This window comes from Lynx rufus, unplaced genomic scaffold (genome assembly GCF_022079265.1).
Source record: "Lynx rufus isolate CCGP_SWC_20201006 ecotype Redwood Valley unplaced genomic scaffold, mLynRuf1.p SCAF_2, whole genome shotgun sequence".
Lineage (NCBI taxonomy): Eukaryota > Metazoa > Chordata > Mammalia > Carnivora > Felidae > Lynx > Lynx rufus.
In genome coordinates, this window is record NW_025814834.1 from 217,292,720 (window position 1) to 217,363,776 (window position 71,057).

General features: G+C 46.5%; 2 protein-coding genes across 3 annotated transcripts in view; one reads left to right on the plus strand and one right to left on the minus strand.

Moving 5' to 3' along the window:
- The window catches only part of PARK7 (Parkinsonism associated deglycase), a 17,282-nt gene extending 2,793 nt beyond the window's left edge, over nt 1–14,489 (minus strand). Inside the window, exons 1-6 of one of the 2 annotated variants that reach the window (XM_047083592.1) lie at nt 14,374–14,489; nt 13,364–13,476; nt 11,658–11,759; nt 9,505–9,564; nt 8,540–8,609; nt 4,979–5,065 (exon numbers count right to left, since the gene is read on the minus strand). In XM_047083592.1, the coding sequence (XP_046939548.1) occupies nt 4,979–5,065; nt 8,540–8,609; nt 9,505–9,564; nt 11,658–11,759; nt 13,364–13,453 (409 nt within the window). In that variant the 5' untranslated portion in view covers nt 13,454–13,476; nt 14,374–14,489. Of the gene's footprint in view, nt 1–4,978; nt 5,066–8,539; nt 8,610–9,504; nt 9,565–11,657; nt 11,760–13,363; nt 13,477–14,367 lie in introns of both variants that reach the window. The other variant, XM_047083591.1, reaches the window with a different exon arrangement.
- A 15,523-nt stretch (nt 14,490–30,012) lies between these two features.
- Nucleotides 30,013–43,095, plus strand: TNFRSF9 (TNF receptor superfamily member 9). Its single transcript, XM_047084744.1, has 8 exons — nt 30,013–30,559; nt 31,731–31,914; nt 32,648–32,755; nt 33,747–33,884; nt 34,350–34,416; nt 37,358–37,488; nt 38,023–38,157; nt 42,781–43,095. Exons 2-8 carry the CDS (start codon nt 31,800–31,802, stop codon nt 42,876–42,878), a joined length of 792 nt encoding a protein of 263 aa, XP_046940700.1. The 5' UTR covers nt 30,013–30,559; nt 31,731–31,799; the 3' UTR covers nt 42,879–43,095.
- Nucleotides 43,096–71,057: the final 27,962 nt, after the last annotated feature.

The following is a 71,057-nucleotide window of genomic DNA, read 5'->3' on the forward strand; positions in this document are numbered from 1 at the left end:
GCACCACCGGGCTCTCCCATCAGATAGCTTGGGCTTGTTCCTTTTCCTGTTCTCAGAGCCACGGAGGAGCCCAGGAAATGCTTGTTCGATGTCTACAGACAGAAAATGGTCACCTGATCTAATGAGCCCCCTTAAAGCAGAAGTGATCTGCTTCTGCCGTATTCACGAGCTTTAGAAACCACGCGATGATGTTCACATCCTTTCCAAGTGGTGGAGACCTTCAGTAGATTAGGTCTTCCTGTCCTCGTTACAAATCCAGTCACCCGAGGGGCGCCCGGGCGACTCGGTCAGCTGAACATCTGACTCTGGCTCAGGTTATGACCTCACCGTTCGTGCTGACCGGGCAGAGCCTGCTTCGGATCCTCTGTCCCCCTCCGTCTCTGTCCCTCCCTTGCTTGCTCTCTCTTTCGAAATTAAACAAACACTAAAACAAAAATCGAGTCACCCACTGAAACAACGAAATACCGCACATGAACATCTTCCTAGTGGTCAGCCAGTTAAGCATCGGACTCCGGCTCAGATCATGATCTCCTGGTCTGTGGGTTCGAGCCCCGCCTCAGGCTCTAGGCTGACAGCGCAGAGCCGGTTTTGGATCCTGTGTCTCCCTCCCTGCCCCTCGCCTGCTCTCTCTCTCTCAAAAATAAACAGACACTGAAAGACAGATTTCCTAGTTACCCTGCCGCAGAGGAAGAGCATCTCTGGGTTGACGTCTAACCTCATTTACTGACGGCTGAACCAGGCCGAGACATCTTCAGATGCCCAACCAGGAAACCCACTGGGTCTCGTCTTCCAGGGCGGCGAGATGCACGGCCTGGACTGGGGCTGGGTGAGGCCATTTCTGAACGGCTCGCTGAACGCTCTCTTCGTGGGTAAAGTATTACAACCACGGCTTGCACCAGTTACAGACAATTCAAGGTTCCAGGACTCTTTTCACAATTCCAGCCCGAAGAGCAGGTCTACGCTCGCCGGCTACCTCCGCCTAGCGGCGACGCCGGACAAGGACACCGCGCACCCCAGGGCTGCGAGGCAGGTGGGCACGCCTCAGCCGACTTGGATTCACGAACTCTGCAAATCCACACCCCACAGTCCGCTGGCACAAAGCATTAGTTGCCGACTTCTTTTTAATTTTAACCAAACACTCCAGAGCCAGGAAGGAAGGCTCTTCAGAGCAGCAGCAGCCAAGGGAGCCTAGACACGAGGGGTCGGCACCTAATGGCTGCTTTTTATTGGTCAGTGGCTCCTCAAGAGAGTAGTTGCTGGACAGACCCGAAGTCCCCGAGAGCCCGAGACATTCACTATCTTGCCCGTTAAGAAAAGTCACCGACCTCTGGGAATGGCAGCCCTGGGTTCCAATTCCAGGTCTGCCATTTAGTAGCTGTCCCATCTCGCTAAGCCTCGCCTTTCTCTTCTGTAAAATGGGGGTGACACCAACCCCCCGGGGCTGCCACGGGAGTCCGATCAAGTGGAAGGCCCGGACAGAGTGGTGGTGTTACTCAGCAGGCAGCAGCCGGGGGAGGACGGCCGTTCGCCGCCGTGTTCCCAGCGCTCGGCCCGGAGCCGGGACCGACGGCCCTCCGCCCCCTGCGCGGGCTCGCGCCAGGCCACCTTCTGGGTGCGTCACACACACTGACTCACGGGGCCTGTCAACGACCCTGGGAGGCGAGGGCTACTGATATCCTTAGGTGTCAGGATGGAAACCGGGGCCGGGAGGGGGAAGGAGCCCGCCCACGGCCGGCCCCACACTGCCTGGCCCAGGGGCACAGCCCTTCACTGCTCACCTTCGTGACGGGGGGCTTCGGGTGCTTTCGAGAACAGACACATAGGAAGCGAAAAGACTATTAAAGTAACAATTTCTTCATTTAAAAACTGAGACACGGGAGGACTGCGCCCTTCAGACCGGATTGCTTATGTGAGTAAAAGTTTCACGCCGCTCTGCCAGGTACGTGAGGAGGACCAGGGCCCCCAGGAGTGATGACGGCCTCGCTCCTCAGGCGCCCTGCGAGGGCAGATACTCAACCGGTCTTTCCCCACAGGACTCACCGGCTGAACCCAGCACCTTGTAACTTAACGTGCGCGGGAGCCACACCGGGACAGAGGTGGGCCCGAGCTCCAGCCCGACTCCGGGCAAGTGGCCCGGCCTCCGGGAGCCGGTGTCCTCTTCCGGGAAGCCAACAGCTGCCTCGCTGGGCACCGGGGCCCGGGCGGCTTCGTGGAGATCACGCCCGCGAGTGCACCTGACCAGCGCCGAGAGTTAACGACCTAAGCTCTCCTGTTCCCAACCCACCTCCGTGTTCTTGAGGCAGGAAAACAGACACAACAGATCCACGTTCGGATAAAGGAGGAACGTGGCCGACTGGACGCGTCCCCCCCGCAACATGTCGTAACCACTAAAGGAAGCCTGATTCCGATCTTTCCGACTCTCTAAAACCCGTCCGTTAGCCCACGTTAGAAACGCCCAGCAGCCAGAGCCCTCTGTAAAAAAACCCCACTTTTCACACAGATGGTTTTATCGACAACTGAGGATCTAGCAGCTCCAAAAAAGTGATAGGTATTTAAGAAAATACCACCTTGGATCATGTTTGAAAATATTCTGAACATCCAACACCAAGAGCAAACCCGGACGTAAATGACGGATTTGAGGTGGTGATGCCGTGTCCGTGCAGATTCATCGACTGTGACAAAGGTACCCCTCTGGTGAGGGAGAGGAAGGCGAGGGAGACCGCGTGTGCGGGCAGGGCGTGCGGGAGGCCTGCACTTTCGGCTCCATTTTGCGGCGAGCCTAACACTGCTCTAAAAAGCAGCACCTCTTGGTTAAAGACAAAGCAACAGGGGCGCCTGAGTGGCTCAGTCGGTTGAGCGGGTCAGGATCTCACGGCTCATTAGTTCGAGCCCCACGTCGGCCCGGAGCCGGCCTCGGATTCTGCGTCTCCCTCCGTCTGCCCCTCCGCCGCCTGCGCTCTGTCTCTCGCGTTGTCTCAAAAATAAATAAACATTAAAAAAAAAGACAAAGCAACACCGTGCAAACGCGCCACCCGGCCCGGCCGTGAGAAGATGACGAAGAGATGTTACCCGCCTACTTTGTGTGAGGTCAGAATGAGCCTCGAGTGGGGCTGAGACCGGGGACAAAATCTACCGCCGCCTGTTTCCCCATCAGCTGCCGCCATTGTCGTTTCCTCTTCCGGTCCATTCGCTGGTGTTTGGCTGGCGATGTTTCACACACGGCCAGCCTCCCGGTTTCCTTGCTGGCTCCATGCCAGCCGAACCACTTCTGGCTTCTAACTGGAAATTTCAGACGCTCTTGCAATCATCCACAACAGTGTGAAGTTTTCTTTCTCTCTGCAAGTTCCAGAGTCTCTGTCTCTCTGGTGCGTGCACTCCAGGGACAGATGGCAGAGGGAGAAGCCACCTGTCTGACAAAAGACACTACCTGGCTGGTGTTCCGAGTGTCACACTGAGAAGCCGTGGCTGTTACTGAGGGAGCGTCGTCACACAGTTGTACGTTTACGTGGCTGGTTACACTGCGCTGTCGTAAATTGCACGCTGCCTTCTGGTTTTAAATTCGACGTGTGTGTCCTGTGTCTGTAAGCTGTTCCCTCCCGGAGGACAGAGACCATGGCAGGCTCTGCACTGTGAGCGCAGAGACCGATCCAGGCCTCGAACTCCTGAACCGTGAGCTCAGGACCTGAGTTGAGATCAAGAGTCCTACATTGAACAGACTGAGCCACCCAGGCGCCCCAATGGCGTGCTTCTTTTACAGCCTCTGAGTAAGTAACCGGTCACGCAAAGAATTAAAGAAATACCTGACAGATTACTCTCCTGCCCCCAGAAAAGGATACAATCTTAGGTTTAAAAAGCAAGCTGCAGGGGTGCCTGGGGGGCTCAGTCAGTTGAGCATCCAACTTTTGATCTCTGTTCAGGTTGTGATCCCAGGGTCGCGGGAACGAACCAGTGTCAGGCCCCATGCTGGGAGTGGAGCCTGCTTAAGATTCTCTCTCCCCCGCTCTGCCGCTTCCCCGTTTGCACTCTCTCTCTTTCCCTCTCTCTCAAAAAAAAAAAGTTGCAGAGCAATATATTTAACAGACTTCATTTGAGTAAAATTATTAAACTACAAAGGATAATGAGTGTATGTGGAGAAAATTCTAGAGTTACACAAGAAACTTTCTAACAGAAATTACCTCTGAAAAGCAGAAAGGGGGTGAGGAAGAAAGAGAAAACGCAAATTTATGTTTTTACTTCACCCCCCCTTTTGCACTGTTTGCACTTTTTACCATGAATAGAAATTGTTTTTATAAAAATAAATGAAACTTAACAGTCTAGCTGGTATTTATGAAAGAAACATGTCACCTAAGGAACAGACCTGCCACCCAGGGAGAGAGCAACATTCACTTTACTTTGGACTGTGGGCAAAAGGGCATCTTCTGAAATTGCTGTCGAGGTCTGAAGTTTACCCTCAAGTGTCTGGCAAGGTGGTAAAAACCCGAGTCAGCCTGGCATTTCATAACCACGCCCATCCAGGACGACCGGGGTTCCGGCTGGCTTCTGCTCGTCAGCCCTTGCGCCCCGTCAGGGCGCACACACGAGCATGCGCACCACCTCCCCCCACCGCTCGCTCCCTCTCCGGCTGCGACACCGGCGAAGCAGGTGAGGAACACGCCATGCCTCAACCCGCGGAGAGTCCCTCTGCGTAAGGCGACCGGGCGGGACACAAAGCTGAATCACAGCTTTCTGAGAAGGTCTTTCCGTACATGAAAACAGAAGCACGGGGGTGCCTGGGCGGCTCGGCAGGTTAAGCGTCTGACTCTTGGTTTCGGCTCAGGCCATGGGTTCGAGCCCCGTGTCGGGCTCCGCACTGCTGGTGTGGCGCCTGTGGGGATTCTGTCTCTCCCTCTCTCCCTGCCCCTCCACCACTCACTCTACCTCTCTCAAGAAAAACTTTAAAAGGATGCTTTAAATACATAAAATATAAGCATATACTTACTCCCATTCATCATTTTGTCTTTAGCAAGCGGGTGTGTCGTAACTTTGCTTCCAAAACCTATTTCATGAGCCAAGAGAGCCGTAGGACCTAAGAAGAAGATTAATAAAAAGACTTAATTAAGTGTGGATATAAAAAAACTAATGGTTTAAAAATTGCAACGGAAGAATTTTTCAAAACCAGGAGGCTCTCACCTAACATATCCTGATGATTCTGAAATTAAACACCTTTTAGTATGAGAGGCACGGTTTGTTCCTAATAAACCATCTGCTGAGCACATCTGGCAAAAGTGTACAAACTCAAAATCCTTCACCAGCCATCTCACCAAATGATACGGAGCAGCGTCAGATAAACAGCGTGTGGTCCCTCAAGGAACTGCAGGCAAGCCTGCCGGGGATCCCCGGAGGGGAGACCGCCAAGGCCTTACTCTCAGCAAATGGAAGATTTAGTCACACACTAAAGGCAGCTGGCACTCTCCAAACTAATGGACTTGACTGCTACTTCACAGACTCATTTTGGTTTTCTACTTAAAAATGAGCACTCACTCATCCATCCATCTGTACATCCCAGGTGACTAGGACACTGCCCAGCCCTGAAGAAGATACACCTGTGAAATGCCCAGAAATCTGGGGACATAAAGGCACCAGCGTTTCTTTATTAATAACCACTAAAGACCATGCACAGATGTCCGCTTCTGATCCTCTAAAATACGCGGTTGCTAACAGGAGATTTTGATCCAAATGTATTCACTGAAAATGGTCAATTTCATGGAGAATCACAACCATATTTTGTATGTAATGTTTCTCAGATAAGGACTGCGACAAAGACATTTTATGACTTTGTCATGTTACCTTGAAAGTATAAAAAAAAAAATTCTACCTTTTTTCTCTAAGCCTCAAGTCACACCTAGAAAAACATGCTTCAGAACAGCAACGCGACCCTCAAAGCAGGTCAGGACGCAACGCCGTGGCCGGGACCCGAGGACAGAGCCCGCACGCTTCGGCTTCAGCCACCCCGCCCACCTGCTCTGACCTTTCATTTTTCAACCCGGTTCCAAGGAAAAGGGAGCCACAGACTACACCTGCCGGCTAGATCACAGCAGCTGCACACAGGAAGATCAACAAATACTGCTTAATTACAGAAGCTTTCCACCTGACAGGCCAATCCCGATTTATATCTCCTAAATCAAAGTCCTCAGATAGATCTGATGTCCCTCTCACCTTATTTTTACCCTGTGTACGAGACAGCTACGTATGGTGGCAAATTTTAAGTCTGTAAAGACTGAATAATCACCACTCAATATGTATGTGAATGGACTCATCAGTTTCCCTTAATTCTTACGCTGTAAGATGTTAAGAAGTAAGTAACTACCTACATGATCTTGTATTTTATGAAAGCAAACCTCCAGAGGTGACCGTACAGTGAGGAGAACAATCGCTCGTACGTAAGTTAGAAATTTTTAGGCTGTTCCCTTCAGTTGATGAAACTGCTGCCTACGGTAATGTTAATAAATTTACGTTTCGGCCAAACGTAGGACTTTAGTGATGGCTTATTCACCCTGATAAGCCCATAATTTCTGCTTTCTGGAGCTTAAGATTCCTATTTGGAGAATTCGAGAAGAAATATTTAACTCCCATTACTTGAGATTCTGGCAGATGAAAATGCTGCTGCGTGTATGCGGAGAGCAGAGGGCACCGCAGCGGGAGCCCCTGGGCAGCCAAGACACTACGGCCAACAGCGCCACCGTGTGGTGACTCACGCAGACAACACCTCGGTCACCCAGCTCCTCCAAGCCCTTGGAGGTTGTACCTAGACCCAGTCTCCAGGCTCCTTTCCCTCCAGACCCAGAGTGAATCTCATTTTACTTTCTTATCCAGATAGTCTGCCCTCCAGTTTCTGTCTCAAGCACTCAATACTCGGGGCTAAGCCAACAGTCTTTCAGTTCAGTAAGCAGCCCCCGGTTCCTAACCGCGACACTGAAGAACCACCTTATTTTTCTCCACACTTCCTACCTTCTGCAGCACCAGAAGGCCAGGCAGTACAGGATATTCAACGATACAGACACCGTATTAGAGCGCTGTTTGTGTCAACAGCGATTTAAAGGATTCTAAAGTCTAAGCTCCTTAGCACGGCATTCGAGCTGCCTGAGCACAAAACAGCGAACCAGGTGTGGCCGATCGTCCAGCCACCTCCGTGATACAAAAGGACAAACCCAAGTGTGGTTTTTCCTTTCAGCCGACTCACGAGGGAACAAATCCAGACCAAACCCTTCTAGGTTAGAGAACCTAAGAATGAGGCCGTGGCCAGGGGCCGAGAGTGACTGGACCCAGTCCTCGTACATCGAAGAGGACCTGGGACCCCCCCCCCCCCAGAGAGAGGCACCTGCGCGGGCGGTAGGGACCGCAGGGTCCCCCAGCGAGGACAGACCTGGGCCCCCAGGGCAGGTCAAGAGGCCGGTGCTGCCTGGAACCCAAGGACGGGGCCTGCCAGGGTGGTCACCTCTGTGGTCCCTCCCAGGCTCCAATGCAGGGGTCCTCGAACACCCGGGTCTTTAGGAACCCCCCCGAGCTTTTACGTGAGTTACATCTACCTGTAACTGCCGCATTAGAAGTCAGAAATTACAACTGGGACGTTTTTACGACACAAGAATGTGGGAGCACATGTGCCACACCCCAATGGTGGCATCATCACACTCTCCATAAGAAGGAAAAGGACAAATAACATCAGTATCTGCTTCACCTTATGACGCCTTTGAAAGAGCTCTGAGAACGTCTGCTGTAACGCGAAGTCCCCAGGGTCCCCGACTTATAACTTCTTTAACAGATCCACTGTACTGAACAAAACACTGTGTCATCTTATCAAACCATCCATCTAGTCGTTGATTTACTTGCTCTTTTGACAAATGTCCCAGAAAGACCTATAACAAAGAATTGCACTCTGGAAAGATGCAAGATGGCGGGACACCATGATACTGGAGCATTAAGAATGGATTTCATGGTGGTTCCAGAAAAGAAAGTATTACTGACTTCCAAAGATGTGGGGACATCCGGGAAGCACGAACAACCTTCTTCTTCTGACTTACGTGACAGACAGTACAGTGCCCGAAACCAAACATTCCACGCTGAGGACCAGGCGGAAAGCACCCGAGGCCTCGGAACCCGCAGGGCAGGCACAGGACAGAGCTGTTACGTTCACGTCTGACTGATTCTTGCTGACTGGTGCTGGCAGACCTAGTTTCTGGCATAGAGATTTGCTGTAACAAGCTGTTTACTGAATTCCAGAGGGCGTTATTTTCCTCAGAGGTCAACCAAAGACGGAAAACATGTAGTTTCACAGAACGCAGACCAAAAAGCGCAGAGAAGCAGAAAAGAGAGCTGTACTCATTTCTGAAATGACACTGAGTTCATGCCACCCAAACTAAATATGCCCATACAGATGCCCTGCACGCTCTGTGAAGGGAAAGAAGTATCTGGAACAAAGTCTCACAATAAAAGGCTACCCCATCACGTATTTTTGGGAGAAACCCAACAACACATTTTAACACAGGATGGTTCCGCACGTTACCTGCACAGATAGCGGCAATAAGGCCCTTCCTTTTTTCTTGTTCCTTCAGTATCTCTTTCACAGCAGCAGACTATTCAAAGAAAACCCAAACACATCAAGTTATCATTAGGCCACAGCCAATGGCCAGCTGGAAACTGGGAGAGAATCTGCTTTTAGTTTAAAATGCAAGATCTTCAATCTATTTTCTAATAGTATTTCTAAATCATTAATAGAAAAATTCTCAAATTCATAGTTTCTACATTTTTAAACCTAATCAAGGTGTTTGTTACAGGAGAAGGGCATTCTTTTCTTAAAGGTGTTTAAAGATGAGACGAGAAAAGCAATTCCCCTTGGGCACGCTGACCCCTGCCACTTTGTGCTCCGCGGAGAAAGCAGAAGGGGGGGGACAGGACACGTGGTGTCTGGAGCGTTTTCAGAAGGCAGAGCCAGGAACAGGGCCCAGCAGAGTCCCAAACGTCTGATTCCACCTGCCTTGCGCGCTGCTGTCTCTTGCCCCTCCCTCCCCTCTCTCTTCCCACAGGTGGACTCGACGAAGACTTCGATGAAGAAGCCGGGGCCTATTCCGATGCCATTTTCATGCAAGCTGGCATTTCCAGCCTCTGCAGCCCCCCCCCCCCCCCCGCAGCCCTAGTGTTGAGCAGACAGTCTCTTATCTTTCTATGCTTAAACCTTCATAAGACACAAAAGTAGGTTCATTTTTCTACTGTGGGGGAGGAAAAAAGAAGTCTTACATTCGGACTGTATTCACAGAATCTGTTCCCAAATTAACTGTTCCACCAATTCTGCTTACTCACTCATATAGTAAATGTCATTAGGGATGTTTTTCCTAAATAAGCTGCAACACCATTTCGTTCACTTCACCTGTTTCTAGTTTACTCCCAGCCTCCTTCCTGAAATATTTTAGTAACAACAAGACCAACAGAACATGGGCAGATGCTGAAGTACTTCCTTTACACGGTTTTTACCTCAGATAAATTCTGTGCACCCAGGTTACCTCCCGGCAGAACCACTACGTCGTAAGGTCCCTGCAGTTTCAAAACAAAACAAAAAAAGTAAACAAACACTTTTCATCTGAGATGTGCACCAAAGTGATAGTCCGATAATACTTTCACGTTTTAAACGTGGGTCATAGCAAAAAACTGTTCATGGAAGCACAGCTAAACAAATTAAGGTATATATCTCTATGATGGATTGTTGTTGTAACTAGCAAAAAATCTGAATATAGTAACAGGAAAGGATGCCCGTGTTGCAGGCAGGGGTAGCATGATCTCATTCTTGTAAAAAGGGAGGAAAAAAAGGGGGCGCTTGGCTGGCTCAGTCGGTGGAGCACGAGACTCTGTTGGATCTCGGGGTTGTGAGTTCGGGCCCCATGTTGAGCGTAGAGCTCACTTAAAAAAAAAAAACGCAGATGTGTGTGTATGTCCCCGACACACACGGGGTCTACAGGTACCCACACACGGAAGAGAGCTCAGCTGCTAATGAGATGTGGTGTGGGTTGGTGGGGCGAGGACAATGAGAACGGGGACATTTAACATTTTCACTCTGTAGGTATACACGGTCTACACGCATTATTTTTTCAACGATAATGTGCACAGTAATAAAAATAATTAAAAGAACAATTTCAAGTAAAATGCACAGAAAAAGTTTTTTTACCTCTATGAAAAATGGAACTTAGGGGAGAATAACGATACAGTATTTTAGTATCCCAAACACCTAACATCCTACAAATCTGCTGATTCCAAACTTGATTCAATTCATGAAATGGAATTTGACGTAACAATACTTTAAGATGTTAAAAAAATTTTTCAAAAGTTTAGTCATTAGCATTTTAAAAATTTAGTACATACTTAGTGCAACATATACTACTCAGAATTACTCAAGACTATGAACATTCCGTTTTCAAACCAAGCAAAACTACCAACTAAACAAAGTGTGTGAAGTACAGAATTTCTTTCACTCCTTTTAGAATCTGATAAACAGACACAAAAGGTAACCACGGTTCTAAAATACCCAGACACCACAAGATGAAAAAGACCAGAGAAGAGCGAGTGTTTACTTCTACTCGGCCACTCGAAACATGCTATTTAGAATGTTTTCAGCAATTTTTATGTAAATACCAACATTCCTGTACCCCACAATCTGGCACTGAAATAGGTGAATTTATTAGAAAGGAATAAACTTTTCTCTATGCATCTGAGGCCAGCTGAGCGTGGGAATCATGCTCCGGGTTCCTCAGCAGGGCACAAGTGGCCGTCCATGAGCTGCCTCCACTTTCTTTTCTGCCACATCTATGCCCTGAGAGCACAGAGCCCACACCCCTATCACACTGGCCATTAAGCAATGAACCACATGAAAGGGTGTGCAAAAGCATCTGTGCACATGTGGGTGAGCTTGCATCTGAGGACAGGGCCCTCAGCTCTTGACAGATTCCCCGGTGTTAGCTGCCACCAAGGGTAACTGTCAACATAAAGTGACACTATTTAACAACAATTCTTAATGCTCCCTTAATCCCACCACTAATCAACTACGAGCTGTTCACATAAAATGAATCACATAACTATGTCTGGGACACTGAAAAAGGAAAGGCAAAAAGGAACTTTTGCATAAAGAATAAGAAATGAGGGGCGCCTGGGTGGCTCAGTCGGTTATGCGTCCGACTTCGGCTCAGGTCATGATCTCACCTGCTTCGGATGCTGTGACTCCCTCTCTCTCTGCCCCTCCCCTGCTCACATTCTGTCTCTCTCTCTCTCTCAAAAGTAAATAAACGTTTAAAAAAAAAAGAAGAAATGAACAGGAAATGTGGCAGGTGATTCCTTCTATCAGGTACGTCGTAACAGGAGGCTAAGCTGCCTGCGAGGCCAGAAGAATCCTGATGAAAACGTCCCACCCCCCCACCCCCCCCAGCCAGCACGGGCAGTAGGGAACTGCCAGATTCCATGGATACAAAAAAGGGAGAGTCCCTGACTTCCCAGGGCTTATTATAGTGGGGAAGACATCCAAGCAAAGTAACTTTCTTAAAATAAGTCTGTGCTCACAGCCTTAGATGTAGTCAAAAGACATTTCAAGAAACTGACAAAGAAGGCACAGGAAGGAGTAATTCCAGGCATGGAGAACAAACCTCTTTTTTTGCATCTTCCAGACTGGCATCCGGACAAATGAGAACATCTCGGCTACACTGTACCGGGTCTTTCCCAGCCAGACCCGCAACGGTGACTTTAATCTAGGAGAAAGACGTCATCACATTTAACACTGAAACATAAATCTAGAGTAACATTTTCACAGCTGCTGTGTTTTAAAATAACTTGGCAGGAAATACTGCAACAAAACCATGCTGCCTTGCAGCCAGTAAGTTAGCTAAATATATTTAATAACCAGGTCTGTCCCGGTTTGCCCGAGACAGTCCTGATTTACAGATGCTGTCCCGGGACCCTGTCTGGTGAGTGTCCTTTCTCCCACAAGTGCCCTTTCTGGTTTGGGCGACAATTACATGATCATCCTGTTAATAATCCATCTTACAAAGTTACTGTTGTCATTTAAGTGTCATGGAATTTTCTGAAGATACAAAGACAAGTTAAAACAATGAAATCCTACTTTAGCTTGCAAAAATGTACAAAGTTGACATAGGCAAGAGCTGGTACCGGAAATATGGGAATTTTCCTACACTGCTGGTGGGTCCACATGTTGGTACTTTGGGGAGTTGACAAAATCTGGTAAGGCCAACTATGGGCTGTCCTTTGGCCTAGCAATTCCACTCTCAGTCACAAAACCTGGAAAAACTTCCACACATTTGCATAAAGAAACCCGTAGGAGAATATTACAGAACTGAAATGGCACAAAACTGGAACAGAGCAGACTGCAGCATATTCGTACAGCATAATACTAAGCAGCAATTTTAAATCAACGAAGTGCATCTGTGTGTCTTCACTTATGGGAACCAGAGAAATGAAGGTAATAGACCCTGGGGCCAGACTGCTAGGGTCTGAGTACCGGCTCTTCTCCTAAGTCTACAATGTCGACACTTCATCTAGTGTCGTTGTGCCTCAGTTTCTTCAGTTGTACAATGAGAATGGCAATAACTCACAGGGCTGTTGGAAGAGTTAAACAAGTTTACGTTAAGTACTTAGAATGACACCTAGCATCAGTAAATGCTATTTAAGTGCTCACTATGGGTGCATATATGCACGCGCGCGCACACACACACACACACACACACACACAGAGACACGTGCAAAATGCAGCTGCAGTTTAATGCTACTTTGAAGACATGCATGGGATGGACACACACCAGTGAGGGGACAGAGCTATCTCTGGGGCAAGGAGGGGAATAGTATTGGGGAAATTTACAAAGAGGGCTGTGTAATGCTTTGTTTTAAGCACCTGTTCCTAAAGGGGCACCTGGGTGGCTCAGTCAGCCGACCATCCGACTTTTGATTTCAGCTCAGGTCATGATCTCTCGGTTCATGGGCTCAAGTCCCACACTGGGCTTTGCGCGGATAGCACACGGAGCCTGCTTGGAATTCTCTCTCTCCTCCCTCTCTACCTGCTCACATATGCACGTGCTCTCTCTCTCAAAATAAATAAATAAACAACAAAAGAAACTGTTTTAAAGCATCTATTCCTCTGAAAGTGGGTCTAAAAGAAACATGGCAAAATACTAACATGTACTAAACGTGGGCAGTGAATAAACAGGTAATTATTATTATACAGTCTTCTGTTTTTGTGGGTGTTTGAAATATTTTATAAAGTACGCTGAATATTATTGTATTCAAAATGACTTCAAAACCCAAAAATTTTGAAAAAGGTAGAAGACATCAGGGGACTTACTCCGGCTCGCCTCATGACATCTACAGGAATGACTGTCTCCATCTCCTCTGCTCCTTTGGCCAGGATGACCAGAGCTCTTTTGGAAGCCATTTTTGTGTTGTACTTTTTAAAGACTTAATTAAAAAAAAAAAAAAAAAGAATTAAAAAAAACTTCCATTGCAACCCTAAAGCAGCCAAAACCTTTAAGCTTAGTAACATTTTTAAGCAGGGTAACTAGGTGCCTCTTAGGGGAAAAGTTCGGAGAGACAAACATTTAAAAAAAAAAAAAAGCACCTTAGGTTAATATTGGTTTACACAGAATTTCAACGGCTGGATTTCTGAGAGAACACAGTAAGGTTGCTAATACGTGATAGTACCACTTGGATTTCATTCGACCATATTTTTTAAAAACCCAGTATACAGTAACACACAGGCCTTGCATTTCACACAAAGTAGGGAGATAGTTTTCTTTTTGTTAGCACTATTTCAGAGAAACGACTAAACTTAAATTTCACGGGGAAAAGCTGCACACAGTCTTTGGCAATTAGCCGGTGAGATTTTTGGAGGGGATTTTTTTTTTAAGTTCCAATAACTGTACGAAAAATTCTGGAAAGTTAACGGTGTTAAATATTTTATCACACTCTTTGATGACGCAGAAAGATGGGAATCCCCCACTACATTCAACCCAACTGGATTCTCTCTCTGCACTTTGCCCTCTCGTTGCAAATGGCAGCTGCTAAGCAAGGGTCTGGACAGTTCTTAGCCTGTTCTTTTTCTGCAGCTTGTTGTCCATGCAAATCAGAAGCTGATAAATGCACTCCCACAAACACAGCACTGGCCAGTTCCAAACTGCCGGACACCCTGCACACAATCCTGGAGGGTCCGAGGTCGCCCCGTGCGCTCCTGGCCGAAGGCCGCCCGTTCCGCAGACGCGGCGGGGCCTCGTCCCTCGGCGCCCCCTTCCGAAGCCCGCGCCGGGATGCCCGCGGCCCCCTCGCCACCCTCAGCGCTCCCCAGACCCCGACCTGAACCTCGACTCTGCCCAATCCCGCGTCGGGGACGACCGAACGGAACCAGAACCGGACTAAACGGGTCGCAGGCACACACGTACGCGCGTCGCCAGGGTTCACGCCCTCAGCCCCGCACTGCGCAGACGCGCGCCCCCCGGCTTCACGTCCTGCCCCGCCTCCCCGGTACCGCGCAGACGCCCGCCGCGCAGACTTCCCGTCTTCCCCCCCGCCCGCCGCCCGCCTCACAGCCCTATAATGCGCAGGCGCACGACGCCCAGCTTCTTGTTCTGCCCCTCCCCCCCTCCCCCCCCCCCCGGTATTGCGCAGGTCCCCACTTCCTCCTCAGCTCTGAGCTGCACCGACTCGAGCGGCTCGCTCGCTTACGTCACATCCGGCCGAGCCCACCTTGGACGGCTGCGGGGTACGGCTCGCCTTTCCGCGCCCTGACTCTGCGTCTAGGGGACGCCTTCAGTTGGAGCACCCGACGCGAGGAGAGTCCCGTGGGCTCGCGCGTGCTCACGGAATCTCCCCCGCCCCGAGTGGCGCGGTCTGGCCTGCCCTCGGCGCCGCTCGAGTTAACTCGCTTTTCCCCGCGGGCCGGAGGCGCCCGGCGGGACCCCTTCGGGAGCTGTGGCGGTTTGCTTTAAACGTGCGTTTTCCTGGAGTGGAGTTGTGCCTTCACGCTTCTGTGCACTTGGCTTTCCTTTTTTGGAGGGCCTGCCCGTGTCCCCCTCCCCCCGCACCCCCCACCTGTTCCCGACGTCGTCGCCCCAGGGCGGGCTGCAGGTCCTCGGTCTCTGGCGACTCTTAGCATTATTTGCATGCGGTAATTTCACGTGTGCTAGTTTCTCGAAAGTTCTTTTTTTCTAAAGATCCCCGGGTGTGGAGCCCTGCTGAGCACAGGGATCTGACAGTCCCTTTAATGACATCTGTTTAAGTTATAATCTCAGATTTCGTTTTTACAAATATGAATTGAATACTGACGCTTTTCCCAAAGTTTTTATTTATTTTGAGAGAATCCCAAGGAGGCTCTGCACTGTCAGGCAGAGCCTGAGCCTGATGCGGGCCTCGAACTCCTAAACCATGGGATCATGACCAGAGCCAGAACCAAAAGCCAGATGCTTAACCGACAGAGCCGCCCAGGCGCCCCTGAATGCTGACGGTTTAACCCATTTCAAAAACCAAGTTGATCAAAGTTACATTGAACAGATGGACTCCCAGCCTTGTCCCCATGTGGTTCCATCCCTGCTGCTGCCTACCGGTAACCTTGTATTCGTTTCCTGGCCATCTTTCCAGTGTTTCCTTATGCAAGCATAAGCAAATACACTTTTACTTCTTTCTCATGGAAATGTAGCAGATTATCCACATTGTTGTGTCCTTCACCTCGCACTGCCACCAGCTTATTAAACGAATGTGGTGGAGAGTTTTCCTTATCAAAAAGAACTTCCTCTCTTTTTTCCAGATATGCCATTGTGGAATGTCCCATAGTTTATTTACCGATGCCCTACTGATAAGACTTAGGTTATTTCCAGCTGTTTTTTGTACAGACAGCACTGCACTGAATAACCTTATTTATATGTCCTACTTGTGTAGGTGAAACTGGAGAGGAAATTCTCAGAAGTGTAAATACACTGGAGCAACTCCATGCAAGTTGAGTGAGTCACTTAGCACTGTCACCAGTAATGTGTGAGCTCATTCTAAGTATGTCAGGTTCTTGACATTTCAGTTTAGATGTTAAAAACATGCTTATTTTCAAGAAATAACTTACATTCCTTTGTTCGTTTACGAAGCACTTGAATAGATTTCATGAGATCCTTACAATGGTGGTGAGCACGGTTTTTGTTTAATTTTAAGAATTGTGAGTAGATTTCTTCATGCACCACTGCGTTGTGCAAAAATTTTTGACTGTCTTTAATCTTTTGGCATTTGAAAAAGACATTTGGGGAGTTCTGGAATGACTTCATCTTTGACTATTTGCCAAGGAAGCAGGCAAAAGCCACCCGCTTTTAGTTCTGAGTATGGTGGGGAAAGAGAGGCAAGTGGTCAGATGTGTTTCAAAAAGGTGGGATTTTAGGTAGTTGGAGGAAGACCCGAGAGAAGACGGGCTGTTGGGTTCCAGTCCCCATAGCATGGGGAGACAGTAAGGAGACATCCATGCCGGTGGCCTGCTGCCGTGCGAGGTAGGACAGAAAAAGGGAAAGGCAGATGGTTTTAGTTAAAGGGAAAGAGGGAATGAACCTGACTGAGCACTCCTGAGACGTCTGCATCACCAACAAGATCTGAAATCGACCTGGGTCAGTATCAGTGTTTATCCAATGAATACGTCACACACAGCGTTCACAACTAAAGTATTACTTTTGGTAGATTGGATTATCTTTTAGAAATGTTCACTCTCTCCTCTTTCACCTGCATGAGTGGGGGATACTCCCTGCCCGTTGACTTTGCGTTTGCCCTTGTTTTCGCTAATAGAATGTTAACAGACGAGGCCCGATGAAAGTTCTGAAAAGCACTGACCTGCTGATCAGGCGTGCTCTCTAGTAGTTTTCCGCTGCCGTAGGAAGAGCTTTCCTCCAGGGCTGCTGCTGCCCCTTCAACCCGGGTTTCAGAATGAACACAGGTGGAACAGAGCTGCCTCGGCCAACCCGCACCTGCACCTGAAGGAGTCACCGTAGCCAAATGGTGCCCAATAGCTCAGATTTTGTTACACCTCAGCTCAGTGATTCAACTTTAAAAGATTCATAATGAAAAACAGCAGTCTTCTGACTCAGGCCTTCCTACCCCTCAGCCCTGCTTTCCAGAGGCAAATATTTTCAACTCCTTAAATTATTTCCTGTAGTTCTGTGAATACAGTTGACCCTCGAACAACATACACTTGAACTGCGTGCGTCTGCTTGTGCTCGGATTTTTTTCAATGGACGCAGTTCAGTACTCTAAATATTTTCTCTAATGATTTAACATTTTGTATTCTCTAGGTTTATTACAAGGCTACAGTATATATAAAATGTAACAAACAAAATATGTTAACTGTTATCAGGTTTCCCCCATCAACTGTAGACTATTAACAGTTAAGTCTTGGGGCGCCTGGGTGGCGCAGTCCGTTAAGCGTCCGACTTCAGCCAGGTCACGATCTCGCGGTCCGGGAGTTCGAGCCCCGCGTCAGGCTCTGGGCGGATGGCTCGGAGCCTGGAGCCTGTTTCGATTCTGTGTCTCCCTCTCTCTCTGCCCCTCCCCCGTTCATGCTCTGTCTCTCTCTGTCCCAAAAATAAATAAAAAAAAAAAAAACGTTGAAAAAAAAAAAACAGTTAAGTCTTGGGGCACCCGGGTGGCTCAGTGGGTTAAGTGTCTGACTTCGGCTCAGGTCATGATCTCACGGTCCGGGAGTTCGAGCCCCGCGTCGGGCTCTGTGCTGCCAGCTCAGAGCCTGGAGCCTGTTTCAGATTCTGTGTCTCCCTCTCTCTGACCCTCCCCCGTTCATGCTCTGTCTCTCTCTGTCTCAAAAATAAATAAACGTTAAAAAAATTTTTTTTAAAAGGAATTGTTAAAAAAAAAACAAACAGTTAAGTCTTCCCCGGAGTCAAAAGTTACATGTGCGTTTCTGACTGCCTAAGGGGACAGGGGGTGTCAGTGCCCCTAACCCTTGTATTTTTCCGAGAGCCAACTGTATTTTTAAATAATACTCTAATACTGTTGTTTCTCCTTCTTGGTTTTAGACATTGTATATTGACTTCCTGGAAAACATACTTTCCATTTCACAGATGCAGAGGTTGAGGGTCCGGAGGGGTGAAATGACTGTAAAAGGTCCTGCAGAACCTTGGTTAAATTCTCATACCAAATTTCACACTCTGCCACCATAAACTCTATATCAGTATTAGTAGGTCCACAACACTCATGACACTCTCTTAACTTTCTAGTTCATACCTATTTCTCATCACACATTTGCAGAATAAAACAAAAAAAAAAAATTAAACCATTCACAAAAAAATAATTGCTCTATTACTGGTAGCGAAGAGGCCTCCTAATGAAGTCCTTTATTTCCGGGCAGAAAAACCTCATTCTATTCACTCCTTTTATTCAATATTTGACAAGTCTTTATGCACAAATACCAACTAAAGGACTGGCTGTTTTCAAGGAGCTTAAAATCAGTTTCAACTTATAGCAGTTGCAACATTTAATTAAAAGATCCTGTTCCGCCTTGCTGAGCTCAAAATCCAACGATGGAGAAATGATGTCGATAATGTTAGTGATGGAGTTCAGGACATGCTATCTCCAAATATGTCACGTTGGCACATTATTTTGACTTAAAGGCATTTTTTGTTTTTTTGTTTTTTTTAACTTTATTTCTTTTGAGACGGGGAGAAAGCATTTGAGCACAGGTCGGGGAGGGGCAGAGAGTGGGAGAGAGAATTCCAAGCAGGCTCCACAGTGTCAGTTTAAGCCCACAGACTGTGGGACCGTGACATGAGCCAAAGTCAAGAGTCGGACGCTTAACTGACTGAGCCACCCAGGCACCCCGAGTTACAGGCATTTTTGTAAACAACAGGTGCAAGAAAGGTGCTCAGCTTCCCATTTTTTCTTCCTGAAAGCAGAAGGTGAAATCCCAGCACCAGGAGGAAAGAAACCTCATCAGAGAGGAACTTGAGTCCGGAAGAATTTTCACACAGAGACCTTAAAATAACTTCCTTGAGCCTTCCCTGTTTTATTTTAGTTGCTTTGCCACAATAGCCACAATCGTTCAACCCCGTATGTAAACATTTAGCTCTTGTCCCTTCTTTGTGTCATTTTCTCACGAAGGCCCCTGGGTCATGTAACACACCAAATAAGTCTGTGTACTTTTGTCCTGTTAACCTTTTTTTGTGAATTTAGGTCTCAGGCTCTGCCAGAGGGCCTAAGGAGGCAAAACTTTCGCCTGCCCAACGTTAACAGGCCACCAGTGGCCATTCTGATCCTAATTCCAAAAAACAACTCTCCCAAATTAGCCTCATCACCATAAATAGCAAAGAAACTGCTGCCAGGTTATTTTTTCATGCCTCACTTATATTTCGCATCTCATCTCAGTAAAAGACTCATTTTCTATTAACGTGAATGTATCTTTTATGTCACTGATCGTACCTATTTAGCATTTTGTCTTTTGTTGACTTATTATCTGTCTTCCTCTAATCCTGTGAACTCAGTAGGACCTTCCTGTCTCGGTCCATAGCATCTATCACAGTTCCTGGCATCCATAGCATCTGAATCCATAGCATCTATCACAGTCCCTGGCACACAGCCGGTGCTCAATACTTGCTAAGCATTATCTTAACTTCACCTAGATGTTCCTTGCTTTGACTATCGCTGTAGGCTAACACTTTGTAATACAACACTACAGTTAACGACGTGGCTCCAACCAATTTCTGATCCCTATTTTAATCTTCGTCTCCACGTCTACTTCATTTCACCGCACAGCGAACAGGAACTTTTATGCACAGTGGATAAGGTAACTTTCTTTCCATCCGTTTCCTGGGTTCACTAAAAAGGGCGAGGGCGCTAAACTGGAGTTACTGGGTGGAAGGAAGCCATTTGCGGAATTCAACGAACGTATTTTTCAACATCCACTGAAGGATGGTTCGGGGCAAGCTCCGGAGACGTCCGGCAGAGACGGCGAATTTCCCCTCCGAGCCCCCGAAAGGTTAGGTCGGCGAAACAGGAGAAGAGTGGGCGAGTCCTGACATTTGAGGCAGCGCTGGCGCAAGGGGGAAATTCTGACACCGAGGCCTGCGAGGGGCCCGGGGGGTGGCTTCGCCTCTGCTCCCCCCCGGTGTGAAAGCCCCCCGAGCGTGGGCCACCCGGCACCCATCCCACTGCCCGCCAGGCGCCGGAGGTCAGCAGCCCGCCCGCAGTGACGTCAGGCCCGCGGCCGGCGCCCGGGATTGGTCGGGCCGCGCCGCAGTGGGCGGGGCGCAGCGCGAGGGGGCGGGGCGGCCGGCCGTGTCCGAGGTCCAGGTCGCGCGTCCAGTTCCCTGTGGGCGGGCGGAAGTGTCTCAGCGACCCGCCGGACACGGTGGGGTCACCGTCGCACCCTTGCGCCACCGCGAACTTCCGGGGAAGGTTGCGGCCCGCGTAGGCGAGGCAGGAAGTTCACCCTTCCCGCCTCCTCAGCTCAGATTGGTTCCGGTGGCGGACGCCAGCGGGCGCGCGGGGTCACAGAGGGCTCCACGGTGGCTTTGGGGGAGGATCTGCGGAGCCCGGCGTCGGAATCGAGGCTGTGCCGCGCTCGCCTCGTTTGCTCTCACGTCTCGCCGGGTCTTGGTGGGAAACACTGCTCTGCTCTTAACTGGCATCTTGCTGCTGGAAGAGACAGTAGGGTCTGATTGGGGCTTCGGTACTGGGTTATCAAAAGCGTTCAAACACCCCCCGTTTGTAAGACGTGAATAGGAATGCCCGCCCTTAGTTTGGTGAGGACCTAGTGAGGTCTTACGTAAAGAAAGAGCTCAGAGGAATTGAAACGTGGCTGGTCCCTGCGGCGGTGCTTTAGTCCTGTTCTGCTGCAGTGTTTGCAGATTCCAGTGATCTTGGGATCACGGGGATCCGGGAGCCACGCCGACGTTTCTCTCACTGGTCAAAGTGATCAGCTACTCCTCCCAGCAGTACACGTGTGACTCTAGCAGAACCTTCTGACTCCTTGCTCCTCCCCTTTGACTGTATCCCTTTCTTTTCTCTAGCCCACTTAGTGCACGTGGGGGCACCCACGGTGAAAACATTTTGGCAAGCTTTGGCACGCCCGCGTAGTGCTGTGGATCTGCTGGCTTCGGCCGTGCGCGCCTACGTAGGAGATGACAATCAGTAGAAGGTATGCTCATGCGTTCAAATCCCTCCACACTGGGGTTCAAACATCTTCCAAACCTTTCACGTTCTTACCTTACTCTCCCTCATTCATTTTTTCTGTTCGTTGAACGTGCGCTGTACTTTACCTCCTCCATGCTTTGGCATAAAGCAGTCCCCTCTAACTGGAATGCCATCTGCTTCCCACGCCAGCCTTTCAAGCCTTTCTCCATCCTGCAAAACCCCGTTCCCTTGTCAAGCGCTCCAGGAGAAGGTATATTCCCACAGCACCTTGTCCTCCTATTACAGAATCTGTAAGGCTATACGGCCTTATCTTGGTTATGGGTATAAACGCCTTCCTTCCTCTCTAGGCTGTGAAGGCTGTTGGGGTGGTGTCCTATCTAGATATGCCTCGCAAGGCAGCAGAATTCACTCACGAAGCATCTATTGAGTGCCTGTCCTGTGCCCAGCACTGCTCTGGGTGTCCGGGACGCAGCCGTGAAAAAAACACCTCCCCTATGATAGAGCTGATGTCCATGAGAGTGCAAGAAGACAGATAGTCAGCAATTGCATGGATGACTGTGGGAGCCAGGTGGTGATATGTGCTAGGAAGGCAAGTACAAGGGAGAGGAGATGGAGAATCACAGGGTGGCGCTCTTTTAGAGAGGAGGAGACCTGGGTAAGATGAGGGGACAAGTCACCTAGAAAGTGAGAGGGCAGGATCTGAGACGAGAGAGCAGCGAAGGCCCAGGAGTGGGAGTGTGGTCCATCCGTCCGAGAGGGGCAGGGAAGGCCGGCTTGAGGGAGGGGCAGGACACAAAGCAGGAGAAGTGACAGATCAGGTCCTGGGCACACTTGCATCAGACATTCAGTAGATGCTTGTGAGTTGAATTTATTGAATTGATAAGGGATAGAGAATAATTTAATGACAGTAACAATGAAACTTGGAAATTGTTTGAGTGGTATAGACCTAGTAGGCGTACCTAAGTACCCACAACTTACGCGCAGGTATGTTGGAGCTCTCATTTAGTGCAGCGTTATCGAATGGACAAAAAATCTTTTTTTTTCTTTTTTTTTTTCGAGAGAGGGAGCAAGTGAGTGAGGAGCAGAGAGAGAGAGAGAGAGAGAGAGAGAGGGAGAACCCCAAGAGGGGCGGGGAGAGAGAGAAGCAGGGCTCACGTTCACCCAAAGTGGGAGTTGAACTCACAAACGTAAGATCATGACCTGAGCCCAAGTCAGATGCTTAACGACAGCCACCCAGGCACCCCCGAAAATCTTAGTGAAAACCAATGGTTTGTGAAGTGGCCCTCCATGATAATGGAAATTCCGGAAGAAAAGGAGGCAGGTTTTGTGAAGGAAGATACGGGTTGACGTGTGAGTGGAATCATTTGGGAGACAATTCTGATCACCATTAAAAAGTTCAAAAGGAAACCAAATCCATCCTCTGATGCTGTCTTGCTTTTGATTTGGAGGAAAAATACTTGTGTATCAGTTGACAGATATACTTGTATATGAGTTGACAGGAGTCGAGCTTAGGAAATAGTTGGATGTGTCTGTGTATTTGTTAATTATAGAAGCACTCTCCTTCCCCAGGGCTAAGGGGAACGCTAGGGAGAGGAGGCCAGTACTCCACAGGCAGAAGCTGGCTTTCAGCAGAAAGTCATAAGCTTCAGGATAACCTTGCTTGTTGGGGTGACTTTTCTTTCATCATAGTTACCAGCTGCAGGCCACAAAACATTTCCCTCTAAGTGACCTGTGGCAGCTATCTCTCTCCAGTAGAATTTTCAAATGCAGACCACTTGCTTACTTAAGAAGCTTTGGTTCCACGCTCTTAAATTTTGAAAAGTTAACCTAGCTTCCTCCAAAACGTGGCTGCTATTGGTTCCAGCCTTCATCACATTTCTCGAGGTTGAAATTGACTGTCAGTTTATTGGCAATCCTTCACATCGATGAGATCAGATCAGATGTGGTTTCCGACTCAGCTCGCAAACCACTACGTCGGCAGTCTCAGGCTCCTTTGCTGAGTCAAATATCTTTGTGTTCATTCACAGGAACGAGTAGCTCCCGGGTTAGTCAGAGCCCTTGGCCGAATGTTAAGGGAGTCTGGGAATGAGAACACCTGGGCTCAGGCCTTGGCGTCTCCTTGCTCTAAAGGTGGCTGTCTGGTGTGCTGAGAAAATGCGTGTGCTCGAATTCCAGCCTGTCTGCGTTTAAGCCCAGCTCCCTCCAGGCTAGCTTCATAGAGTTAGGATCAAAGGAGGTCACAGAGATGACGCTGGAACGTTGGTCCGTAGTGGACACTCTGGTGCCGCCGTTAACGCTGGGCTCAGTCACTTGAGTTCTCTCAACTTCTGTTTCTTTCACATTAGAAGAGTAACAGCAGCTCTTGCCTTGTAGACTCGTTCAGAGGCTCCGTATTTAGTGTGCTGAGTAGAACATCAGCGACGCAGGCAGCAACCGACAAGTACTGGCTATTATTAAGTATTAGAAGACATTGATTCGTCAGTGTTGCAACCTGTCTAAATTCATTGGCGAAGGGCCCATAGGAGAGGAACACGGGAAGTGAGAGACCATAAAAATGTGCCATCTTGATGGGGATGGTGAGGGATAGAAATTGTACAGAGGGACCTTTTGCCTTAAGGTGCAGCCATAGGATCTGTATAAAGATTCGAAAGAAGAAAGGAAGAGCAAATTCCCAGAGCTAAAAGCAAGCATTGAGTGTCTGTCTCAACACAAGACATGAAAGGCAGCAAGGAGGCCTTGTGCATAGAGGTTGTGATCCTGGGGTCCTCAGATGCCCCAGGGGGCACAGATAACATTCAGGGGTCTATGAAGCTGGACAGGGAAAATCACATCTTTTATTTTCACTAACCTCTAGCAGAAATCTAGTATTTCCCTCAATCTTGAATTTAAAAATCCTCATAAAGAAAAAAAATTTCTTTTAAAAAAAAAGGGGCGCCTGGGTGGCTCAGTCGGTTGAGCATCCGACTTCGGCTCAGGTCATGATCTCACAGTTCGTGAGTTTGAGCCCCAGGTCGGGCTCTGTGCTGATAGCTCGGAGCCTGGAGCCGGCTTCGGATTCTGCGTCACCCCGCCCCACCCCTGCTTGTGCTGTGTCTTTCTCTGTCTTTCAAAAATGAATAAACATAAAAAAAATGTTTTTTGAATTTAAAAATCCTCGGAGCATAGCCAAGGGAGCAGAACCTATGATATTGCACCAGTAGAAATCAGTTATTTTCATATCACGTTACGGTTATTGCAGATACCCAAAAATACCATTTACACTCCTGATTAATCTGTAATTAGGACAGGAATCCATCTATTACCATACATTGCAAGTTGACTTAAAATTTTTTTTTAACGTTTTATTTTATTTTTTGAGAGACAGAGACAGAGAGCAAGCAGGAGAGGGGCAGAGAGAGAGGGAGAATCCGAAGCCGGCTCCAGGCTCTTGAGCTGTCGGCACAGAGCCCCATGCGGGGCCCGAACCCACGCACGCGAGATCATGACCTGAGCCGAAGTCGGAGGCTCCATCGACTGAGCCATCCAGACAAGTTGGCTTTTTAAATATTTGGTGGGTAGATTTCCAAACAACTGGTTTCCTCTGTCGTCCTTTGTATTATATTTTACAAACTTAAGAAGCGAATTCCATGAGGGGTCCACAAGCATAGAGTCCACAGGATTGAAGGGTACTGAGCACAGAACGGTTAAGAGTCCTTGTTAAGAGCAAGGGCTCCAGAGCCAGCCAGCCAGCCAGGTCTGAACCCTTTCTCTGCTCCTTCCCGGCCAGGTGACATTGGGCAGCCTACCCGGGTTCTCCGTGCTCCGGTTCTGTCATCTGTAAAGTAGGGACAGAGGCTGTTGGAAGGTATGATTGGCATGATCTATGTAAACGCATACAATAGAGCCTTGCAGGAGTAAGCCCGCAGCAAATGTTAGCGACCAGCACAAAAGCATCTTATGTGAGCCCCACGGAAGGGAAACTGTAAAACTTAGGCTGGGGTACACCCACCAGCATGATCTCACAAGGGAGAGGGGAGGAAAACGTTAGGTCATGAAGAGGGAGGAAGACTATGAGACTGGAGTTAACAAACTCGTTTGTTCATTTACCCATTCATTCATTCATTCATTCATTCGGCAAAGGTTTCTTGAATGCCTGCTTCGTGCCTCTCAATATTGTCACCGACGTTTGCGGGGCCTAGAGCAGGTGTAGAAATGGCACTCGCATACCGTATCATACGTAAGAGTGGCAAATCAAGCTGAAGACGTGTTAAATGTGTTCTGTTTTTCTACTCCAACAGAGAAGTCTTCAAAAGAACAAAATAAAAATAGTATTGTTTCTATGTGACCAAGTTGGGAAAATATCAATGATGACTGAATTTAATTATTGCAGATGCCTGAATGTACTCTGATGGTCTGGAAATGTTTAAATGGGTGGTGAAGACACATAACTCGTAAATTACTATCTGTTTGCTCCATACAATTTCTTTCTCTTGCCTTCATTTCACTTGTTGAGAACTTCACATAATCCGTGCTTTGCTGACAGTACTGACTTGAAGGAGTAAAAGAATAGAATATAATTGTACTCAAAGAATACAGACTTTATATGCGTGTGATGTAAATTGTAAATGTGAATATGCAGAATTTTTCAATTCACATTATTTTTTGTTTTCAAAAAGTTATTCTACTAAAAGCTTTAAAGTTATTAAGATAAAATTATAATTGATACATGTCAAATATCTAAAATTATTTAAATATATCTGAGCCTTTTTATTTTTGAAATGTAATTAAATTCCATTAAATATTTTTCACAGAAATTTAAACCTCTGCAATTCTGAGGTTCAATGTCCTTCTTGTTGATTTTAGTAAAGAATCAATATTAAAATTCTTTTCTTAAAAATGTTTATTTATTTATTTAAGTAAGCTCTGTGCCCCACATGGGGGCCTGACTTCGGCTCAGGTCACAATCTCACGGTTCGTAGGTTTGAGCCCCGCGTCAGGCTCTGGGCCGACAGCTCGGAGCCTGGAGCCCGCTTCAGATGCTGTGTCTCCCTCTTTCTGTGTCCCTCCCCTGCTCGCGCTGTCTCTCTCTCTCTCTCTCAAAAATAAATCAAACATAAAAAAAAAATAACATGAATTAATGTTGCAAAGGCTTCCTCAGACTTCGTGTGCGACTGTTACAAATCCTGTGCTGATTCACAAGGACTTTCAGAACTACAGGAACATAAATAGGACCAAGAAGATGGACACTTGGGACTTCTGGAAACTACACTGGCCACAATATTCTTGCAAAATAATAGATTATGTGGGAATCGGTTACGTGCCAGGTATTCGAGTTGGATTTGGCTTTGCCGGTCGCAGCACGCTGGGGCTCGCTGTGTCTGCGCTCTGAGGCTAGTCGCCCAGCACGGGGATGCTGTCACCATGTGATTCCAGGCCCTAGACCGAGAGCGGTGGGGAAGCGGCTATCTTGATGAGCTCAGATAGTGTGTGCTTCAGGTGAACTACAGAATCTGCCCATGACGGTTTTTATCAAAGAAGAATGTGGGGGGGCGCCTGGGTGGCGCAGTCGGTTGAGCGTCCGACTTCAGCCAGGTCACGATCTCGCGGTCCGTGAGTTCGAGCCCCGCATCCGGCTCTGGGCTGATGGCTCGGAGCCTGGAGCCTGTTTCCGATTCTGTGTCTCCCTCTCTCTCTGCCCCTCCCCCGTTCATGCTCTGTCTCTCTCTGTCCCAAAAATAAATAAAAAACGTTGAAAAAAAAATTAAAAAAAAAAGAAGAATGTGGTGACACGAACGGCGGACCGTTCCTTAAACACCGGAATCAAGCTGTGCGGAGCCTTCAGTGGATTAATTCTGAAAATGGTGGATTTTGTGTAACATGAGCTGGTCAAGCTAGCCTTGAGAATCTTTTCTCTAGGTAAAGACTTTTGTGTCACCAGCGCCGCTTGAAACAGGGAGCTAACTGCTGTGCTGGGAAATGACAGACGTCACTTTCAGAGGAGGCAGTGTGTCTGCCCACAGACGATCCAGAACGTAGCTCCGTGAGCAGCACTGAGTTAAATGAAAATACAGTCCAGTTAAATGTCACGCTGCAGTGTTAAACCCAGAGCACCACATGTAAATGAGGAGGTCACCTGGTTAGATCGTGACTTTGAAAGTGTTAGGTGATCAGCAGTGTCATTTTTATGCGGTATGAAACTCCCACGGGGCGAACTCTGACAAAGTCGTTGCAGGGGATCCCACAATGACCACAGGTAAAGTGGCTTTTGGAGGACTCTCAGACTCTGGGAATAAATTCTGTAGACAGCCCGTGCATTTTCCTTCTCTTTTGCTACTTGCCCTGGTAGCTTTACAGATGATCAGCATGGGAAACTGGGGGAGGGAAATTTTAAAGTCATAAGTCACATAATAACAGCCCCTTTCTTCTTGAGAACTATGTGCCAGGCACTGAGCTAGGTACTTCACGTTCAATGTCTCATTTAGTCCTCACTAGATAAGGATGAAGTACAGTGTTATTGTATCTGTAGGACGTGATTGGAAACATTGACTCACGGAGGTTAAGAAATTTGCCCAAGGTCTTATGACCATTAATTGCAGAGCCTCGATTCAATCCAAGCCAGTCTGACGGCAAAGCTTGGGCTCTTAAGCAGCTGCCATACTCTACTGGTCCCATTATGTGGAGGACAGTGTGTGTGTGTGGGGGGGGGGGGGTACATAATAAAATTGGACTAAGGGTAGCAAATGAAAACCACAATGAAAGGCCACCTAGCAGGATGACTATAACAAAAAAATTTTAACTAAAAATAGGGGCGCCTGTGTGGCTTAGTCGGTTAAGCGTCTGACTTTGGCTCAGGTCATTCATGATCTCATAGTTTGTGGGTGTGAGCCCCACGTCGGGTTCTGTGCTGACAGCTCGGGGCCTGGAGCCTGCTTCGGATTCTGTGTCTCCCTCTCTCCCTGCCCCTCCCCTGCTTGCACTCTTGTCTCTGTCTCTCTCAAAGAATAAATAAACATTAAAAAATTTTTTTTAATTTTTTTAATGTTTATTAATTTTTTTTTTCAATGTTTATTTATTTTTGGGACAGAGAGAGACAGAGCATGAACGGGGGAGGGGCAGAGAGAGAGGGAGACACAGAATCGGAAACAGGCTCCAGGCTCCGAGCCATCAGCCCAGAGCCCGACGCGGGGCTCGAACTCACGGACCGCGAGATCGTGACCTGGCTGAAGTCGGACGCTTAACCGACTGCGCCACCCAGGCGCCCCATAATGTTTATTAATTTTTGACAGAGAGAGCATGAGTGGGGGAGGGGCAGAGAGAGAGGGAGACACAGAATCCGAAGCAGGCTCCAGGCCCCGAGCTGTCAGCACAGAGCCCGACGCGAGGCTAGAACTCACGGACCGTGAGATCGTGACCTGAGCCGAAGTCGGATGCTCAACTGACTGAGCCACCCAGGCGCCTCTAAAAAAATTTTTTTTTTAAATACGCCTAAAAAAAACAAACTGAGGGCGCATGGGTGGCTCAGTCGGTTGAGCATCCGACTCTTGATTTCAGCTCAGGTCATGATCCCAGGGTGGTGGGATTGAGCCCTGTGTCAGGCTCCACACTGAACTTAAGATTCTCTCTCTCTCCCTCTGCCCTCCCCGCTTCCCCCACCACTCGAGCATGTTCTTACCCTCTCTCTCTCTAAAATAAGAAATAAAAAAAATTTAAAGAACGGAAAAATAACAAGTGCTAGCAAGGCTGTGGGGAAATTGGAATCCTACGCACTGCTGGTGGGGGATATGTAATGGTGCAGCTGCCGGAGAAAAGAGTCTGGCAATTCCTCAAAAAGTGAAACAGAATTACCATACAATGCAGCAATTTCACGCCTAGGTATGCACCCGGGAACTGAAAACCTGCTCGAACAAAAACGTGTACGCAAATATTCATGGCGACATTATTCATGGTAGTCAAAAGTGGAACAATTCAAATGTCCATCGACTGATGAATGGCTAGACGACGTGCGGACCTCGGTGCGGTGGAATATTACGCAGCTGTGAAAGAGAATGAAGTTCTGATACACGCAAGGACGTTGAGTAAACGTGCTAAGCGAGAGAAGCCTGATGCAAAAGACAAGACACTGTATGATTCTGTGAACAGGGAGCATCTAGAATGGGCAGATTCAAAGAGACAGAAAACAGATTGGCGGTTACCAGGGTACGCTGGGGAGTGACTGACTGCTCATGCGTATCTTTTTGGAGGGATGAAAATGTTCTGCATTTATATACTGATGATAGTTGCAAAATCTAGTGAATGTACCAAAATGCACTGAAATGTACACTTGAGTGAAATTTGGGGCACCTGCATGGCTCGGTCGGTTGAGTGGCCAACTCTTGGTTTTGGCTCAGGTCATGATCTCACGCTTCATGAGACAGGCACCGTGACGGGCTCTGCGCTGACGGCATGGAGCCTGCTTGGGATTCTCTCTCCCTCTCTCTCTGCCCCTCCCCTGCTTGTACTGTCTCTCTCTCAAAGTAAATAAAAAAAATAATAATAAAGCAAAATAGTGAAATTTATGTTATTTGAGGTATATCTTAATTAATTTACTTTTTAATGTTTATTTATTTTTGAGAGAAAGAGAAACAGAGCGTGAGCGGCGGAGGGGCAGAGAGAGAGAGAGAGAGAGAGAGAGAGAGAGAGAGACACAGAATCCGAAGCACGCTCCAGGCTCCGAGCTGTCAGCGCAAGTGTTTACTAAGCATTAGCTCCCTCCTCCCCTCTCTTCGTACCCCATCTCTCCTGGGGGGAGACCCCAAGCCCCCATGTCTCCTGGGGGGAAATAGTTCTTTTCTGTTTGGATCCTAACAGAAAGCCATCTGTTTTCGTTGAAACCACTCTTGCTCTACAGTTCCCTTGGTTGTCTTCCTGAGGGCCCCTAGCCTCCCGGTACTGGACAGGTTCTTCTTAGTATCTCTGGAACACCCTCCTCCTCTTCCTCCTGCCTGACCACCTCCTCCACCTCTCCTTCCCCTGCTCTCCCCTTCCTCTTCTTCCGTTTGGAAAACAAAAACGGAAATAATGGTTTTCTGAAAAACCCTCGTAGCTCTCAACTTTACCTAAAGTCACCCGCCATATAAGTTCTATGCTATTTCTCCCTCCTCCTTCCCGCATCTCACCCACACAGCAAGGAGCCCAGTAGAAAGGAATCAGGTTGACCTGGGTTCTAATCCTGGCTCCCCGTCCTGCTGATGGTCTGACTAGACTCATAGGCTCAATGTTCTCATTTGCATAGTGCCGTGCTAATAATGATGATGATATCAACTCCTGGGGGTCTTCTGAGGACCGTATTCATTAAAGGACTTATGCGATGCCTGGTACATCAGTGCACTCAATGAGTTACAGCTATAGAATCATCATGATTATACAGGTAAGAGGCAGGGTATGGCGAAAGTGCTGGTATTTATCCAAGAGGTGGGCTTCATCCCTAACACCTCAAAGATGTTCGGGACCCATTAAAGGTTTTGACCTGGAAGATTCTTTTAAAAAAATGACAAAACCCTTTTCCCAAAGTCATCAGAGAGATGTCCTAACAGTAGAGAGCTGCTTCCAAGAAATGGTTTGAAGTGCCATTATCAAGTGGGGACGGGGGCTCTAGGGGATTTTGGGGTCAGCAGATATCAAGTGAGCAACCTCACAGAGTTGTGGCGGGGATTTCCCACAAGGCCCCGCCCCCGGCTGAGTCACCAAACTCTTGGGTTTGACCTGGTGGCTCTCCTCAAGAGTCAGAACCTCACAGCTCTGAAGATCAAGGAGTGGAAAGTTCTTCACCAGCCCTGAGATCTCAAGGTTTGTCCGTTTGGGGCAGTCGGGGGAATGGAGTCAGGGTGGGGATAGAGGCTTTATTCTGTTTCTCCAGGTCTAGACTTTTTTCCTTCCAACTTCTAATAACTGTTGATCCATAGCCTATTACATAAGGACCAAGAACCTGGCCTCAGGAGATTTCATTCTTCTGAGCTTTGTTACTATATGAGCTTCAGACCTCAAAATGGGCAAATACATGTCTATTAAGAAAATATGATAATCAGCTGAGCAGAGAGGTGCTTCAACATTTTAGCGATTCGGTGTTGAGATTTTCACGTATTGTTCTGACAAGGGGGGAAGAGTAATAACGAGATGCCTTCCCACTGAGCTGAACTGTCAGATATGACTGCAGATTGTCGACTGACAGATTGTCATTTTAAGAACTCTGTCTCAGAGGCAGCAAGCAGCTGGCATTGTTGAAATCTGGACGTCAGTGCTAAGTGTCCATGAAAGTCCCCAAAAGTTCTTGCTATTGCCATTTCTGCATTTTGGCAAAATATGTTGGAAAGCGTGCTCTTAGACTTTGGCCAGCCTGCACAAGGCTGTGTGTGTCGTCAGGCCTGTCTGATCGTAGACACGTCTATGAATTCGCCACCTTCTCCATAACATTCCATCAGCGATTGTTTCAGAAAAGCCCCAAGTTACGGTCTTATGGAATTGCAATGGTAATGGTCCAAATGCAGGTAATTCTAAAAAGGAGGAACCATCTCATTCTTGAAATGTTTTACCTTTTGCAGAGTGGTATTTGCGAAACCAGCTACTTTGACTAAAATCCTTCTGGAATCTGCCTTGCTCGTATCCCATCTATGCAAGATTTCATCATGGGCAGCGGCTATTACAACATATTGGCTACCGTGTTGCTGGTCATGAATTTTGAGAGGACGAGACCAATGCAGGATTCTTGTAGCAAATGCCCAGCAGGTAAGAACCAAATTAGCATGTGTGTTTGATCTATCCTGTTGAACACCGTGGTTCGGTTAGTCTAGTAGTCAGGGCTAATGAGCTCTGTTTCAATGATGTTGTATTAATTCATTTACACATATTTCTTGGATGCTGCATTTTAGCTGGGTGGGCATACCAGCCATGTCACTTACTCTCTTGTGCCCCAGCTTTGTCCTCTGGGGATAATAAAAGATCCTATCTCCCAGCTTTGCTGGGAAGAACATATGATCAACTGTTCACTGTTGTGAACCGTGCATGGCACACGGCAAGACCTTGGTAAGTGTCAGCCTTATCTGTAAGGATCTGTGCTCAGCAGGGGGCACAGCAGGGCATAAGCCGTGGCAGGAGGCTTCACAGAGTAGGGAAGAGCAGACACACGAACGTTGTTAGTATACTGATCCCCTGAATCGGTCGTATTGGTCTCCTGGGTCCATCAAGAGATATCATTGTTTTTTGTTCAGCAGAGGAAGGAAGCTGTGCTCTTTCTGTTGGTTTCTCTGTTGCGATATCTACACTTCGTTTAGTTGTAGCTCTGTGGCTATGCTAAGGGCAATATTGCAGTTCTAGAAAGTCCACCAAAAGAAAGTGTAGGGCTGCACCAGCCAGAGACGAGAATCATTGGTTCGTATTCTAGTTTTCCTGTCAACGTCACGATACTTCGGGCGATGCCTGTCCATTGTCAAACACGTACAGCCATTATCTACCTTCCTAGGTACTTTCTGTGAGAAAAACAAGGATCACATCTGCATTGCTTGCCCTTCAAATAGTTTCTCCAGCACCAGTGGACAGAGGGCCTGTGACATATGCAGGCAGTGTGAAGGTAAGATTCAAAAGATGTATTGTTGGGGCGCCTGGATGACTCAGTCGGTTGAGAGTCCGACTTCGGCTCAGGTCATGATCTCGCGGTCTGTGAGTTCAAGCCCCGCGTCGGGCTCTGTGCTGATGGCTCAGAGCCTGGAGCCTGCTTCGGATTCTGTGCCTCCCTCTCTCTCTCTCTGCCCCTCCCCCACTCATGCTCTGTCTCTCTCTGTCTCAGAAATAAACACTAAAAAAAAAAAAAAAAAAAGATGTATTGTTTACCCGGACCTGTGTTGGGAGGACAGGTTCTTATTCCCTAGTGTATTGATTTCGATGGAAAGTGTTAAGTGTTAAATAGGCTGGTTCCTTTGTCAAAAGGCAAGTCCAGTAAAATAATTCACTGTAAAAGCAGTAATTTGTGGATTGAGCTTTTAAATATTAGAGGAAACACATATCTGACAAGAGAGAAGCTTTTAATTGGGAAGATGTAAAAATGTCTTCTGTAGAGATTTAAAAAGAAACTTTATACTTGAAGGTCATTAGGAACATTGTAAATAGAGTGAGCATGTGGCTTTTTTTTGTTTTTAGTTTTGTTTTTTTTTGCCTTGTTTTGTTTTATTTTTGGTTTTGTTTTGTTTTGTTTTGTTTTGTTTTTTGGGTTTGTTTGTTTTTGAGCATGGTTTTTTGTTTGTTTTTTTTTTAAATCACAGAACAGGGGCGCCTGGGTGGCACAGTCGGTGAAGCGTCCGACTTCAGCCAGGTCACGATCTCGCGGTCCGGGAGTTCGAGCCCCGCGTCGGGCTCTGGGCTGATGGCTCAGAGCCTGGAGCCTGTTTTCGATTCTGTGTCTCCCTCTCTCTCTGCCCCTCCCCCGTTCATGCTCTGTCTCTCTCTGTCCCAAAAAATAAATAAACGTTGAAAAAATAAAAATAAAAATAAAATAAATCACAGAACATAAATTTTCTTCCTGGGTTCAGAGGTCAAGTGTAATGTAACACTGGGAAACTTTGTAGGTGTTTTCAGGACCAAGAAAATGTGTTCCCCCACCAGCAATGCAGAGTGTGAGTGCATCTCAGGATTCCACTGCTTGGGGGAAAGATGTACCATGTGCGAGCAGGATTGTAAACAAGGTCAAGAATTAACCAAAGAAGGTAAGTTCACTCTTCCTCAATCTAGTGCAAGTCTGTTCTCTAGATGTATGCCATTGATTTAGGTCTTGGTCCTTTGAATATAAAGTAGAACATAGATTAGTAGAACCTTAAAGTAACACACAATGAACCACTGAGTCAAGTCTATGATGTTTACAAAATTATTTTGCAATCAATGGAAAAAACTTGAAATTTCAACATTTGTTATTCACAAATTAAAAAACTGGATTAAAAAACTGGATTATGTATTTTCATACATTCTCTACATATATATAAAATCCTCTATGTACAATTAGAATGAAAATTTTAATCATCTTGGGGGTTCGTTTCCAGGAGCATTGTTGAACAATCTGTGTAGATTGTACTAAGTTAATGCCTTTATTATTATGTAATTATGTTCATCTCAGAGAGAGCTATAAAATCATGAAAATATTCCCTTTCTTATTGTTGCTTTAATTTTTATGCAAGGTTGTAAAGACTGCTGCTTTGGGACATTTAATGATCAGAAACATGGGACCTGTCGACCCTGGACAAAGTATGTATAATTTCCTTTTGCTTTCAAAATAAAAAATCTGGGTTAACCTTTTTGTTTTTTTTTTTTTAATGTTTATTCATTTTTGAGAGAGAGAGAGCCAGAGTGTGAGCAGGGGAGGGACAGAGAGAGAGACACACACACACAGAATCCGAAGCAGGCTCCAGGCTCTGAGCCATCAGCACAGAGCCCGACGTGGGTCTCGAACTCAAGTACCGCAAGATCATGACCTGAGCCGAAGTTGGACGCTTAACCAACTGAGCCACCCAGGCGCCCCTCTGGGTTAACCTTTTTAAAGAAAAAGAATGTTTTCACTGAAGCTTTTAATAATCTATCCAGTATACAGGGGCGCCTGACTACCTCAGTTGGTGGAGCGCGTGACTCCTGATCTCAGTGTTGTGAGTTCAAGCCTTTACGTGGCCTTGGAGCCTACTTAAAAAATCTATCAAGTATAGGTATAGAAGGACATACGAATAGACAGCATGGGAGCAGTATGAGGTAATAGTGATTTGATGCACAAAGTGGGCATTTTCTCCAGAAGCAACGCCCAGAGCATTTAGCTCAGATTTGCTGGAACTTTGTTACTATCAGCCCCTCAGCCCCAGCTGTTCTGTTCTGTTGCCTTCCAATCTCTTTGCTGCCTCTTACTTTCCTCATCGATCAGCCCATCTTCAAGTACAATGCCAGCACTGAGAATTGTACAGGAAGGGTAAAATGTATTTCCTACCCCCAAAAACATAACATCTACCTGGACAGACACGACCATCACAGAAGTAAAACAGCCAGCAGCATACATGAGAATATGCTTGTTGCCTTGTGTGATCAGGACCAGAGCTACTCAAATTGTGGTCCGTGGACGGGTGCTGACCTACAGACAGTTGGTTGTCTGTCCGTGGCAAGAACACTGCACACATTAAGAATAAGCATGTAGAGGGGCGCCTGGGTGGCGCAGTCGGTTAAGCGTCCGACTTCAGCCAGGTCACGATCTCGCGGTCCGTGAGTTCGAGCCCCGCATCAGGCTCTGGGCTGATGGCTCGGAGCCTGGAGCCTGTTTCCGATTCTGTGTCTCCCTCTCTCTCTGCCCCTCCCCCTGTTCATGCTCTGTCTCTCTCTGTCCCAAAAATAAATAAAAAACGTTGAAAAAAAATTAAAAAAAAAAAAAAAAGAATAAGCATGTAGAGGGGCGCCTGGGTGGCTCAGTCGGTTGACCGTCTGACTTCGGCTCAGGTCATGATCTCGTACTCCGTGAGTTCAAGCCCCGCATCGGGCTCTGTGCTGACAGCTCAGAGCCTGGAGCCTGCTTCGGATTCTGTGTCTCCCTCTCTCTCTGGCCCTCCCCCCGTTCATGCTGGGGCGCCTGGGTGGCTCAGTTGGTTAAGCGGCCGACTTCAGCTCAGGTCATGATCTCGAGGTCCATGAGTTCAAGCCCCGCGTCGGGCTCTGTGCTGACAGCTCAGAGCCTGGAGCCTGTTTCAGATTCTGTGTCTTCCTCTTTCTGACCCTCCCTGTTCATGCTCTGTCTCTCTCTGTCTCAAAAATAAATAAACATTAAAAAAAATTTTTTTTAAAGAATAAACACGTAGAAACTTTTGAGGTAATCAGCAGAGTCACCTAATAAAAATTCAGGTCTTGTATTTTGTGTGCCTTTGTTCTTTCTTCATTTGATTTTCTGGCTAGAAAATCTTTATTTATTTATTTATTTTTTTATTTTATAAGTAGGTTTCACACCTGGTGCAGAGCCCAGCACGGGGCTTGAACTCACAACCCCCAGATCAAGACCTGAGCTGAGATCGAGTTGGACGCTTCACCAACTGAGCCACCCAGACTAGCCATCCTTACTGGAAAATCATTTTAATTATTATTTTACATTTACATTCTTAGGTTTTACAAAAATATTGGTTCATACAGATTGGAAAAGTGTTGTTGTTGTTTTTAACGTCTTATGACACAAGTAGTTCAGAGAAGTCAGCGAGTGTGCGTGGAAAGTGGGATTGAACTGGGCTTTGGAGAATGAGTGGGTTTACATTAGGTAAAGGGACAGGGGAAAAGAAATAAGGACAATGATGATGATGGTGATGGTGACGGTGATGATGATAGCTTCCATTTATTGGGATGTGTGGGTCTGGGTTCATAAAGTCCAGCCCATAAAAGTGTGTCCTTGGGGCCATTCATTTGCTCTTCACAAAATCCAGGGGGGCATGTATTCCTTATTTGGCAGATGAGAAAACTGAGGCCCGGAGAGATTTTCTAACTTGCCCATGGTCATTCTGCAAAGGGACAGACCCTGGGTTCAAACCCTAGTCTGTCTGATGCCAACAGGTCCTAGGGTTAAGAACTCCTAACGCTTATGCCAGGTTGTCTGTCCTTCATATATGCCAGACATGGTCAAATACGTTTAAGAAATTAAGGGCGATCTGGGGCACCTGGGTGGCTCAGTCGGTCAAGTACCCGACTTCAGCTCAGGTCATGATCTCGCGGTCCTTGGGTCCAAGCCCCATGTGAGGCTCTGTGCTGACAGCTCGGAGCCTGGAACATACTTCAGATTCTGTGTCTCCCTCTCTCTCTGACCCTCCCCCACTCATGCTCTGTCTCTCTCAAAAATAAATAAAGATTAAAAAACTAAAAAAAAAAAAAAAAAAGGAAATGGAGGGTGAGAGACTAACCAGTCCCAACAGTGAACCAAGCTGTCATGGGACAAGGCCCCGCAGCCTGGGAAGAAAGAAGAATCCAGTTAGGTGGGTAGAATAGGGTGAACTACGGAGAGCCGTAAAAGCTGGAGGAAGCCAGCCAGTCAAATGGGCATTTTCCACAATATCTTTATGAACCCAGACCCACACGGCTTCGTCACTAGGCTGCTTTATTGGATGGGAAATGTCAGTATTTTTAAAGAGAATGATCTGTACCTAAATTAATTCTCTGAACTCTTTTCATTGGACCGTCTAAGCTGTTCGTTGGATGGCAAGTCTGTACTTGTGAACGGGACGAAGGAACATGATGTGCTCTGTGGACCAGCTTCGTCCGACTTCTTTCCACGTACAACCTCTGCCACCATACCCGCCCCTGCAAGAGATCCAGGTAGCTGACTCCTTGCTATTAAATCGGAGGGAATGTATTATGGCTCTTCCGATCGGAATCGAAGTCGCCCCAGTGCCGTGATGTCTCACATCTCTGCCTACAACAGGCACCTCCTCCGTGCCTCCCTTCTTGTATCCTGGCATCTAGAAGCCCACCAGTTTTCTTCAAGTGTTTGTCATGCAGTTTGACACACACCTTAGTAAGCAGAGCAAGGTGAGACTTGACCCAGACAAACACCTCACCTTTGATAATGCGAAATAAAGGCGGCTAGGGAGTCCCATATTTTCTATATTCTAGAGAAGCCAAAGCACTTAATGTGTGTGGGCCTCTAGGAAAATTACTTAGGTTTTTAAAAAGAGGTCTCTTATACGCAGGCAAGTTGATCAGGTTAGCTGGTTCGAGATGTCCAAGGTACCACTTGTCTTTGCGAATGGGGGTTTACCAATGTAACTTATATCCATGTAGATATGAGCATATGTGCAAAACTGTGTATCTGCATGCATTTTGCATTTTTCCTTTTGCTCTTTTTTGAAGGTCCTACCTCCCAGATCCTCGTCGTCTTCCTTGCGCTGATGTCAGCTGCCGTGCTGTTCCTGGTGTTCTTCCTGGCACTCCGTTTCTCTATTGTTAAACACAGCAGAAAGAAACTCCTGTATTTATTCAAACGACGTAAGACCAACACAATTGTATTTGTTATGAGCTCTTTTGAGGCAAGAGTGTTTACAGCAGAAAGGAAAAGTTTCTGTTTTGGGGGTTAGTACAGCACAATGGTTTCGAGCAGGGGCAATTTGGCAATTTGGCAATGTCTGGAGACAGTTTGAGTGGTCACAACCTTGAGGGGGTGGAGGGCACCTGGTGAAAGGAGTCAGGGAGGCTGCTAAAATCCCACAATGCACGGGAAAACAGAGTTATCCCCCCTCAGCTCTTACCAAAACCTCTGATTTAAAGAATTATCCTTCCCACCTTCAGCCCCGGTTACAATGGAGTTCTTTATAAAAATGCTTCGGGAGAGTAGTGATGGGCAATTAGTGAGGTGCGATGAACTGTAATCCATTTTTTAAGGTTTTAGGTCGTTTACACAAACTTTCTGTTTTCAAATAACTATAGGTGTACGGGACGTTGTAAAGACAGTACAGAAAAGTCTCGCGTGCCACTCATGGGGTTGCATCCTCCGTAACCATAGCACAATATCCGAACCGGGCAGTTGACATTGGCGTGTCGTGTGTGCACAGCTGTCTGTCACCTGATCACACGCGTGGACTGCGTAAACTCTGGCACAATCAATACAGAACTGTCCCCTCCCCGCAAGGATCCCCATCCTGCAGGTCCCCTGTGGTCACATCCGCTTCCTCCCCCTGCCCCAACTCCTGGCAGTCACGAGTCTATTTCCTACACCTGACACTCTAAGAAGGTGATATAGATAGAAGCATGCAATATAATAAGTGGATTATAAGCGTGTGACCTTTTAAGAATGGATTTTTTTCACTCAGGTCGATGTCCCTGAGATCCCGAGGTCTAATGTGCTTCCACAGTGGCCTTTTTTTTTGTTTTTCCTTTACCATCGACCAGCATTCCGTGGCATCATTGAACCTCGGTTTGTTTGACCATTCACCTACCGAGAGACATTTTGGTTGTTCCAATTTCTCACTATTGCATGTAAAGTCTTTGTGAGTAATCGCGCACAAGTTTCGCGTGGACTTACATTTTCGTATCTCTGGCATAAATGCCCAGGAGGGCAATTTCTGGGTCATATGGTAGGCGTATGTTTGTTGTTTGAAGAAACTGCTGAACTATTTTCCAGAGGAGTCGTGCCCTTTGACATTGCACCAGCGGTGTGAGTGATCACGTCTCCTCATCCTTACCAGCGTTTTGTGCAGCCACGGTGTCTTACGCAGCTTTTCGAAGAGGCCTACGGTGGTGGATTACTTTGGTCTTCAGTTGCCTTGCCCTCAGGAGCGAACAAACATCTTTTCATGTACTGACTTTCCATCTGTGCGTTTTCCTCAGTGAAAGGTTCCTTCATGCCTTCGGTCTGTTTTCCGATTGGACTTTTGTTTGCCTGTCTTACTGTTGACATTTGAGAGTTCTTCATATCTTCTAGATGAGTCCTTCGTCAGGTGTGGTTTCATTGTTTGGCCCCACTCTGCAGCTCGTCTTTTCTTCCTCTTCCCAGGGTCTTCTGCAGAGAAAAAGGTTTTACTTTACTTTTATTTTTTTAAAGATTTTATTTTTAAGTCATCGCGACACCCAACATGGGACCCCACCTCACAACCCTGAGGTCAAGAGTCGCGTGCTCCACCGACTGAGCCAGCCAGGTGCCCCTAGAGAGAAAGGTTTTAATTTCGATAAATCCAACTTGCCAGTTTTTTGTTTTGTTTTGTTTTAATTTATGGAGTCACGTCTGAGAACTCTTCAAGTTCTGGATCGCAAAAATTTTTATTTTCTCCTGTGTCATCTTCTAAATGTTCTACATTGAAATCCATGGTTTAATTTTAGCTAAGTGCTATATAAGGTGTGAAAGGTTTATATCAAGAGTTTTTTCAGTGTTACCTATTCATTTATTTATCTACTTACTTTGCCTGGGGACGTCCACTTGTTCCGGTATCATTTGTTGAAAGCATCCATCCTTCTTCACTGAATTGCTTTTGTGACTTGGTCAAAAAATCAGTTGGCGGTACTTGCGTGGGTGCTATTTCTGGTTTCTCTCTTTCGTTCCACTGATCTGTGTGTTTATTCCCTGCCCATACCACACAGTCTTGATGACAGCAGCTATAAAACAAGTTTTGAGTTTAGGTAGAGGGTCGGTGGATTCTTGCCACTTTAGTCTCCTTTTTAAAAATTGTTTCGGCTGTCCTAGTTCCTTCTCATTGCCATATAAATTTTAGGACAATCTTATCTGTACCTACAAAAAAGTCAGCTGGGATTCTGAAAGCAGTTGTGTTCAGCCTGTATATTAATTTGGTGAGAACTGATGTCTTTACTAGGTAAAGTGTTCCAGTGCAACAAAATATGTCTCTCCAATTTATGTATATTTTCTTTTATTTTTTATCAGCATTGTGTGGTTTTCAGCACAGAAGTCCTGTACATATTTGGATAACTTTAGGCCTTAGCATTTAAAGTTTCTTAACAACTGCAAGTGGTCTTGTATCTTAAATTTTGGTTTCCACCTCTTCATTGCTACTATTATCGGAATGCAGTTGATTTTTGTAACTTGATCTAGTATTCTGATTTTGTTGAACTCACTTGTTTGTCATGGGAGGATTTTGTGAATTCCCGGGGATTTTACATGGACCATAATGTCATCTGCAAATAGAGACGGTTTTATTTTTTCCTTTCCAAACTGTATGTCTTTTTTTTTTCTTGCCTTATTGTGCTGACTAGAACTTCTTTTTCTTTTCAATTTTTTAAATATTTACTTAGTTTTGAGAGAGAGAGAGAGAGAGCGTGAGCAGGGGAGGGGCAGAGAGGGAGGGAGACACAGAATCTGAAGCAGGCTCCAGGCTCTGAGCTGTCAGCACAGAGCCTGACGCGGGGCTCGAACTCATGAGCCGTAAGATCGTGACCTGAGCCAAAGTCAGATGCTCAACCGACTGAGCTACCCAGGAGCCCCATGTGCTGGCTAGAACTTCTGGTGTCAAATTCTCTTAGTTTTTCAGCCGAGAGTGTCTTGGTTTCTCCTTCATTCCTGAAAGATACTTTCGCCGGCTATTGAATTTGGGCTTGCAGGGGTTGTCGCCGGCCCTTCAGGTCACATGGGGCTGGAAGAAATTCCCCACAGCTGGTGGAGCTGTGGTTCAGCTCCTTGCCTGGGCCTGGGCAAACCAGGCTCTCGGGAGGCCAAACCCCCTTGCTCGAGGGTCTGAATCAGGCAGATTTGCACCCTGTCAGCTTCCCTGTTCAGGGTGAGCCCTCAACTTGGCTCTGCAGAAGAACAAAGCTACTGGTCGTGTTTGCTACTCGGGCTTCTCAAGTACGTACTCCGTAGGCCAGGATCTGTGCGCTGGTGGCCGTAAGCGCCTCCCCCTTCTCCGCTGCCGTCAGATTCCCAGTGGTTGGACCCTGAAGCTTCCTCTGCCATCCCAGTGGCGTGAGATCAGAACAGGGGCTCCCGCAAAGCGGCCCTAGTGCTGGGAGAGGCTTGTGGTCCCCTGGGGGCTCTCTTTTCTTTGGCACTGGAGGGGCCGGAGGCTCAGGAAGAACCTTTCTGTGTGGTGCTGTGCTGGCCTGATGGAGGGGCATTGAGGTCAACAGTGGCTGCTTTTCTCACTCTTCTAATACAGTCTGTCTTGACCTCTGTAGTGTCGAGGTGGGGCATGCTTCGGCCTCACCCCTGCGTCCTAGGGTTCTGCCAGTGGTGTCTTGCCCTTGAATAGTCTTTTTTTTTTTTAATTTTTTTAACATTTATTTATTTTTGAGACAGGGAGAGACAGAGCGTGAACGGGGGAGGGTCAGAGAGAGGGAGACACAGAATCTGAAACAGGCTGCAGGCTCTGAGCTGTCAGCACAGAGCCCGATGTGGGGCTCGAACTCACGGACCGTGAGATCATGACCCGAGCCGAAGTCGGCCGCTTAACCGACTGAGCCACCCAGGCGCCCCAACCCTTGAATAGTCTTTAGTCGTTCTTCTTGTGAAGGGGAAGCAAAGTCAGGAGCACACGCGGTTGCCGTCTGGGTGAGGTCACTCCCTTCGGTGATTTTTTACAGTAAGGAGCATGTGATATCGAGGCAGGTGCTTTTGCTTCGTCACGCTACTCAAAAAAAAACTCAGTTTAAGATGCCGAGCTGCTCTCGTAACACAAATTACTTCACACCAACATGTCAAAGGAAACCTGGGAGCGAATGCGCAAATCAGTTCTTTCATTGCAGAGTTGGAAGTGGTGGGAGTATCTAATATCTTGGTGCCATAAGCATTTTCTTCAAAAGAAAGTGTCTAGGGTGTAATCGAAGCACCTCAAGACTCAAATAAGCACCGCTGAATTGAAACTATGCTTACGTTCGGGATATGACTAATTTTATGCTCCAGTGATTCACGCTCGAGTTTTTAAGCCCTTGCAGCAAATAAAGACAATCATTGTTCAGGGCCAATAAGAGTAACTGGCAAAAAGAAATGGCAAACGATCCTGAGAAAAAGCTCTTCCATGCGTGCTATCGCTTTTCTTGTCGATGAACTTGTTCAAATCAAAGTTGAGCGCAGTTGCTAGAAGATATCCTGTGACTGTGATTTATGGAACCGGGCTGTTAAATGGTTAAGGCCAACAACAAAAGATGACTCACTTTTAAATTACTTTTCAGCGTTTATGAGACCAGTACAAACCGCCCAAGAGGAAGATGGCTGTAGCTGCCGATTTCCAGAAGAAGAAGAAGGAGAATGTGTTCACACTGTTCTGTGAAGCAGCCGCTGGGACTGTCTTGAGAAGAATCAGCACAGAAACATGAGTGATCCCTCTATCGTAGCTTTCTAAATCGAAAAAGACCATCCTGGATAAGACTCAGGATTACCCCCCAAGTTTTCTCAGAATGCTAACAGGTTGGCCTTTAAAAAATGTATCCCTTTTAAGTGGATGTGTGGGACCGGGGCATTTTCTAGATAGTGTTTAATAGCCTTGAGATGAGATTTCTTTTGTTTTCTTTCTTTTTTTTTTTTTTTTTTTTTGAATTCTAAAGAGACTTATACTTCAAATGAAATCATGTGGGCCAATGGTCCAGCTAAAATGATAATCAAATTTAATTCCGTTTTGTGTGTGTGTGTATGTGTGTGTGTGTGTGTGTGTGTGTGTGTGCTAATAGGACAAAAAGCCATAAGATGCAGGAAATACCCCCAACCAAATCTTCCTTTGGTTCAGACATTCGACACAATGAGCTCTACTAATGTGAGGAGGGAAATTATGACAGGGCCCAAATTTGAGGTCAAGGGCAAAATATCTCAGACCTTCAGGAAGAGTTTTGGAAAGAGTTCGGATGTCTTTGCACATCTTGTAGTCCCCTCCACCCTTGTGTCTTCTGCTTTGTGACTCTCCTCTCTGAGACAGGGTTTATGTTTTGTTGTTGTTGTTGTTGTTTAATGTTTTTTTTTAATTTACTAGTGAAGTGTAATTGACAAGCAATGTTATATTCGTTTCCAGTGTAGAACATAGTGGCTCAATTCTGTACATTACTCAAGCTGACCACAATTATAAGTGTAGTCCCAATCTGTCACCATAGGATGTCATTACAGTGTCATTGACTGTACTCCCTGTGCTATACTCGTCATCCCTGTGCCTTATTTATTTTACAACTGGAAGTTTGTGTCTCTTGAGCCACTTCATCTGTTTTGCCCATTAAAAAGAATTGGCTTATGTGTTTTTAATTCTTAAAACCATTAAACATAATATTTGATATACTAATCGAGGAAACGGGTAGGAATGAACAATTCTAGAATGAACACCCGTGAGCCCATAGCCCAACCAGGGTCCGAGAGCAGAAGTTGCCAGACCCCGAAGGACCAAATCTGAGGCTTTGTATGGCTTCTGAGCTAAACGTGATTTTTACATGTTTAAATTGTGAAAAACAAATCAAAATAAGACTAATATCTCATGACATGTATGTATGTATGTATGTATGTAAAATTAAAATTTCGGAGTCCATAAATAAAATTTTATGGGAACACTCAGCCACACTCAGGTGGCTTTTGGATCACAACAGCAGAGTTGAGTAGTTGTGCAAGAGACTGTATGGTCTCTACAAAGCCTAAAATATGTAACATCTGACCCTTTATAGGGTCAGGGTCAAGGTCAGAGCATCCTCTCCGTGTTGCTTTTCCTCCCTCATCTTCTGCCTACCTCTCCACCTCACCCCCAGGCACCGTCTCTCAGGAACATCAATTCGATCGATTCTCTTGCTGTAAAAAAAATCATTGCTCACATATTTATGTACTCCAAAACTACGTTATTTAGTTTTGCTTGTTTTTTAGCCTTATGACAATGATATTACACTGTATGTGACTTGGTTTAATCACTCAAAATTCTATTTATAAGATTCATTCATATAATTGTGTGTAACTAGAATGCATTCATTTTAACGATTGTATAATTTTGCAAATATACCATAATTTATCAATGCGTTCTGAATCAAAAGATATGTGAGTCATTTGCAGTTGTTTTTTTTTTTTTTGCAATTATAGGCAATGTTGGTATGAATTTTTTTTTAACATTTATTTATTTTTGAGACAGGGAGAGACAGAGCATGTACGGGGGAGGGTCAGAGAGAGAGGGAGACACAGAATCTGAAACAGGCTCCAGGCTCTGAGCTGTCAGCACAGAGCCCGATGCGGGGCTCAAACTCATGCACAAGATCATGACCTGAGCCGAAGTCGGACGCTTAACCGACTGAGCCACCCAAGCGCCCCGGTATGAATGTTTTTTTTCATGTGTGTCTTGTGGAAGAGTGTCTCTAGGGAAACTTCCTCCGAGTGAAATTTCTGGACCTTTGGGCATATGAATGTTCAACTTTATAAACTAAGTTATGCAGAAATAACAAATGTCCCTCCCTGCCCCCCCCCCACAATCTTCATGGACTTGGACAAAACAAGCATTTCTTGCTATCATTACATGGCCACGGCAGGCTGAGAGTGGCTCCGTCCCACGTGACTTCACTCGGATTTAGGGGGAGGGGGAGCTTCTACTTGGAACACTGGCCGTCTCAGGGCAAAGGCATACGTGCCACTTTGCTCAGAGCTGGTTGGTTAGAGTCTAACCTTTAGAGCGAGTCATGTGGTAAGGCTGGCATCGAACAGGGCAGAGAGCATAATCTTTGCGCAGGGAGGACCAGAAAATATGGTTTGAACAATATAACTCTGCTACTGTGCTCAACGCTTCTCAGAGCAGTAGTTCTAACTCATGGTCTTGTCAGCCTCACCAAATCCCATCGTTGCTACCATCTGGGATTGGCAGACTCTCGATTTTGCCCATCTAGTGGGTTTTAGAGGGCGGTTTCACTGTGGTCTTATTTTGTATTTCCTGAATTACTGATGAGCATCTCATCCCGTGTTTTTATATCACTGGTGTTTCTTTTTGTGACACGCTTGCTCATGTTGTTTGCTCTTTTTTTTTATTTTTTTTCAACGTTTATTTATTTTTGGGACAGAGAGAGACAGAGCATGAACGGGGGAGGGGCAGAGAGAGAGGGAGACACAGAATCGGAAGCAGGCTCCAGGCTCTGAGCCATCAGCCCAGAGCCTGACACGGGGCTCAAACTCACGGACTGCGAGATCGTGACCTGGCTGAAGTCGGACGCCCAACCGACTGCGCCACCCAGGCGCCCCTGTTTGCTCGTTTTTAAACACTTGGTTGTCTTCTTCTTATTGGTTCGTCATTCTTTATATATTCGCGATAATAATCTTTGGTCGCCTGTACGTATCATGAATATCTGCTTTGTTTGTAATTTTTTTCTCTTTTTCATTATGGCCTTCTCCGTCTTTCCAGTAATCGGCAAAAAAGTTCTGACTCTGGTTAAGTTTACAACCCGTTTCTTATATCGTCAACACATTTTTGTTTCTTGATGAAAGAAACCCTTCGACGCCTCAGTATCATAAAGATACTTCCACACCTTTTATTCTGAAAGTTTTAAGTGTAATCTCTCAAGAACTGATTATTGTGTGTGCTGGGAGGCGATGGTCCAATTTTGAGCCCTGTATGCCGATAACCGCCAGACCTGGTGTCATTTATTCCACGGTCCATCGTTTCCCCATGGATCTACACTACTGCCCCTGTCCTTCTCCAAGTTCTCCATATCCGTGGGTCTGTTCCTGAGCTCTCTGTTCTGTTCCACTGGTCAACGAGTCTGTCCCTGTGCCACTACCACACTGTCTTGGTTACAGTAGCTTTATAAAAACTCTTGAGCCTCGGTAATTAATACGAGTATTTAATTCAATGTCCCACAGAGTTTTATAAAGTTTCTCCAGAAGCTTTGCTCGTACATCTTTTATTAGATTTATTTCTAGGCACCTTCTTATTTTATAACTTTGTTTTATTTATTTTTCTATTAAGTGTATTTATTTTGGGAGAGTGAGAGAGCAAGAGCAGGGGAGGGGCAGAGGGAGAGGGAGAGAGAAAGAATCCCAAGCAGGCTCCACACTGTCGGCACAGGGCCCGATGCGGGGCTCGAACTCATGAACTGTGAAATCACGACCTGAGCTGGAACCAAGAGTCGGACGCTTAACTGACTGAGCCACCCAGGTGCCCCCATAGTTATATTTTTATTTGTTATTATTTTTAAATAGTCTCCGCCCCAACACAGGGCTCAAACTCACCACCTGGAGATCAAGAGTTGCGTGCTTTACCGACGGAGCCGGGCAGGTGGCCCTTGTGTTTGCTTTTTATTTTTTTTTTATTTTTTTTTTAAATTTTTTTTTTCAACGTTTATTTATTTGTGGGACAGAGAGAGACAGAGCATGAACGGGGGAGGGGCAGAGAGAGAGGGAGACACAGAATCGGAAACAGGCTCCAGGCTCTGAGCCATCAGCCCAGAGCCCGACGCGGGGCTCGAACTCGCGGACCGCGAGATCGTGACCTGGCTGAAGTCGGACGCTTAACCGACTGCGCCACCCAGGCGCCCCTGTGTTTGCTTTTTAGATGATTGTGTTTATTGTGGGAGTATAAAGATATAATTGATTTGTTTCTATTAGTTTATAGCCAGCCTCCTTGCTAAACCTTCTCTTTTTTTAATGTTTATTTATTTATTTTGAGAGAGAGACCTCGAGCAGGAGAGGAGCAGGAAGAGAGAGAGAGACAGAGAGGGGGGGAGAGAGAGAGTCCACTCTGAGCGAGGAGCCTGACACAGGGCTCAGTCTCACGACTGAGATCATGACCTGAGCTGAAATCAAGAGTTGGATGCTCAACCCACTGAAGCACCCAGGTGCCCCTTAAACTTTTACTTCCGGTAGTACGTATGTAGATTTTGGGGGGTTTTCTGTACAGATAATTGTGTTATTTACTATAATAATAGTTTCTTCCTTCCTAGTCCTTTGTCTTTTATGTCTTTTCTGATTGACTTAGTGCTGGTCCTACAGTACAAAGTAATAGTCTTTTCCATCTTATCTATAGGGGATATTTTCAGGGGATTTTTTGATAAATGTAATCAGTCAGGTTAAGTTCCCTTCTGCTCCTGGTTTGTGCAGACATTAAGTTTTTAATTTTAAATCATGAATGCATGTCAAATTTTACCAAATGACTTTTCTTGGGGGAGAAAAAATAATTTGATTGCCGATGACTCAGCCAGACGTTCTATCATCTTTGATTTGGATCTGAACTTCAGCCACATTCCAAGAAAATTACTGTCTGAAGGAAATTGAATGTCATAATAGGTATTCCTGTTTTCCTCTCTTCTTTAAAGGATGTATTTATTTTTATTTTTTTTTCAACGTTTTTTTATTTATTTTTGGGACAGAGAGAGACAGAGCATGAACGGGGGAGGGGCAGAGAGAGAGGGAGACACAGAATCGGAAACAGGCTCCAGGCTCCGAGCCATCAGCCCAGAGCCTGACGCGGGGCTCGAACTCCGGGACCGTGAGATCGTGACCTGGCTGAAGTCGGACTCTTAACCGACTGCGCCACCCAGGCGCCCCAAAGGATGTATTTTTAAAAGTACTTTGGTGGATGATAAAATTATATGCGTTCAGAAAAAAATGTGTTATTTAAAATTTTTTTAATGTTTGTTTATTTTTTTATACAAATTTTTTTTTTTCAACGTTTATTTATTTTTGGGACAGAGAGAGACAGAGCATGAACGGGGGAGGGGCAGAGAGAGAGGGAGACACAGAATCTGAAGCAGGCTCCAGGCTCTGAGCTGTCAGCACAGAGCCCGACGCGAGGCTAGAACTCACGGACCGTGAGATCGTGACCTGAGCCGAAGTCGGATGCTTAGCCAACTGAGCCACCCAGGTGGCCCCATCAAAAATGTGTTATTTTAATTTAAGTAGATGGAATACCTTTATCTGCCTTTGAATCTTGTGGGTAACAAAGGCCACTTCAGGAACAAGGCTCGGGAATAAATTCTGATGTAGCTTCCTTTCTCCGCTTCCGACACCCAATGTTTAATTTTCCCTTGGCCATTATCCTCAAAGGGATTGGTAGTGGCCTACCATCATGGGTCACCCTCGCTAACTCAACTAAATTCATCTGTCCCAGATGAGAAACACGGAAAAGCCACCGTTTATTATGCCTCGCTGACAGAGGCTGTGTTTGTGACACAGATTGTATGATACTTTTAACATAGTAGATTTTGGTAAAATGTGTAAAATTTAAAAATGAAAACCACGGCAACTTGGAGAATGAGTCATTTTTTCCTTAAGTGGCAGTTAACAAAGGAAGGAAATCAAAACAGAATAATAGGATCCCCTTTAAGAGTTAATTTAGGAACCCAAGAGTTCAGTTTAATAGAAATGAGTGTACATTTTTACAAAAATAGATGAGCATATTTAGGGAGGAACAAGTTGGAAACGGTTTTCTAAATACTTAAAAACAAGCTTAGGTTACTTCTGAACAAATTTTTATTTTTTTTCTCTGGTGGAAGGTGTCATTCTGATGGAAACTTTTGACATGAAGGGCATACAACTGCTAAAGTGAGTGTCTTCCTTCTGTGGAGAGCAGACATTTCCATCTGTGGGTGGGATGTACGAATGGGCGTCAGCTCTGGTGCGTTATATGCGGTCTGCGGGGTGGGGGTGGAGTGGTGGGAATATCGGCCATTATTGATGTTTTTAAAAAAGGGATTCTATAATAAAACACAAAGTTACCATTTTCACAGAAAAAAAAGAATATCTAAGAAAAACGCTTATCTTGTATCTTATTTTCTTTTAAAGCTTATCTTTTAAAAAGTTCACGTTACTCTTGCAACATTGAATTGTAAAGGCTAATAATGAAATAACATGTCGTTCTTTGGGAACCATGCAGGCAGACTTTAGTGCCAAGGTATGTGAAGGATTTAGAGTTTGGGATTTCTTGCTCCCAGCGACTGACATTTTAGTCACATGAAAACGAATGCTGCTTTTTATACCAGTATTGATTCTGATAGCTGTCTTTAGAATTAATTGTCATTGAAGCCTGTCAAATATGTCTTTTACAAATTCGAGTGAGTGGGGAAGGGGCAGAGAGAGAGGGAGACACAGAATCCAGGCTCCAGGTTCCAGGATGTCAGCACAGAGCCCAACGCAGGGCTCGAACTCGGGTACTGCAAGTTCATGACCTGAGCCGACATTGGATGCTTAACCGACTGAGCCACCCAGGCTCCCCGTGAACAGGCTGATTCTGATGAACCCATCGAAGGGACTGACTCTGAAATATAAACGACCCGTTCGCTGAACTAGCATCCTTCCAGTGCCCTGCACCTGGGGCCATGTGAGGGCACAGAGACAAAGGACCCACTGCCCGCCTGAGGGCTTTGAGTCCAGGGGACTGACCAGTACAACCCGAGACGGACGCAATGTCACCAGGACCTGCTCTGTGCCAGGAATACCACTGTGCAAGTAGCTGGAAGGAGCGCTGCCTGCCTAGTACTCCCAGCCTGGTAGGGAGACAGCTGTCGTGGGGGGGGGGGGTACTCTGTGCCAGTGGGAAGCCCACTTGAGAAGGGGTGGAGGGAGGGCTTCCCAGAGAAGGAGGAGGAGCCATCTACTTCCACTGTGTTTCCCAGAAGGAGCAAAGACCCCAGGCAAATGGGAGGGAGGGCCGGGGCTGGGGACCAAGGGCAGATGAAGGAAGCTATAGGGCCAGCAGGGACCAGAAACCCAGATTTCATAGGCTACGTGAAGAAACTTGGATTTTATTTATTTTTTTAATGTTTATTTATTATTGAAAGACAGAGAGCGTGAGCAGGGGAGGGGCAGAGGGAGACAGAATCCGAAGCAGGCGCCAGTCTGAACTGTCAGCACAGAGCCTGATGTGGGGCTCGAACTCACAAACCGTGAGATCATGACCTGAGCTGAAGTCAGACACTTAACTGACTGAGCCACCCAGGCGCCCCAAGAAGCTTGGATTTTTTTTTTTTTTAATTTTTTTTTCTTCAACGTTTTTTATTTATTTTTGGGACAGAGAGAGACAGAGCATGAACGGGGGAGGGGCAGAGAGAGAGGGAGACACAGAATCGGAAACAGGCTCCAGGCTCCGAGCCATCAGCCCAGAGCCTGACGCGGGACTCGAACTCCCGGACCGCGAGATCGTGACCTGGCTGATGTCGGACGCTTAACCGACTGCGCCACCCAGGCGCCCCATGAAGCTTGGATTTTAAACTGTGGATAATGATTGCAGAGCCAGGTTAGGGATCTGAGCAGATACGCACTTAGGAAAGATCTCCCTGATTACAGTAAGGAAAATGGATTAATGAGAGTCAAGACTCAAAGCCCTCAGGTGGCCAGTGGGTCCTTTATCTCCAAGCCAGATGAGGGGGCTCCTACAGGAGTCGGGGTGCCTGTCGGGGTGGGGCACGAGGCCTGGTTTCCGGCCAGGGCAGCTGTGGGGAATGATGCACAGGCAGAGCCGAGGCCCTGCAAGAGATGAGGGAGGAAGGAGCTGGTCCAGTGTCAGTGCAGACCCTGGGGGTGCCCCGCAGAGGGCCACGTTGGTGGTGGGAGAGAGGGACAGGGAAAAGTGGCCTCACAGAGAACCAGGGCAGGGTGCCCAGAACCGGCGGATGAAAACAGAGTCAGGAGGGCCAAAGTCACCAAGAGGCCAGGAGGTGACAATAGAACATACCTTAGGTTTGGCAACAAAGCAGTCACCTTACTGGAAGGCCTTTCAGGGGCGTGGTGACCCTAAAAGTCAAGCCGTGGGATGGAGGAAGGCATGGGGAGTGACAGCAAATGTACCCACACTTTTCAAGAGTCAGACGGTGGAAGAAAGGAGATGGTGTGAGACGTGGGGGTTGCCTGCGGGTCAGGCATCACATAAACACGGATGCCCTCTTAAATCTGAAGTTCAGATAAATGATATTAATTTCTCAGTATAAATGTGCCCCAGACAAGGTTTGGGACATGCTTTTACTAAAAATTATCTGTTGCTTATCTGAAATTCAAATTTACCTGGGAATCCTGTATTTTTTTATTTGCTGAGTTTGGCAAACCTAGTGGAGTGGGGAGTACCGTCGACTCTTGAACAATGTGGGGGGGATTAGGGGCACCCATCCCTCCACCCCCATGGCAAAAATCTGCCTGTAACTTTTGAGTCCCCCCCAAACTTAACTACTAACAGCCTACTGTTGTCCAGAAGCCTTAAGAATAACAGAAACAGTTGATTAACACATATTGTGTATGTGACATGTACAATAAAGTAAGGCAAAGAAAGAAAATGTTAAGAAAATGATAAGAAACCAACACATGTACAGTACTGTATTGTATTTATTGGGGAAAAAAATCTGCCTGGAAGTGGACCTGTGCGGTTCTTTTTTTATGTTTTATTTACTTTTGAGAGAGAGCAAGTATGAATGGGGGAGGTGCAGAGAGAGAGGGAGACAAAGACTCAGAAGCAGGCTCCGCACTGACAGCAGAGAGCCCAATGTAGGGCTCGAATTCAAGAACTGCAAGATCATGACCTGAGCCAAAGTCAGACCTTCAATCGACTGAGCCACCCAGGTGCCCCTGACCTGTGCAGTTCTAACCTGTGTTCTTTTTATCACTATATTGCCAGTCTAATTACAATATGTCTTGGTGTGGGTTAGCTTTTGGTGATTCTGACAGGAGTTCTCTGTCCCTCTTGGATCTGGATGTCTGTTTCCTTCCCCAGATTAGGACAGTTTTCAGCTATTATTTCTTCAAGTAAATTTTCTGCCCCCTATTCCCTCTCTTCTTCTGGGACTCCTATGAAACAAATGTTATTATGTTTGATGGAGTCACCAAGTTCCCTTAAGTCTATTCTCGTGATCCATAATTCTTCTTTCTCTCTTTTGTTAAGCTCCATTATTTTCCATTATTCTGCCTTCTATGTCACTAATTCATTCCTCTGCTTCTTCCAGCCTGCTGTTCATTGCATCCAATCTGTTTCCAATCTCTTGTATTGCACTCTTCATTGCTGATTGATTCTTTTTTTTAAGTCTTTTATCTCTGTAGTACGTGTCTCGCTGATGTCTTCTTTTCTCATGCTCAGTGAGTATCCTTATGATTGTTATTTTAAATTCTCCATTAGGCATGTTACTTATATCTGTTCCACTTAGATCTCTGGCCGCAACTTTATCTTGTTCTTTCATTTGGGATGAATTCCTCTGTCTTGGCATTTTGTCTGAATCTCTGCTTTCTTCTCTGTGTTAGAAAAGCAAGTTATGTTTCTTGCTCCTGCAAGTAATGGTTTTTTGAAGGGGAGATCATGTAGTGTCCAGGACCTGGTGCCTCATGGAGTGTCTCAGGTGTGTGCTGCGTGCACTCTGCTGTTGTGTCGTGGCTGCTCTATTCTTCAGGCTGTCCTTGCTGTGGGCAGTGTTTGCTCCCTGGCCTGAATGTAGTGAGTGTTAACCACATGTGCTCTGGTCTGCTTGTAAAATGAGACCTGACACCACCTCCACCAGAACTGAGGCCCTGTAGAATTCTCTGGTCAGAAGATATGGTGTGGGCCTGGGTTTGTGCTGGTCTTCCAGGGCACGGCCCACTGTGCTGGGACTAAGGCAGGCCTGACTTAGAAGGGGTGTCCTGCCAGAGCACAGGGGGTGGGGTCTGGTATAAGCAAGTTAGGCAGCCAATGTGAGTGCTATGGGGCTTCCCGCAGGTAGCTCTGTGTTTATGCTGAGGGGCAGGGGAGGGAAATGGTGCCAGACAGCCCCTTTGTTCCCCAGAGAGGTGTCTTCATGAACACTACCTCTCAGGGACACACTTTGAGAAGAGCAAATAATCTTTTCCACTGTGTGTCCCAAGCATTTTTCAGATTGCTGTTTCCATGCTTTCTGACCCTTTTTGTTGTTGTTGTGGGGGTTTTTTGTTTTTGTTTTTGTTTTTGTTTTGTTTTCTGTTTTTTTTTTTTTTTTTTTGCCTGCTTTCTCTTCAGGAGCAGCGTAATGCCCTCTGGGCTCTATCCCAGTCAAGCCCTGTGGGTTGCAAGAACTCATGAGATTCAACCCCTCTCATTTTCCAGTCCAGTGGCATTGGGGAACATTCTCCTTGTGCGTTCCCCTGTGTGCTCCTCTCTCTTACCTATCTCCATGACCATGGCTCCCCCCACCCCCTGCAGCACCCGAGATCTGTTTGTCCCCCAAGCCACATCTCCACACTTCGTACCTTCTTCGATGTGGCCTCTTCTCTCCCTTTAATTGTGGAGTTTGTTCTGCCAGTCTTCAGGTCAATTTCTGGGCTATTTAGGAAGATTTTATAGTTATCTAGTTGTGTTCCTGGGATGAGGCAAACCTAGGGTCCTGCTACTCTGATGCCATCTTTCCCCCCCTCTAAATTGTGTTCTCTTTTAGTTGAGGAGACTCAACGTGATATACAGATGTTCAAGTCATGGCAGCTGGTGCCTGGTGACCCAGAGGATGGCCCAGAACACAGGGAACAGTGATGACAGAAGGCCCCAGTTTTATAGGAGGATGGGGCCAGATGAGTGAAGATGGTGGTAGGCCCCCGGTTTTGATGGAGGGGAACAGGAGGGGTGCCTGCTAGAAGGTTCTCCGGGGTCCTTTATGGGCATGGGGGGTGCAGGGGAGACTGATGGATGGAAGAATGAGACCTGCCTTATTGGAGGCTTGGATTGCTGCTAGAACCCAGGTGAGCCTTCGCTCTGCAGGGATGCAGGTCCAGATACGCTGGGGGCTGTGTAGGGTCAGGAGAGGCAGGACAGACTGCCCCCAGACTGACAGAAGGTCAGAGGGACAAGGAAATTGAAGATACAGGCAAGAGAGTGGCAAAAGGACTCCATGTTCATATTTTATGCATTAATTGTGCACTTATTATAAAGGCCATTTTAATACCTCATTCAATCCTTCTGAAGCCAGGTTAACAAAAACACAGGGTGACGATAAGGTGCAGCAGCACCTTGCAAAGCAACAAAGCAGCCTTCTCTGGGAACTGGGATGTTAACATTTCATAAGGACAGAGTTTCAGTTTTGCAGGATGAAAAAACTGATGGGGACTGATGGTGGTGGTGGCACAGTATGACTGTGCTTTGTGTACATGACCTGTACGCTTAAAAATGGTTAAAATGGTAAATTTAAAAAAATACTTATTTTGTTTTAAATGTTTATTTTGTTTTTTTTAATGTTTATTATTTTTGAGAGTGCACAAGTGGGGGAGGGGCGGGGACAGAGTGGGGGGGGACAGAGGATCCGAAGTAGGCTCCATGCTGACAGCGGGAAGCCCAATGTGGGGCTTGAACTCACAAACCATAAGATCATGACCTGAGCCAAAGTTGGATGCTCAACTGACTGAGCCACCCAGGCGCCCCAAAAATGTTTACTTATTTTGAAAGAGAGAGGGAGAGTGAACAAGCAGGGGAGGGGCAGAGAGACAGGGGGAGAGAGAGAAAATCCCAAGCAGGCTCCTTGCTGTCATCACAGAGCCTGACATGGGGCTCAATCCTATGATCCTGGGATCATGATCTGAACTGAAATCAAGAGTCAGACGGTCAACTGACTGAAACACCCAGGTGCCCCAACTTTTATTTTTTTTTACTAGACAAATAACTTTTATAGACAAGTAAGAAATACTTTTTTTTACATTAAAAAAATGATAAACTCACCATTTGCGCACGTGGCTTTGTAAGAGAGGAAGGGTCTGTTGAAGATGATCCACATAGGATTCTGGGATGTGGATCAGGGCATCTTCCTATCAGTGTTAATGACAGGAAAAATTATCCTTTCATCTTTTCTGATTTTATCTAAGATAATCTATCTAAGTGCCGAAATAAAATTTTCTAGTCCTGGGGTGCCTGGGTGGCTCAGTCGATTAAGTGCCTGACTCTTGATTTTGGCTCAGGTTACGGTCTCATAGTTCGTGGTTAGAGCTCCACCTCAGGCTCTGTGCTGGTGGTACGGCGCCTGCTTCGGATTCTCTCTCCCTCTCTCTTTCTCTCAAAAATAAATGGACAAACTTAAAAAAATTAAGAAATTTCCCGTCCCAATCAAAGAAAGGGAATTAAACATTTATCCTGCCTGTCCCATATACATCATCTTTCAGGGCAACCAAATACCCCCGATCGGGGAGGGAAATTATGATACCAGAAAGCAACAGCAATGACACCGTTTTGCAGCCCTTAATGAAGTAATTAATTCAGACAAAGATCATCAAAGGAGGAAACCATCAGATAAAAGTGAAGACTGAAAAATAGAAGGATGGAAACACGTGTAAGTACGTAGATACAGACACGCCGATAGAAGGCTGGCTGGACAGACGGAGGAGACAGAACCTCTAATCCACATGGAAGAGGTTTCGTGTTCACTAAGATTTCGAAGCTGAATTCACTATGTAATCCCTAGACCCTGCCCCTCCTCCAGCATCCCTGCCCTCTTGCTTGGGGAGGCCTTAAGGCGAACACTCCTACGCAAGGACCTGGGTCCTGTCCCTCACCCTCACCATCAAGCCGATTTACAACCTCAGGCATGTCTCCAACTGCACAGATGTAACCCCATCATTGTGCTGCCCGCCCTTGATCAAGGGATGCCCAGTGTCCCCAGGGTGAAGTTCAAAACACCCAGGTCACCATCCCAGCCAGCACCAAGCCAGTCTTGCATTGAATTGCCAGTTCTCCGCACACACCAGCTGTTTCATGACTCTGGATTTGACCGCGGGCTTTTACCCTCTGCTTAAAACACCCTATCTGCCTGACAAAATCCTGCTCTTCCTTAAACATCTGCCAAAGCAGCCTCCTTCTGTGAGTCCGACCTCCCTCCATAGACCCCTCCTTCCCTGGGCCTCCCGCTGTATGCATATTGGCCCCGTGTCCATTCATCCATCCATCCATCCATCCATCCGTCTGTCTTCCTGCCTGGCTGTAAAACCCTTGAGAGAGGAAGTGTGGCTTACTCATTCTCTGAATCCTCAATTCCTATGTAGTATATAGTATGTGCTTAATAAATGCTTCTTAAATATATTGCCTGTCTCCTTTAAAACAGAGGCAGGGGAAGACCTGACATTTCATCTTAAGGAACACTGCAAGGGAAAAAGAAATTTATCTGCCTGATTAAACTTTTGGTGATTCCTGACAATTTCCAGCAGGAAATCGGAGGCCAATTATAATCTGATTAAGATTTTAAACAGATTTATTTTTGCGGTTGCACTCTTATTATATAACATTCTCCAAGGATCCTTTCGTGCAGTGAAGGAAGGAGCAAAGCTCATTGACCTGGGATTTTCGATTTGCCTCATATACTCCATGTATGGCCAGTTAGAGGGTACACAGGCAGTTTAAAAACCTTCCAGATTGAAACAGTATAGAGGTTCCTCAAAAAGTAAAAGTAGAACTACTTTACAATCCAGTAATTGCACTACTGGGTAGTTACCCAAAGAATACAAAAACACTAATTCAAAGGGATATATGGACCCATGTTTAGAGCAGCATTATTTCTAATAGCCAAATCGGGGAAGAACCCAAGTGTCCATTGATGAATGGATAAAGAAGATGTGATAAGCACGCACGTGCGTGCACACACACACACACAATGGAATATTAGCCATCCAAATGAACGAAATCTTGCTATTGCAACAATACGGATGGAGCTAGAGAGTATGATGTAAATGAAGTCAGTCAGAGAAAGACAAATACCACGTGGTTTCACTCACGTGGAATTGAAGAAACAAAACAAGCAAAGATTAAAAAGAGAGGGAGAGGGAGGGGGAGGGGAGAGGGAAAGGAAGGAGGGGGAGGAGAGAGGGGAGAGGGAGACTGGGGTGCCTGGGTGGCTCAGTTGGTTAAGTGTCCGACTTTGGTCCAGGTCATGATCTCTCAGTCTGTGAGTTCGAGCCGTGCATCAGGCTCTGTGCTGACAGCTTGGAGCCTGCTTCGGATTCTGTGTCTCCCTCTCTCTCTGCCTCTCCCCTGATCACACTCTCTCTCTCTCTGTCTCAAAAATAAGAGTTAGAGAGGTAAGCCAAGAAACAGACTCTTTTTAATTTTTTTTAAGCTTATTTATTTTTGAGAGAGAGAGAACATGAGCAGGGGAGGGGCAGACATAGAATTCAAAGCAGGTTCCAGGCTCTAAGCTGTCAGTTCGAGCCCGACACAGGGCTTGAACTCATGAACTGTGGGATCATGATCTGAGCTGAAGTCAGAGGCTCAACCGACTGAGCCACCCAGGCGCCCCTGAGCAGACTCTTAGTTCCGGAGAACACACTGATGGTCACCAGGGGGGAGGAGGGCGGGGGTGGGGAACTGGGGATGGGGATTAAGGCGGGCACTTGTGAGGAGCACCAGGTGATGCATAGAATTGGCGAGTCCCTATACTGCGCACGTGAAGCTAATGTAACACTCTGTTAACTATACTGGAATTAAAATGAAAACTTAATTAAAAAGTGAAAAAAAAACTCTTCCAGATTTTACAGATATCTCAAACACAACATTTCCAGCATGATTTGTAGAAGTTGATTTCAGATGACTGCTTCGCTTCCCTGCCCAAGGTCTCAGAGGCCACCACGTGGACAGGGCTGAACTGGCTCCAAATTCGGCTGCTCCCTGCCACCTGCGGGCTCTCTCCTTTTCTAGAAGCGTGTGCCACATGAGCTTTTCTCTTGTGCAACCTGATTTCTTGACACCGAGAACGGTCAGAGGTCTGCTTCCTTGCGTCAACTTTCAATCACTGTTTCAGCTTCATCCCAAAAAGCTAACACTGGCTACCATATTATTTATTTGTCACGTTCCTTAAATACCATGTGTAAAATACAAACTAAAATATCCTAAAGTCAATAATAAATAGATTCAAATATAATCCAGAAAAAAATTTATTCTATGATCTGAATTTTAGAAATCTCAAAACTCTAAAATTCTAACTTCGGCAGTTGTGGGGGAAAAAAAATCTTTCACCTAATCTTCGTTATGAAAAGTACATCAAATGGGTAGTTACACACATGAAGTTCACTTTTCAAATCCCAAATTTGAGCTACTACTAGTCAAGGAGAAACAAGGTAACTGTTTGGAGGCGTGGCTCAGAATCTAAAAACTGGTAGCTTCTTTATTCCTTTTTCCTTTGTCTTCCTCCCTTTCCTTCCTTCCTCCTTCCCTTTCTTCTCTCCTCCCCTCCTTCCTCCTTCCTTTCCTCCCTCTGTCCCTTCTCTCCCTCCCTTCTCTCCTCCCCTCCTTCCTCCTTCCTTTCCTCCCTCTGTCCCTTCTCTCCCTCCCTTCTCTCCTCCCCTCCTTCCTCCCTTCCTCCTTCTCTTCCTTCCTCTTTCTCTTCCTCCTTCATCCCTCCTCTCCCATTGCTCTTAGCAAACCTGATACTCAAATGTAAACATAATAACACATATGTGCAGGCCTTTACTCTTGCAAAATTCGATCTTTTAGATTTCATTAGAAGTCTTTACGTCATACAATACACTGCAAAGAACAAGACCCCTCTGCCACAAGAGGGCAGTAAACACCACTCGGTGCAGGCGGCTGGCCAGGGATCAGAGAGAGAAAAGAGCTGGGCGGGAAAGGAACCAAGAGGCTGTAAAATTTCAGCCTCTCCTTCCGTGGATGGGAAGAAGGATGGCCTAAGAAGTTCGGCAACTTGTCTGAGATCGTGGAGCTAGTTGCCAGAGTCTGTTATCCTCAAAGAGTAACATGCCTCCAAATTAAAGAGGATGAAGTAAAAGGTACCTAATTAGGGATGCTGTTCCCTAGTAACCCAGTAGTCCGATGACTATGCATGACTCACCACAAGAAAGAAAATATTTGCTCATGGACAGGAAATAAGAAACTCTTTCCTGCTTTAGGGCATTTGAATTTGCTCTTCCTTCTGCCTGGAATCCTTTCCCCGACCTAAGCCAGGGCTCAGCCTCATGCGCTCAATTATCTGCTGGACGAGTCCGCATGGATTCTCACAGACATCTCAAACTCGAGATATTCCAAAACGATCGACACTCCTTGCTTGGGGTTTGACGGCACTGGATTAACCTCTCCAGGTCTGCTTCCTCATTTATAAAATGAAGACAAGAACATCTGCCTTACCCACATTTCCTGAGGCTTTAGTGAGTTTATATATTCACTCAGATTGTATATATCATGTGGCACAGTACCTGATCCGTAGAACACCTCGATGAATGGCAGCTTTTTTAGTAAATATCACCTTCCTCCATAAACAAGCCCTTCTCATTTCTTCTCCCACGGCAGAAAACAGATTAGTATCCTTAGATTGTCTTTTTCACCATCTGCATTTAACTAACCCATACATCTCAGTGTATATTTCCAGAATCCAGTCCCACCTTTTGATCCCAGCTGCCACTGCCACTATCCTAATTCATGCCTTCAGCACTTTTTGCCTGGACCATTGCAGCTGCCTTCCAGCAGCCTGCCTCCCACCCAGGTTCCACACAGCAAGTAATCTATGCAGGATGGAGCTTGGCCATGTCATAAGAGACTACTGTGAACAGTAAAGTCATCTGGGTTTAGGGCTTAATTTGATGACCTTTTTCCCTCTGTTTTAATAAATCCATCTAGAAGTGATTTTTGTAAATGTATGGGGTGAGGTAGGGATTCCACTCCATTTCTTCTGCCTGGATAACCAACCTTATCTGCAATGTCACTCTTGAAAACTCAAGTATCAAGGCCCCTGGGTGGCTCATTGGTTGAATGTCCGACTCTTGATGTTGGCTCAGGTCATGATCCCAGGGTCATGGGATTGAGCTCCAAGTTGGGTTCTGCTGAGCATGGAGCCTGCTTGGGATTCTCTCTCTCTCCCCCCCCCCAACCCCCCTCTCTCTCCCCCCCTGCTCAAAAAAAAATCCAAAACTCAAGTATCTAATTACAGATGAGGTGAAAACACAGGTTTTGGGCTTTAACACTCTAAGTCCACATAAAGCCTAGAAAAAAATTCAATTCAGTGCATTTGTGATACTTCCCTTGGAAAACGTTTCCATAATGAACTGAAATAGGGAAAGTGGCATTTGCTCCCCCACACCCACTCTCTTGTCTGGATGACAGAAACACTGATGCTTATTTAACTCAAGTGCTGACTTAAAAAACAACAGCAATGTTGCTTCTGAAATTTAGCATATCAAACACTGATTTGAAAAATGGAGAGAGCCCCCGTGATGTAGGTTTGCCTCCTTTATTCCAGTTATAACATGAAATTCTTTAATGAACTCTTAACAATTCTTGATTAAGAAATGAAGACTGAGCAATGCGGCCTTTGTTTGGCTCTGATGATGAAAGACTATTTTTCAAATGATAGTTACCTTTAAATTAATAATTGACAGGTTATTGATCCTAAAACAGCACCGTGTTTTTCCTCACCTTCCCTCAGCCACCGGTGTCTATCCTGTGAATTTCCTGCACGGAACACCCAGCTCCAAGGCACTGTCACTGGGGGCAAAGGGGATGGCCTTAAGAAGAGAATAGCTGCTTCAGACATCCGAGGTAGGGCCAGTTTTAACTGATGCCCTGAATGGTGCATTTTCTTTCTGCACAAAGCTGATGATGAAAACAGAGGTTAAATATCTGGCCATTTATAATGATATAAAACAAAGAGGAGGCAAAAAAAAAAATCAATAAAAGATTAAAAACAATTTCCAGGTCTGAAGAGTGGCATATTTTCTTTCCTTCTATTTCTCAGTGATCTGAAAAACTTCTTCCTGTAAACTTTCCACATATTCTATTGACTTTGTTTCTCTTTTTTTTAATGTTTACTTATTGATTTTTGAGAGAGAGAGAATGCAAGTGGGGGAAGGGCAGAGAGAGAGAGGGAGAGAGAGATTCCAAAGCAGGCTCTGGAAGCCTGATGCGGGCTCAAACTCATGAACTGTGAGATGACGACCTGAGCCAAAGTCAGACACTTAACCGACTGAGCCACCCAGGCGCCCCTATTGACTTTCCGTTCTCTGTGATTTCCCCTCCGCCACCCCCACTGAATGCGGCAAAGACCCCATAGGAGCGTCTAGACCTGTTACTGTAAGTTCCACCGCTGGATTGCAACCTGTGTGTGCCATGGATTCAAGGGCAACGAGGTCATTGTCCCAGACAACTTCCTGGGGCTGAAAGGCACAGGGCGAGGAGCAAATCATGATAGAGAAGCCAAGGGGGAGGGTCGTCTTTCTTACCTTGTGCTGCCAAGAGCAAGGGAAGGTTGGCCCCGGAGGGCTTGACCCCTGAGAGTCCGGGAGCAGGTGTCTGGATCACTGTCCGCGCTCTCCCAGGTGTGTCTCAGGACCAAGAAGGGAGGGTGCCCCTAGCCAGGTGGCTTCCAGCTACAACACGCATCAGCTGAGCTCTTCTGGGCATTGGGGCCGTGTTACTCATTTTCAAGAGAATGTTTCTCTTTCATTCCATTCTCTCCTGAGTCAGCTAGTGATCAAACAAGCATAATCCACGTCTTCCTTCCCTTCTCTTTCTTTTCTTTTCACGGAAGGATCTCCTTAAACCTCACGACTATCAGTCTCTTTCTCTGGTTTTGTAAAGCCTAACGCCCCTCCGGAAGGGTCCCCTGATGCCGGTCCATGTTCTTCTCATCTAGACTGGCTGGATTCCTTCTGCACCTCCAAGCCCTCTGAACGGCCATCCTGCTCGTGGCTGAGAGAGCCCTGTACCCAGCACAGCACCTGGGTACACAGCAGGTGCCCCAGGACTAGTTGCTAGTATGTTCCAGAAAAGTAAACCTACAGAAGGGTCAGTGAGCTTCATTACTTACCCTACCCTAAAGAATGCGGCAGAGTGGGACATTAGTCACCAAGAGAAGAAAATTTGCATTCAAACATACACCCTTTTTGAAATGAGGAAGGAATAAAAGTGAGGATATATTTTGTAGATGTGATTAAGGTTTGGGGAAAGTGAGTAAGGTTTCTTCATACATTCGTTGTTGAAGGTGGAACTTAAAAACGTTTCTTTCCTTCCGATTCTGTGTCTCCCTCTCTCTCTGCCCCTCCCCCGTTCATGCTCTGTCTCTCTCTATCCCAAAAAATAAACGTTGAAAAAAAAAATTAAAAAAAAAAAAAAAAGGGGCGCCTGGGTGGCGCAGTCGGTTAAGCGTCCGACTTCAGCCAGGTCACGATCTCGCGGTCCGTGAGTTCGAGCCCCGAGTCAGGCTCTGGGCTGATAGCTCAGAGCCTGGAGCCTGTTTCCGATTCTGTGTCTCCGTCTCTCTCTGCCCCTCCCCCGTTCATGCTCTGTCTCTCTCTGTCCCAAAAAATAAACGTTGAAAAAAAAAATTAAAAAAAAACAACAAAAAAAAAAACGTTTCTTTCCTGCATTTTTGTTTCTTTCAGCTCCCCAGACATTTGAATATCCTTCTAAACAATTTCAGAATTATTAAAAGGTTTTGGAAAGGTTGTCCGAACTAGGATAATTGTTAATCTGTAAGTCACATCTTCCCTTTTTGCTTTGAAACCTATTTGCTCTGCAATGCCCACAGAATTTTATTTTATTTTATTTTATTTTTTTTATTTAAAAAAATTTTTTTTCAACGTTTATTTATTTTTGGGACAGAGAGAGACAGAGCATGAACGGGGGGGGGGGGGGGCAGAGAGAGAGGGAGACACAGAATCGGAAACAGGCTCCAGGCTCCGAGCCATCAGCCCAGAGCCCGACGCGGGGCTCGAACTCACGGACCGCGGGACCGCGAGATCGTGACCTGGCTGAAGTCGGACGCTTAACCGACTGCGCCACCCAGACGCCCCAAGCAAATGTTAGCTTTTTTTATTTAATTTTTTTTTTACATTTATTTATTTTTGGTAGAGACAGAGCACAAGTCGGGGAGGGGCAGAGAGAGAAGGAGACACAGAATCCGAAGCAGGCTCCAGGCTCCGAGCTGTCAGCACAGAGCCCGATGCGAGGCTCGAACTCACAAACCATGAGATCATGACCTGAGCCGGAGTTGGACACTTAATCGACTGAGCTATCCCGGTGTCCCAAATGTTAGCTTTTTTAAAAATTAATTTGCTGCAGGTCAGACCTTGTACAACAGCACACTGCCATGAAGAAGTTTAAACAGAAAGTAAAGATTCATAAATCTCAGCCACAGCCCCACTTTCTGATAAAATCAAGTTTGTAAGAACAGAAGAACTTAGACAAGCTGCTAGTGTCCAGTGAAATAGGACCTCACCTGAATTATGGCCGATTCTATTGCTTCGATGGCCACTTCTCCCACGGGGTCAGCATCCTGGTCCCACGCCCAGCTCCCCGATTTGGGGGTTCTCCCACGGACATTCTCGCCTCACAGGTAGGTAGGGCTTTGCAGGTACCATGGGCCGCCCAGGAAGGAAACAACGGGGGGCTCTGTTCACTGAACATCTCAACAGAGCAAAATCAGCTACATGGTTCCTGGACATCCATCTCTGGACTCGCACAGGAAGATTCAGCAAAATGGCACCAAACACCCAATTTTCCGCGTTGGCACTCGGTGGTAGTCTCTGAATGAGTTGTTTCCCATGGGTCTGGTCATCATGGTTCCTAGAATTGGCATTTCAGGGGCCAGCAGAGCAGCAGGTCAAGAACAAGTTTCTGTCCTTGTTCTTCTGGACAAGGAGTTCTTCGACTGCTCTGTCCTTCCTGGGAGAACCAGGCCCGTCCCTTCACCTCACTGTGGCCATGGCCTCACCCAGAGGGGCTCAGGGGCTGTCACGAGGATGCATGAGTTAATGTTTGTAAGGGGTTCAGGGCACAGTGAGAGCTGGGTTCAATATTCATGAACCAAACACATAATTTTAACATTCCCAAAAGGTGAAAATAAAGGGATACGAGCTACACAATTCAAATCCACTCTTGGAGAATGTTCCTGTGGTCCTGAGGAATCTCTGCATGCTCCAGTCTTTCCTTTTTTAAAAAAACTTTTTAAAAATTAATTAATTTTTGAGAGAGAGAAGGAGACAGGGCACAGGCAGGGGAGGGGCACGGGAAGAGACACAGAATCCGAAGCAGGCTCCGGGCTCCGAGCTGTCAGCACAGAGCCCAACGTGGGGCTCGAACCCACCAACCGTGAGATCATGACCTGAGCTGAAGTCAGACACTTAACTGATGAGCCACCCGGGCACTCCACTAGTCTTTCCTTGGTTAATGGTTTCAGAGGCACCTGTGCCTTTGAACTGCATGCTGCCTGTCGCCTACCACCCTGGCAGGACACCCTGTCCTCCTCCCCCAGCCTTTGCCCTGAGAAATCTGAGAAGAGGTGCACCCCCAGCACGACCAGTCAATGTGGAGGGTTCAAAGACCTCCATTTGTTACGGTGGCCACGGAGTGACCAAGCAACAGTCAGTGGAGGAAAGAGTCCACGATGTGTCTCAGTGGCCGTACCCAAGTTTTCTCTCTACCCCTGCCTCTGACTCACTCCTATGGGCTTCAGACAAGAAATACTAATTTCCCAACTGCAGCATGGGGGTGAATAATTGTGGGTTTTTTTTCTTTCGTTCCAAGCAGCTCATGGCCTTAGACCCCTCACGAGACATTTGTGTTCACACTCGGTGATGCTCTTGGGGTCCCCGCTATGTCACCTACCACCTGTGCTTGCAAAAATGGTATTTCTGGAAGTGTTTAACTCCCAGCTCTCACTGTTTGGTTTCTGCTATGAGCCAGTGCTCTGTCTTCAAGGATTGCAAAACCCTGACAAAGTAGTCAAAAGAGAGGAAGAGTAATTAAGTGGCCACAGTATCGGCATTCAAATCTCATGCGTTTATCAATTTGTTCAGCCCTGAAAAAATGTGCTCAACTCATAGTGTTGGGACCTAAGGAATGTGAAGACAGGTAAGGTCTCTGCTCTGAGATTTCACAAGACAAGCTGAATACGGTGGGCTGAAAAGTGGCCCGTGAAGATGCCCATATTCTGTTCCCCAGAACTGGTGGCCACGTGACTTTGCATGACAAAAGAGACTTTGCCAAGTTAACTTTGCTAAGTTAAGGATCTTGAGATGGGGAGTTATCTTGGGTTGGGGTAGCCCGATGTAATTGTGGGGTCTTTATAAGTGAAAAAAAGATGTGGGACAGCCAATGTCAGAGTGAGGAAGAGATCCGGAAACCCCATCGACATGGAGGAAGTTGACCAGGGCCTACGGAGTGCAGGTGGCCCTTGGAAACTGCAAAGGGCAGCAAACAGATCCTCCCCTAGAGACTCCAGAAGGAATGTAGCCCCACTGACACGTTGATGTTAGCCCGGGTGAGAACCATTTCAGACATCTGCCCTCCAGAGCCCTAAGATTGTAAGTCCGTGTTAAGCCACTAAGTTTGTGGTAGTTATTACAGCAACAACAGGAAACTCATACACTGACAATGACGACAGAGTGTGACAGGTGAGCAGATGTGCACCTATTTCACAGTGAGGTAAGGGCTCGAGGAAGGCTTTTGGGAAGGTCTCCTAGACGAAGCAAAGGATGAGTGAATGTTCGCCAGGCAGAGAGCTGGCAAGGTACGTGCACGTGGAGCCACCGTCGTAACCTGGTCCACGGACATATCATCCGTCACTCCAGAGGGTTCCCTGAATCCCTCTGTAGTTCACCCTCCTCCACCACCACCCCATCCCCGGGCAACCACTGACCTACTCGCTGTCACTTAGAGTAGTCTGAATTTTCTAGAATTTATATAAACAGAACAATATAGTATGTATTCTTTTTTTTTTTTTTTTTTTTTTTGCCCACCTTCTTCCACTCAGCGCGAAGATTTGGAGCTTCATCCATGTTCCCACATCTATCAATAGTTCCTTCCTCTATCTGGCTGGACAGTACCCCATTGTATCAATATACCGCCATTTCTCTGTCCTCCTGTTAACGGACATTGGGGTGTTTCCCGGCCTTTGGTTATTACAAATAAAGCTACTGTGAACATTTGTGTACAAGTCCTTCTGTGGACATATGTTTTCTTTTGAGTAAACACCTACAAACAGAATGGCTGGATCACAGGGCAGGTGTACGTGTAACTTTTTAAGGTATACACGTGTTTTTTAAGCAGCATCTACTCTTTTGACAATATGTTGCATCTTTGTCAATAATATACCTCATCATTTGAATGCTTCCAGAATCATCGTTGCAACTACATATTTGCATATTTTCTGATTATCTCCTTGGGATGTATTCTTTGAGGTGGTATTACCACATGAAACGTGATCTAGTTTGAAGCCATATTCCCAGATTTTATCATGAGGACAGAAGAGCTTCTGGCCTGGTATTGGTGCTGCTCTGCCCGCATGGCCCTTGGGACAAGGGTGGACATTCAGATGTCTACTTGAAAAGAAAACCCAGTTCCAGTTGGCCGGAGTCAGGCAAGGTGGGAGAGTGAAAGGGCTAGGTATGTGAAGAAGCTGAGATCCAAAAAGATGTGGGGCAGATTTTCAGGGTGCTTCCTAAAAGAGGTGGTCTTGTGGTTGGTTTTTGTTGGTATTTTCATTGAACTCTTAAATGGTGGGGAGGTTGGGGAGATGGGCTCTATTTTTAAAGGCTGTGTTGAAAGGATCATCTTACACTGAGTTGAAGTCTCTCGTCCTATACATTTCACGAACTGGACCCATGGCCGCCACCATCATCCCCACCATCTAAAACCCCATTGCCCCCACCATTATCATAACTAACACTTGTTGAATGCCTCACCTTACTAACACCTTTGATCCCCACGTGCAGTTGAGTGCTGTCATTATCCCCAGTCTGCCGACAAGGGAACTGAGAAGCAGAAAGAATTTGGCCAAGGTCCCACAGCTGGCCAGAGGGAGGGCGGGGTTCCCACTCCAGAAGTCTCCCCAGAGCTTCGTGGACCTAGCCCGTATCCATAGGACAACCCCCAGAATGTTAGCAGACAGCCCCTATGTCCCTCCAGCCTTCACAGTTGCCTCGGCGAGATGGTTTCCAGACACCTAGTCACCGCCGGCACACAATTCGGTTTATCAGAAGTTAAGTGGAGGGAGCCTGGGTGGCTCAGTCGGTTAAGTGTCCAACTCTTGGTTTGGGCTCAGGTCATGATCTCGAGGTTTGTGAGATGCAGACCCACGTCGGGCTCTGTGCTGACAGCACAGAGCCTGCTTGGGATTCTCTCTGTCTCCTTCTCTCTCTGCCTCTCCCCTGCTCCTTCTCTCTCTCTCTCAAAGATAAACATTAAAAAAAATAAGTTAGGTGGAAATCTCAAACATGACATGTGGTCCGAGGAGGCAGGAGCACAGCACTCTCACCTCCTTCACCTTAGACACTGTCTTGGATGAGATGCCCAGAGGATTTTCAGCAACCAGATCCCTGCGTTGGCTTCTGCAGACAATGGAGACCCTGAAGCGGACACGGCACTGAAAATGAAGACGGGATGATGAGAAGGGTGCAGACGCTTTGTGGGAAAAGCTACCCGGACCTTGTCATGGAAGGAACAGTGGCCATAAAGGAGAACAGTGACTCACAGATGATGCATCAGAGGGGTTGAGGCTGGTGTGGGGGTGAGGGCCGCCGGGCAGAGGCAGACTGCCGGATTGGGCCGAGAAGGCTGAGGCTGCTAAGTGCTCTTTTAGAATTGTTGCACTTCAGGGCAAAGTGCCACGTATGTGAAAATGAGTCGCGTGGCTGGGACACAGTTTTCCATTCCCCAGAATGGAAAAGGGGGTCAGAGAGACAGATGTGGATCATTAACACAGATATAAAGGTTCAAGATCAACTGTAAGCAGGGCTGGACAAAGCACTGCGTGGATGCAGGAGGTGGGGGTGTTCAGCGTCTTCAGTTGATGGGGGAACCCAAGGGGTGAACCTTTGAATTCATTTTTTTTTAAATAAGATTTTAAGTAATCTCTTCACCCAACATGGGGCTTGCACTTACAACCCCGAGATCAAGAGTCACACGCTCCACCGCCTGGGCCAGCCAGGTGCCCTTGAATTCCTTTAATGCGCTCGTGTCCTAGCACGATTCCCCAGAATCTTAGCCTACTTCTGCCAGAGTCGGGACCAGAATTCTTAACATCTTCCGCAGATGCGTTTTGGGCTTTGGAAAGAGAAGCCAACTGCTCCTGTGGTAGGTCGTTTTTGCCCTCTGAGCTTAGCTGAAAGTCAATGCCATACAATATCAACCCGGCTGACTTCATTTTTAAAGAACAATCACTCATGAGTATCTCAATTCACTTCTAATCTGTTTTTACATTTTCGTTTTTTTTTTAATAATGGATTCATTGTTGCAGATAAAGATTTAAACTTGATCTGTGTGTGATAAAGATTTAAACTTGATCTGTGTGTGATCGCCTCCAGTATTAGAAAGAAGAACTCATCCTTCTGCTTCCTTGATGTCTGCCTTCGCCTGCGGATCACACAAATGTGCCCGAGTCTGAAGGTAACGTAGGAGTTTGGATCCCAACACCCTGCTATGTGGGAGAGAGGCTCACTGAGGGGTGCTGTCTGCAGGGAGAGGCCCAAATGGAAAAGTCCAGGCACTTCATGCCATAATGGAGCCTCTTAAGAACTGGGAAAAAGAGCCAAGTGATTTACGTCATGCTGACAAAATCCTACCACATGCTACTTGGCAGTAAAGGGGACAACCTAGAGAGAAAGGCTGACAGCCTACAAGAACGGCCAAATGAGAACTTATTTTTGCCATTTTTTTTCCTGACAATTAAAAAAAGTCACAAAAGAGTCAGTGTGTAATGTAATGGCTGCATGGACTTAAGAACTGAAGCTGAAGGGAGAACAGGACTGAAGGGGAAAGAGAAATTCTGCTTCAGGGTTAATGCCAACACTTCATTGATTATCTGGCAACTACTAATAGCTCTTTTGTGAGCCATCGGTTTCTTCTGCCACCTGGCAGGACCTGCTCCCCTCAGCTTGTCAGTGAGCCCCGTCTTTTAATGAGAACACGTAACTCTACGATGGCTATTGATCGTTCCATATCTTTAGGAAAGCAAACCAAGAAGCTTCTTCTTGGGAGGTAGAATGTTCAACAGCTGTGTTAGAACTGTGTTCAGGGTGGGAGCAGCCCACCGTGGCTACAAATTGTTTTCCTTAAGTTCTCACCTACATGATAGTTATAGGTGGGTTTGGGACTCCTGGGGGTGGTGTGTGGGTTTGCTAAAGGAAAGAAATGAAACTGTTCTGGTTAGTTTTATCCACTGGTTAAAGTTTTCTTAAGTTTTCTACTGGTTATCTACTGGTTCTTATGATCTTATCTTCTTAATTTTATTCCAGTGTAGTTAATTAACATACAGTGTTAAGTTTCAAGTGTACAATATAGTGATTCAACACTTCCGTATACTACTCAGTGCCCATCATAACAGGTGCACTCAATCCCCTTTACCTATCTTACCCACCCCCTCACCCACCCACGGATGGCCCTCCAGGAACCATCAGTTTGTTCCCTATGGTTAGGAAAATAATTCTGCAATAAACATAGGGGTGCATGTATCCTTTCAAATTAGTGTTTGTATATTCTTTGGGTAAATACCCAGCAGTGTGATTACAGGATCATAAGGTACTTCTCATTTTTTTTTAACGTTTATTTTTGAGAGAAAGAGCACGAGTGGGGAGGGGCAGAAAGAAAGAGGGAGACAGAGGATCTGAAGCAGGCTCTGCGCTGATAGCAGTGAGCCTGATGTGGGGCTCGAACTCACGAACCACGAGATTATGACCTGAGCCGAAGTTGGATGCTCAACGGACTGAGCCACCCAGGCACCCCTATTTTTTAAAAATTTTTAAATTACATTTATTTATTTTTGAGAGACAGAGACAGAGCGTGAGTGGGAGAGAGGCAGAGAGAGAGGGAGACACAGAATCCAAAGCAGGCTCCAGGCTCTGAGCTGTCAGCACAGAGCCCAACACGAGGCTCGAACCCACGAACTGTGAGATCATGACCTGAGCTGAAGTCGGACACTTAACCGACTGAGCCACCCAGGCGCCCCATCTATTTTTAATTTTTTGAAGAACCTCCATACTGTCTTCCACAGCGGCTGCACCAGTGTGCATCCCCATCAATTGTGTGCAAGGGTTCCTTTTTCTCCGCATCCTTGCCAACACTTGTTTGTGTTTTTTATTTTAGCCATTTTGACAGGTGTGAGGTGTCATCTCATTGTGGTTTTGATTTGCATTTCCCTGATGATGAGTGTAGTTTTTAACCACTTCTGAATCTAATAAAACTTGAGCCTGACAGCAATATTCATTCTGAGCCTCTTATACGTAGAACAACAACTCAGCTTTTGTGAGATTTCCTTTTTAGGGATTGTAGAAGTTATTGCAGTCATTTTAGATGCTTTTCTAGAGATATCCAAGAGGACAAAGAAATAAGGACCAGATAAAGAGCTGGAGAGAATCTATAGGAAAGGGAACCTTTAGGCACGCATCAGAGGGTGAGTCTGTATGGATTGAAAACTAACCCATGTTACGGTTACTAATGTTGTGTAACAACCCCAAAATGTCATGGCATAAGACAGTCATTTTAATATGATTATGGATGGGATTCTGTGGATAAAAAACTCAGACGGGGATGATTTGTCTCTGCCCCACCAAGCCTGGCCCTTTACCTGGGAGATTCCACGGCTGGAAGTTAATATGCTATCTGGGAGCTGGGCTCATCTGGAGG

Bases quoted from the DNA above. Each gene is read 5' to 3' on its own strand.
- TNFRSF9 (XM_047084744.1), top strand. From the start codon at position 31,800: ATGCAAGATTTCATCATGGGCAGCGGCTATTACAACATATTGGCTACC. The intron at 31,915-32,647 runs GTAAGAACCAAA...CTACCTTCCTAG, and splicing joins TTGTAGCAAATGCCCAGCAG to GTACTTTCTGTGAGAAAAAC. The intron at 34,417-37,357 runs GTATGTATAATT...GGACCGTCTAAG, and splicing joins ACCTGTCGACCCTGGACAAA to CTGTTCGTTGGATGGCAAGT.